The sequence below is a fragment of the Notechis scutatus genome, chromosome 1 (genome assembly GCF_049901735.1).
Source record: "Notechis scutatus isolate UNSWTSFEM ecotype Mainland chromosome 1, rNotScu1.2, whole genome shotgun sequence".
In the NCBI taxonomy this organism is placed as follows: domain Eukaryota; kingdom Metazoa; phylum Chordata; class Lepidosauria; order Squamata; family Elapidae; genus Notechis; species Notechis scutatus.
The window spans coordinates 118171257-118224597 of record NC_142009.1 but is presented as its reverse complement, the minus strand read 5'-3'; the positions used below and the strand labels follow the sequence as shown (position 1 = coordinate 118224597).

The 53341-nt window shown below is 39.0% G+C and overlaps 1 protein-coding gene across 3 annotated transcripts; it reads right to left on the bottom strand.

Annotated features, from left to right (window-relative positions):
• Positions 1-439: 439 nt before the first annotated feature.
• Positions 440-49882, bottom strand: HMGN3 (high mobility group nucleosomal binding domain 3). 3 transcript variants are annotated; one of them, XM_026665182.2, is made up of 6 exons: positions 49629-49882; positions 14587-14637; positions 8324-8353; positions 6747-6794; positions 2386-2499; positions 440-1862 (listed from the first exon to the last, which is right to left on the bottom strand). In XM_026665182.2, exons 1-6 carry the CDS (start codon positions 49641-49643, stop codon positions 1851-1853), a joined length of 270 nt encoding a protein of 89 aa, XP_026520967.1. In that variant the 5' UTR covers positions 49644-49882; the 3' UTR covers positions 440-1850. The 3 variants fall into 3 exon arrangements, with proteins under 3 accessions (XP_026520967.1, XP_026520968.1, XP_026520965.1); XM_026665183.2 differs by having other exon boundaries at positions 2427-2499; XM_026665180.2 differs by lacking the exon at positions 440-1862 and having other exon boundaries at positions 2177-2499.
• Between the last annotated feature and the right edge of the window lie 3459 nt (positions 49883-53341).

Genomic DNA, 53341 nt, shown 5'->3' with positions numbered 1-53341 from the left:
CAAAAAGATGCTGGAAAGAAATTCATTAGTGTTTGTATGTCGTAAACCTATTATTAGTTTTTATTGTGATAAAAGCTAAAGAAGAAAATCAGTAGGGTTTTACTCTAGAAAACAATCACAAATTGTATTATTATGTTTTACTGTATGAAAAGATTGAGCTGCATATTATTCAAAATGCTTTGAATCTTTGCAAAATGATATGGACTAGGGAAAAATCATTTTCACATAAACACATCTTCAAGCTTTCAATGTATAATATTGTATTTATCATGTATATCCACACATGAAATGTTTTTTTATTACATTATATCATATTTTTTTTCCAGAAACATAAGCCTAGAAGAGGAACTGAATCTCTTTTAAAACAAAGTAAGATTTGTAAAAGTAGCTAATCATTATTGTTAGTATTTTTGCTAAATACTAACTAAAGACATTTGGATTGGATGATAATTACTTTATTGGTTGAAACATGCATATAATTCCAAACATTATGGCCACAAGTGCAGCAATAAAAATGTTATGAAGAAAATTTTTCCAAACCTTCAGAAAATAAAATTACTCAAATTTCAGCCCAAAAGAAGAGAGAAATAACTAGATGCTTACAAGAGCCTAAAGCAGTATTAATATGAGTTAGAAATTTTTTCCCCCTATTTTAACATCATTACAATTATAGACTCCTTCAAAGATATTTTTATATCATTGCTTCATTGCCCAGTGTTTTAAATCTCCATTTTGATATTAAAAATTAAGTAAATGCAAAAAAGTAACAGAAAATACTAAAGGTTAAGCTGAGAGGAACTGCATTTTTCATAGTAATATCTATGTATATGGATTGGGAAACAGTTAAGAGAAAGATACAAAAGTGAAACAACTGTTCTTTCAAGAAAGCATAAACTAATTTCCACTTACAATAATGTAACATGAAACAGTGCTGAAAAAATAATTTGTTACATAATCCATGGGCCATTTACATTTTTCTGTACAAAGTATAAGGCGTTCAAGATGTGTGAACCATCCAGGTGTGTAAGATCGCTCATCAGGCTCTAGTTTTGCATCCAAGCTTTGGGTGTTCTGGTATATTTGGCAAATAGCTCTGCAAAGGGGGTGGCTGCCTCTTAAAGCTCTGCTAGTTTGCTTAAAATACATGAATTGTAAATATTCTTATCTCTTGTTCCTAACCATAAAGTCAATCAATTTTTTTGTATTATGTTGTAAGCCCCGTTTTCTATGAGCTATAATCTTGATTCTGAAATAACTGGTATATCAAAATTTCTAAACAAGTGTGCTTAATATTTTTCTGACAAGCATTACAAGGCATATTTCTGATTTAGAAAGGTACTGATGAACCTCATTTGTTAGCATTGACACTTTGTTATTTTTAAAAAAACAAAAAGGATCCATACGGGCAGCAGGTAGCCAAATGTATACATGTTTCATTAAAAACACTTAATCCTTAATTACAAAAGCACCACAGATTATTGCTCTAGGGAGGAAATGGCAAAAAAAAATCTATAACACCCATAGTAAAAACGTCACTATATGCACCAAGACTTACACCTGTGAAAAGCAAATATATGGAATGCTTGTTCAATTTTATAAATACTTTTGTTTTCCAAAAGTTGTGTTAATGATGCTTTTTTCCCCCTTAACTTGACAACGTTGGGAATTTCTAGAAGTACTGATACAGAAGGAAGAAGTGTTCATATGTAGTTTATCAACTTATTGTAAGTCCTAAAAAAATTAGCATTTACAAAATCCTTGATAAAAATATCTTTTAAAAGTTGTCAAGAGGTACATAAAAACATCCTCAAATGTTCATGTCAGTTCATATGCACCTGTCATCTACTGATTCAATTCTGTGCCTGTAAAAGGGAAAAGGGAAAATGTTATGCCAGTCTGCCTTTTATAAAGAAAGACTAACCCTACTTCATCTTCTCTAAACAACTTTTCAGCACTCGCCATGTCTCTTTGGCTACAAAGGTTTGAAGCAGACGAAACAGGTTATTTTACAACTATTGTATTATAGACAGGACAACTATAAATATTCTTACATTTACAGGTTCCTGGTTTGTAAAAGCCATAGAAACCTTACCTGCTAGCTTCCATTGTTCACAATGAAAAGCACCACACTACTACCTGCTCCTATTCACTGCATATGCAGATTGCTCTACTGTACCCTTAAAACTTTCACTGTTTCAATCTGCCCTTTTACTGACATGTGCTGGGTGGGATACCTCTGGATGTTGAAACACTAACAGTTGAGCGAGAGATGAGAATCTGTAATAACATTGCGGGGGCAACAAAAAAAGTATTATGAACATGCTTTCAACAGCTCAGAAACTAAATTGTAAAACACTGACTGAATCAGCAGGATATATAAAGTACCTCTTCAGCTTTACTTTCACCATTTTCAGATGGTGTAGTACCTTCCTTTGCAGCGTCCTGTTTTTCATCCTTCTTCCCTTTAGAACCTTTATTAGCCTTTGCTCCAGGTTCCTTCTGGTAACAGATCAAATGTACAGAATGATTTATTACACACTGGAGAAAGCACCTAGGTAAAACTCTCTTAGCTCTATTTCTTTGAGAAGACAGTACATGTTTCTGAAATTATGCAGAGCCATAATCAAAGTTACAGAGATGAGATAATTTTGGTGAAGCCCCACTCTACTCTGATGCACACCTTCAAGGTATCTTTTGCTGTCATGTCACATTTGGAATTTGACTCTTACGTTATTTATAGCTGTCATAGTGTAAACTTTAGTTAAATCAAGACTATGAAGACTACAAGAAGAAACCAGCATAGAAAATGGCAAATAGCAACTCTTGTTACTATCTAATAACTGAATGAGAATACCTCATCACATGAGAAATACAGAAACGATTGACAGGTGAGATAGTGAGGCTCCTTATCTTTATAGAGGAGATACCTGGCACAGGCCAATAAACAGAGTTAAAACTATGCTGGCTGGCAAGAAATACTAAATGACATTTTACAGCAGGGATGTCAAGCTCACATCACAGAGGCAAATCATGTGGCTAAATCGGGCATGGGCCTGGCCAGCCTGTGATGCATCCGGCCCACGGGCCGTGAGTTTGACAGCCCTTTTTTACGGGAACAACAAATGACTAGCTTCTGAGCAGCAATAATTGTGACCTCCCATGTTTTTAGCAGGAGAATGAGATTGGTTGTATTCCCCAAGAAGCTGAGTGTGGTAGCAGTATAATTATCCCAATGTTACAGAGAGTAGCATTAGGACAACTGGAGTTAGGTCTAACATGATACCCTATGGCTTCAGTAACCAGCAGTATCTCACAAAAATGCAGTTTATATTCTTTTCTGTAATTTGAAAAACATTGATAGGGAATGGAATGGTAGGGGTGCATGAAGAAATGAAACCTTGCCAAAGTTTTCTCACATCTTGGATGTTCTGGACTGAGGCTCTGACCACAGATAAATACAAAATTTTGGACAAAGAACCATGTTGCTCTTACAATTAAAAATAAGTTTTTAAAAACCACCAAATGTCTTTTAGGTGGTTAAATTTTAGCAAAGAAAATCTATGTGATTGGACACTGTTATAAATTTTTCATACCATTAAATCTGAAAGATATAAAAGTATATTATACATTGCCCATGACTTCTTTGTACTTTTCCCTTCTTTTGGCACACTTTCAAGAAGAAAAGGAAAAAAAATATTTAAGGTATTTAAGGAGTATTAGATATGTTTGCTCCCTTGAGTTATTTATTAATAGTAAAATAGTATAAATAAACAAACAAACACATTTCTATCGTGGGAACATGTTTCTCTCTTTTGTGTACAAGAAAGGAAATGAGATAACTCATGCTTTTTTCTCCCATCTCCAAAAGAAATGTAAATATGTTGGTTAATCTAAGTGTCTAAAATATTATCCAATATGGGGTCATTTTACCATATCAAGTAATAAATTGGAAAGTGTTCATAGGTAGAGAAAATAATTGAAAAGAACATGGAATATGCTTTTGGATAAAATTTCAAGAAATAATCCAGAGCAACATTCCCAGCCTGTGGGTTGTTTATATCTCAGATTAAACACACTAATACAGGATTGGATCTGGATCCTGCCTCATATAGATGAGAGCCTTCAGATCCAAGGAAGAATTTTGCTGCAGAAAGGAAGAGTGCTTTTGTCAATTCTATTGCACTCCTTTATATTCTACTTCCTGGAGACCTCCTAAAAACAGAGAGAGAAAGTTTGACCTACAAGCTGGAAAACTGCTGAAAATCACACTTAGATTATCCTTTCCATTCAGAATTATTTGTTAATGGAAAAGAAGCTGAATCCAACTGTTTGTAAATAGGGATTAAAAGAAAATGGGACTTATTGCCAGATCAGAGGGCAGGTTACACCCTATAGAATGTTGGAATGGTGTCACCTTAGGTTGTACAGTCATCCTGTGATATATATTTTACTGAGTTAAAAACGGAGATTTGTTTATAAACATGCATAGGAATCCACTGTGAGTACCAAGAAGGCCATTCTAACCAATTGGTTAATTATGTTTAACAAGTTGATTACTAATATTCCCCATTGGAAGACCTCATTAATTTATACTAGATTAGTGGATTATAAATCTCCTCCCTTCACCATTATTGGAGCTTTCTCTTTAAAATTGCTTTCTTTTGCATGGTATTTGGATTGAAAGGACTGCTATGGGTTCTTTCCCGTGCCAAGCTTTTTATTTTTATAGATGTGTGTGTGTGTGTGTGTGTGTGTGTATTGTGTGTGTGTATTATGTATATGTGTGTGCGTGCATACGTACGTACATATACAGATGGGGAGAGCTTGAGCTTTGATGTAATATTTGGGAGGAAAGTGCAGAAGGTAGACTAAGTGAGATGTGGCACTGAATTTAAAAAGCTGTAAGAACAAATTAGATTATTATAGAGGGTAGACCTTGTAACTATTTTATAAAATATGTCTTTCATTAATTGTGAGGCTTTTATCACCTTATTATCTTACCTTGTCATGGCTGCACTCAAAACAAATGGCACTGTCAACTATGATATTTATTATGTTTATATCCTGCCTTTGCTCCTTGAGCTTCAAGAACTAAGTACACTTTTCTTTGTATTTTATCTCAAAAAGACCTTCTGATGATAGTAACTAGCTCAGCAACACCCAGTGGGTTTCCTCGGCATACTTCATATTAATACACATTAATTATCAATGTACTACACTCATGTCCTTCCTAGTTGGTCAACAGCTTATGAGAGCGGACAAGCAGCTGGGTCCAACCAGTGGTGAATGCTTCCTTGCAAAAAGGAAGGTTTCCCCCTGCCCTAAAAGAAATAATGGTCTTCCCCCTGCCCAAGAAGTCATCCCTGGATCCAGCAGTACTGGATGATTTCTCTTTAGTTTCCACTTTTCCCTTTGGGGAAAATTGTTGAGAAGGTGGTAGGCCTATAGCTCTGTAGCCTATAAGAATGAGATGTGTTTGGGTTCTCATAATAAAGAAATTTGTAATTTGTACATTTACATCAGCAATAAAGAATTATAACATCTTCATAGATTGAAACTGTGGAGAAGCGTTCAAAAGGAATATAAAGATGATTGGAAAAATGATACATAAAAATGTATGTGTGTATATAAATGTATTGACATTTTTTCTTTCTTTCTTTCTATGTTAAAAGATTGGACAGAAATGTATGTCAAAGAAGAAACACCACGTTCATATATCTAATAAAATTTATATCTAATAAAATTTATTTAAAAAAAAAAGAATTATAACATCTTTACCTTGGAAAGAAAAAAAAATACAGCTAATCTACTTTCCATATACTTGTCCAGACCATGTCCAATATATATTCTACAGTTTCCTCAGTTATGATTTCATAAAATAGAATACATTGATTTATTGCTCCACTTTCCACAATGATTAGTCTTTTCTCCTCTGAGTATAAATACAGGTGGTCTTCATTTAACTACCACTTGTTCAATATTCAAACTGATGATGGTGCTGAACAAGTGATACTATGGCTGGCCCTTGTACTTATAATGGTTGCAGTGTGACAATGAATGCAAACTGGGGGCGCTCAGCAATCAGAACACAATTATAATGTCAGAACATCCCATGGTCATATAATCACCATTTGCCATTTTCTTTGCTGGCTTCCTAAAGCAAAGTCAATGGGCAAGACAGGAGGCCATGAATGGTGACCACTTAATATTGTGCTTAAAAAAAGCATGGGGTTTCTTAATAAAGGCAACCGGAAGTGCCAGAATTTCCATCATTAAGCTTTGTTGTCACCTAACATCATGCTTTGTGACTGCATCACTTTGTGACAGAAATTCGTTTCCAATTAAGTAAGGAGCACCTGTATAGTCTATGCTCATAATGATGCCTTACATGGCAATAATTTCTGGCATAAAAACCTACAATTCACGATTATTATTTCTAGTGTTAACAATAATTGTGTTTTAAATGCTGGTGGAGAAAAATCTGAAACAATGATCAGGTGACTGGAGAAATCTAATTCCTAGCCTTTATGAATGCAATGTTCACTGAGTGAATTTAGGCCAGTCTCTATTTCTCTCCCCAAACTATCTCAAGAGAATCCTTACTGTGAAAATGAAATGAGGAGTGTGCCCTACACACACCACTTTGAGTTTCTTACAGACAGACTAAAACTAGAGCAGACCAAAAAGGATGATTAAGAAAATATGAAAATATTCACTGTACATGGTAAAAATCAATAGTGTTTTACCTTAGCGCTTTTCCTCGGTTTAGACTCAGGTTTTGGTGGAGAAGGTTTCTAGAAAATATATTCAGAGAATGCAACCATTAGCACAAGTAGTAACAAACATGAAGTTACTCCTTCTCCTTTCCTTCTTATTGTAATAAGGAAAGAGCTGATGTAAAAATTAGTTCCTATACCTTCTTCAGAAACATTTGATGTTTCTCTTCCTATAAATTATAAATATTTTGCAAGAAACTCTTCCTGGTAATCTGAACTAGATATAACACTTTTTCCTTCTTGTTTAAAAATACTATTTCCTGTAAAGAAAATAATCAACAAATATTTATCACATTAGTCATCATTGCTGTGAATTGATTTGTTATGAATAAGCCTGGACTTAACAAATCAAATTTAATGGGACCCAAATTTAATGGGACCAGCAATGTCTTCCATATATCCTGAAATTTGTCTCCAGTCAGATGACCTGTGGGAATGTTAATGTCCCAGTGTTTTGCCTATGGCCACATTACGTCCACAAGAACTCCTCATGGTACACACAAGAGTCCTTCTTCAAGGAGATGAGATGGTGGTCTAGAAACATGAATATATGTGTGTGTGTGTCTCTTTCTGAAAGTAAGAGGATTTTAACTTTTTTCTTCTTTTAAACTTCTTTGAAAATTGAGCTAGCCTGTGCATATTCTTTCTTTGGGACTATTTTTCCAACCATTTCCAAAGTCCAGACTAGCTCAAGCACCCAAAAAGGTTTTGCCTCGTGACCTGGCTGCTTGCATACTGAATCTGTATCAACTGAGGTGAGGGTGAGGGTGGGACCTCGAGCTTGAAAGCTGGGAGACAGCAATACTATAATTGCAAATAATTACTTTTATTTGTTATTAAAAGGGAAGAGAAAAGTAAAAATTGCTTTGGTTGATGCTGCCATTTAAGGCCAAAAGGCAAAGTAGACAGCAGGAAGAAAGAAGACAAAAGGAGTTTTTCATAAAATGCTGTGGCTAGCCAGGCTTCTGAGGCAGTTAGATTGTGTTTTCTTATCCTGCAGCCATTGGACTGAGGTGGCCATCACATCTACACAAACAACCAAGTGTTTCCCCAGAACCAAAAAGGCAAGGGACCTCTGTTCTAGTCTTTGGGGAGAGATACATTCCATCCAAACAAAGGAAGAAAATTAATTTGGAGCTTAGAAAGAAAGAGGCAAAGATTTGAGTAAGAAATTCAACTTTTTGCAAATCTCAAGATTATCGATTAAATGTGCAGGAGAGTTTGTATTTGCCCAATCAGGTGTGCTCTGTATGTATATTTATAGATGTAGTAAATGTTATAACAGTGTCCTAGATGTCCAGTGTTCTCAACTTCAAAATAAACTTCAACTGTACTAAACTGCTTTGGGACTTGGAATGTTCATGGAAGTGAAAAATGCAGCAATCTTTGGTTATTTCAGATAAGACTTAATGTACATTATCCTCTCTTGTGGGTAGTTAAAAAATTAAGATATGATTATCTTACATATCTTCATATAGCATTGTATGGATTGGATTCAGAGACAGTGGGGCTTCATACTTACAGAAATAACTCTTATAAATACTTACAGCTGATAATCTTGCAGATCGTCTTGTTGGCTATAAAACAGAAACAAAATATCTTTGTAGATTCAGGTAAAAGGAGATTGGGAGTTTGTCGTTCATTTGCCAATAAAATAAAATATGCATCAAAAGCAGCAGAAGCCTTTTGCATCTTATGTTAAAGTATTTACATTATTTTAGATACATGCAATGTACTTAATAGGATAATTTAGTTGTTATTCTTGGAAATTTTATCTTCCTTTTTTTCTTTCCATTGTAATGGAAATCTTTTGTGGTAGGATCAGGGCTAAAGATTTGACAGATTACACTCAAAAGTACAGTGCAAATCAATAGTATTTCAATAATTATTTTGATAGCCAAATAACATTTGCTATGTGACTTCTGGAGTTTTCTAAAATTAAAAAATGACATATTTTATTAATGTTCCAACACAAGATAATATACAGGTAATAAATATCTTGCATAAACCAGCCTTCCCCTCCCAACCTGGAATATTCCAGGTGAGATCAACTACAACTCCATGCAGCACAGTTGTAGTTCAATGTATCTAGAAGACATTAGATAGTGGAAGGATGAATCCAGATAGACACAGACACAAAGAGCTGAAATATAATTTCTTTATTTCATAGTCTAAAGCAGCCGGCCCACTGCTCACATGGCTCACTTCTGAACCGGCCACAACCTGGTAATGGGCCATGGCCCAGGGCTGGGGACCCCTGGTCTAAGCAGCACTGGTTATTAATATTTGGTACTTGTGACAATAGCTATCAATAATTTTTTGTTTGATTTACTATTTCCTTTGGAGTACAGCCTATGAACTCGAAAAGTTCTAACAGAATGCTAGTATTACATGTAAACTTACATTGAAAATCTTGGGAAATCAAAATTCATGAAATAGGAGGATTTCAAAGATTTGCTTTAGGATATTGACCTCCAAAAATAAAAGTTAAATACCATATTATAAATCTGGATCACTTGATTCTTTTTTCAAATCAATCAAACTTTTATTATCAATGCACAACATATGTACAATGAAATTGGAAAAAAAACCTTCCATTTTAACCATTATGGATATGTACTATTGGTAAAATAACACTTTGTAACATTACTATACATGGGAGAGAAGACAAGCTCATATCCAAGTGGGGAAGGTGTTACTATATCCTGCTGCACTGCCTAAAAGATAGCTTGTTAGTGCAACAGGCAACACCTATGCCAATGATATGGCTTACATGAAACATCAAAATGAAAATACCAAAACTATAAAATCCATGGTCTTCTGCTATACTTCTGGTTCCTGAATGCATTAATTTCAGAAACAACATATTGCTGCAGAAGCCACTGGCCACATTTGGGAATATATTTTATGATATACTGCAAAGAATTTGGAACTTTGGCTTTGTGGTTCCAACCTATTTGTAGCACTGAAATATTCACATGTGAAAGAACTTGCTTGTTAATATTGAAAGAGATCACTGGAGGCACCATTCCCCAGGATTTCAAATACTCTTTTTCTCGATTTGTCACCCCCAAACCTTCTAACTAGCATTCACGGAGTAGGACTAAAAAAGCAGACTGAAACTTGAAATTCAGTTCTGCCAGGCAAGGCTTTTAAACTTCCTTGCTATGCTAAAAATGATTTTGCCTAGTTAGGTGCCTTTCAGTTTTGTGGGGAATTTTGAGAATTGTAGTCATCAAGCTGGGATAGGCTGCTACAGATCTTACCATTAACAGTCTGAATTATGTTTCTTATTTCTAAAACTAGATTAAATTATTGCTGTATTGCTTGCGTATAGACCCATTCCTTCTAGAATAGAGCGTGATTTTAGTAAAATTATCCTAAGTACATCATTGCAAGTACTGGTATCTATTTAATACATTTTCCCCTAAACGTAATTACTAATTTTTATTTCCATCATTTTCATTCATTGACTGTAAAATAGACCACTGCCTTAGAACTGATTGCCTCTAACCTGCAGGAGAGACTATCCAGGGCCTTCAGTGTGATGGAGGGAACTTCTATTCTTACAAACCTGTTCCATATATATATTGTTCCTAGGAAGGAGGCCTCTGCTTTTCATTGACATTAGAATAGCTCATTTTTTCCTAAGTCATTTTGGAAACTAGTTTAAAGTTGAAGTGACAGTGACAGTGTAAACAAACGTTTTACAAAAAATGATAATCAGTTAAATGTCCAATATGTTTTGCCACTTTGGCAGCTATTTCAGTACAATGTCTCAGAAATTGTATTTGTTAATCTTTCCCTTTTTGGGTCTATGCAGCCGACAGATGTGACAGCTGTTCTACCAGTGGACTCATGCTGTATCAATTCCCCAGTTCTTAAAGTCACACAAATGTAAGATCGCTTTGAAAAATGCACTTTTCTTTTTAAATGTGCATTTAAAACTAGCAGTATGCAGGGAAAATTGTGTGCAAGTTTCTCCACTGTAATGAAAGTAACTATTATAGTTAAATGGAGATCCTATGTGTTTGTGTGTGTGTGTGTGTGTGTGTATTTACAGTGAGGATCCTTTATCAGAAAAAGGATTATTATTTAACTGCAACAAATTAATAATTCAGCTTTTTTTCTTTTAAAAAAAAAACAATTTGCTGGCTGTGGCTAACTCATAGACATTCCAAAAATAAAATAAAACCTTACATCCTTCTGGACATATTGAAAATATATGCACTTGAACAACCCAGTTTAATCCAGTTAGCATCACAATTTTTTACATTTCTAGTTTCATACAAATAACAAGTTTTTTTAGAAAAACAATCCCTAGAGAACACTGGCTTGATTAAGAAGAAGAGAGGCAATTCATGGTTAATTATTCAGGAAAGATGCTTTGGTAAATTAAAATGTGCTTTCAAATTGTCAGTGTTTTTTAAAAATAAAAAGCATGCATTCATTTCAGCTGATCTGGAGACATTTTTTCAGTATATCCTGGTCAAATATGCCCATTATCACTTTATTATTAAAGGCAACATCAATCAAATGTTCTTTAATGGAACATTAACTCAAAAATAAATCTGTCATAAAACTTAGTTCATCTACTGAACTAAGGGGAAGAACAACCTAGAAATGAGCCCCTGTGAAACAAGCAGGAGCTGTACTGTTTTGTTCTCAGAATGTAAGGTTAAAAAATCTGATTAAAAAGGGGAAAAAATACCTAAGTAAACATTAATTAGGGCTTGCTTGATGTTTTGTCACTTGAATGAATTTCCTATGAACTATAAGTAATCTTCATAGTGAAGAAAATATATGTGTTCTGAGGAGGTTCCCTGCTGTCATATACAAGGTATATATGAGACTTAGAAAACAATGCCATATAGGTCAGGATTATTTTTATTTTAACAGTTTCAGTAACAGAAGTTTTGCCAATCTGAATGTACTTCCATTTATCTTCATAGGAACCTGGAAGGACTTTTTTGTGAAATATTTTCTCAAGTTATTTTGAAGGCCTGGCTCAAGCCCTGCTTATCTAACTACTGTCTTGGTAGCAGGTTCTTCCCCCTATCCTTCAGGGCCATTCCTTCCTCCCTCCCTCTATCAATAAGATCTTTCCAAAATGAATTTTCTTAGCTGCCAAAGCATAACATGCAATTTCAGGAGTATTCATGGGTATTTCAGGAAAAAAGGGGAACATTGCAGAGATGATCAAAATATGTTGTTTTGTTACATACTATGTTGTGATAGCACATACAACTTCAAGCCTTTGTATTTTCCACAGAAAACTACTTAGTTGAGTATATAAAGTGATATTCCGACAGATATCAGTGCAGAAGATTGTGTTTTAGAAGATTCTAGGTCAGTGTCACCTCTTAACAGTATTTTACACAAGATCCCTACTTGTTTTTTATTTATTTGATTATTTATACCCCACCTTTATTATTTCTACAAATAACTCAAGGTGGTAAATATATCCAGCATACCTTCCTCCTAGGGTCAAGGCTAATCTTAGCTTATGTTGGCCCTGCTGCAAAGTAAATACAATTGTACTGTAATAGAAATACTTATTTCAAGACAGTCTTCTAATATTACTACTGCTGCTGCTGCTATTTTTACCAAATGGAGCTTCTGTCTCATTTCCCTTAAAATCAATTTCATTTATAATTGGAAACCATGCAAACGAATGCAGTAGAGGTATTCTTGGTGGGAGGGGTGGGGGATTCTTTAAAAAAGGTGTGACAAGCAGAAAAAAGCTACTACATTTCCAAAAGATTCCAATATGAGGGACAATTCTAAGTCTGAGAAGCAGATTCCTCATTTAAGCTGCTTCAGTTCACTAATGGAGTGAACTAACTTTGTACCAGATGGGAATGAGTTCTCTTGCAGAGCAGACACGTCCTTGGAGATAAGAGCATTCTATCTCTCACAGGCTTATTTGCACATTCCTTCTGCTTTTAAAATAAGGAAGTTATAATTTCAAAACGGAGTTTAAAAATAGCAGCAGCTTACACTAAGACTATGGAACTTGTATATTCCATGCAAATATTAAAACAACTTGTAAACATTCAAATCAGTGGTGGAATTCAATTTTTTTTACTACTGGTTCTGTGGGTGTGGCTTGGTGGGCACATGGCAAGGGAAGGATACTGTAAAATCTCCCGTCAGAGGTGGGATTTGCCAGTTCTCCGAACTACTCAAAATTTCTGCTACCGGTTCTCCAGAACTGGTCAGAACCTGCTGAATACCACCTCTGATTCAAATGATTTTTTTTAAGTAGTTGGCCTTTGATCCTGTCTACAGTGACACTTGTACTTGTATTCAAAGAATCTCTATAGTGGAATATAAAGGGGTTGTTGGGTTTTTTTTGTTCTCACCTCTCATGGTATACATGAGCATGAGGGCATCTAGTCATGATATATGAGCCTATGACTGCCCACTTCATTGAGTTCTCATGGACAAGTTTCTTACACAAGATATCCCACCAAACCATTTCAAAAGGGGGATAATGATACCAATCTGCTTTAGAGATGATAAGAATGACTAAATCAATGTGCATGTAAGTCCTTTGAACTCTCTGTGCATTCTATAGCTCCCTGTACATCTAGAAGGGAGCAAGTTGGAGAAAGTTATATAATAGCACAAATATCTATATTTTGGGATTTGGGAGCATAATACTCCCCAAATGCAATGAGCTAATTTGCACATGATGATTCTGGTTCATTACAAAAAGAGCAAATAGATCAAGACATAGCTGTTTGCTTGCTTTTCCTGTTGGGAGATGTTATCTGTAAGTTGTCAGAAGGGCAAGTCAGGAGCACCACAACCTTGCTTGATACCACTACTTTCAAACTGGGCCCATAAGTGTGCATTAAGGACCTATAACTCTGCTTCAAAATCTAAACACAGTGTAGTTTGCATAGTGATCACTACAGTAATTCTCACTTGAAACAAAGTTCAGTATTCTTAGAATCCTCTCTCCCTCTCCCTCCCTCCCTCTCCCCCTCTCTCTCTCTCTCTCTCTCTCTCTCTCTCTCAAATCAAGCTTCTGACTCTTGTGGGCAATCTTATTGAATTTCAGTCACTAGGGCAACATGACTTGCGGAGGTTTGTACTGCCAAAGGTGTCTGCCCCAGCATGTGGAAATTATTGAAGAAGTTCTTCCTGCCTGGGAAAGAAATTATCTCTCAATGTGCCCATTAATATAGTGGAAAAACTTTGAAAGGCCACCTGGGAACAACTGTTGTAAGCAACTGTAAATGACAGGACATTAAGCTTATCCATGGGCATCTATTCCTAACCAGAATGATGCCAAAATGACAAAACATGAACTTACAGTGCCATATCTGACATTTCAAACTTCCCTCATAACATTGCACAGAAGTTTCTAGTGGGCATCTTTTGTCATTTGCTCACTCCTGTGTAGGAGGCTAAAAATCAGGAGACTGTCAATCAGGCTCAGTCAACAAGCTGGTTGGCCAATTCCTCTTGCAACCAATGGATCAACATTTATTGATCCTAAAAGAAGCAGACCCTGCCCTTGCAGGATCCCGTGGGACTTCCTGATCCACACAGACAGGCAGGTACTACCCAATCAATCAGACATTGTGATAGTAAACAAGGACATTGTTTATCCAAATGTTACATTTCAAGGAAGAGGATTTGCTTAAATATACAAAATATATGAAATGTTAAACAGCTGTTACAAAAGCACCACTGCACTTTATTAGATAGACTGACTATGACCAGAGAGGAATGTAATTGTTTTTGTCTCTATTATCTTGCCATCAATAAAAGAAAGAATTGAAACAATCAGACTTGCCTCTTGTTTTGTTATTTTTGCTGCATCCTTGGCTTCAGCACCCTCTGGGGACTAGAAAGAAAATTATACGATTAAGTACACTGCATTCTCCTTAGTTAAAACAGACAATCAGGAGTATAGAACCAAATGGAAATCTTATAGGCTGTACTATTTCAATAAAACAGACAATGATATTTAATTCCGTCCTAATTTCTAATGAGTTAAGAGATCCCCTAGCATTAGATTATTATACACTGAAGTGTTTTGAAGACAACATTCACCAGGGATTAGCAACTTTCTATTTAAAAAAAATATTTCTTTAAAAAGAGGCTAAGTGGTGATTTTAAGTACAGCCACTCAGTTACGTAGGTGTTATTTCAAGTATAGTTTTCAGGTCAAATGAAAATGAAAAGAAAATCTATAATCCAGTTTTGATGAAGATACAAAAACTCAGAAGTGCAACTATATGTCTCCCATCCAATTCTCAATAATGGAGACAGACAACGTATATTATTAGTTATACTACAAATTAAAATCTGTGGTAAGAAAAGAACATCTTAATTTTTCTTAAAGGAAAATTAAGTTTAATAGGACTAACTTCAACTAGGTATATTTAAACCTAGATTCTTACTGATAGAATAATGTTGCTTGGCTTGGATATTTTTATAAGAAGCTTTTGATGTTTAGGTGAACTATTTAAACTTCCAAAACTCATATAAATAAATAAATGTACATAATATTGCATTAAAACCATTTCAAAGTAGCAAAAATGTGAAACTAGTAAAGCCTTATCTTGATCCTATGTCCCATATCTATGGTAGATGATACAGGAGGATCTACACAACAGTTTGGAATATAATTTCAACACAGTATCAGCTGTGCAGGAAAGGGCATCTGCAGCAATAGTAACTGGATTCCAAATGAGTGACATGGCAGGACAGAGTATTTACAAGTAGTCCTTTAGCAATTGTCACGTTTAGTGACTATCCACAGTTACATAAATAATTGAAAAATAACTTTGTGACCTGTCCTTGTATTTGTAACCTTTTCAGGTCTGTAAAGCAAAGAAGATTGTAAAATCATGAAGTTTTACTTAGCGATCACCAAACTGCCAATCCTAATTAAATGTTAAATGAGAATTACCTGTATTAAACTTGGGTAAAGGGGGCAGCCTACAACCACCTGGTCATTTTGAAGCACTGACCTTTGCTATGTTAATACTTTTGAGGGCAGAGAAACATATGTTGAGGTAATTCCCCGTTAGGAGAATGAGCGCATACAGGGAGACGTATTTGAGAGTAGTGTTGGAATAATACACACAGAGCACACAGATACACTGTACAGTAAATGTAGGTTTGTACTTCCAGAAAGGTTTAAGCAAAGTCCAAAATAAGCAATCCAAAGTCATTCACAAGTTAAATCAGTCAGTTTTCAATCCAGGGATAATCCAAATACCAAAGTCCAGTGTCAAAAAACAGTTCCGTAAGACTTACATTAAATCCAGAAATATCAGTCAATTAGGAAAAATAGAGGAACAGCAATGTTTTCCAACAGAAGGAAACAGAGATACTCACTCAGACACACTCTCTTCTGAGACTAAGACTAAAACAACCCAGGTTTCTGGCTCCATCTTATGGCCATTTGAGAAACCACACCCAACTACAGTTTTGCATTTTCTTAAAGATACAGTTTTAAAATGTCTATCCTGGTTTATATATTTCTAACCCAAATACCTGTTAGGTGACTTATATTCCTAATAACATAGTTATATAGGGCTTCCCAAACAATGCCTTTATCACCCAAACACTATATGCAGGATTTTTTATGGAATAGAATAAAATGAAAAAAGATAATTGATTTCTACAGTTCATGTTAGTTGGCTTTTCCAGGTTTCTTATAGGTGCTACGGATAGATTAAAAGGTTGGGGATCACTGGATTAAACAGCCTTTGCTGCATAATGTATTGGAACTACAACTCCCAGAATTCAATAACTACAAGATGTCTATATCTGCAATACTATAGTACACCACACCTCATGGATTGTCCTGACCAGGATAGAGACTACTACATAAGCTGCCTCCAACATTTCTGAAAATAAATAATGGCAGGTGTGTTACTCCAGTAGTTCACACAGCAACTAAATTTGTTAAAAATGGAAGGCAAAGTAAGCAAAGAATTTGCCTGTCATGCTATGGTCCAGGGAGTCAGACATGACTTAGTGATTGAACAACAAATTAGTATCCATTTCCATTTTTAAAAAATTCAATCCCATATTGCTACGTGAAATCCCAAACCAACCAATGGTCTGCAGAGTGAACTTTCCCCAAAATTTAAAGCAACCCGCATTTTCTCCCACAATCAATAAAAGATTTCTCATCCCTAATTTGTTAGAAGTTGATAATTATGAGTCTTCTGGTAGAATATGGTTTTCAACTGGAAATGCTTTGATGACAATCCAATTTGACATTGCACTGACTCAGTTGGATCAAATCTGATGAATTCATCTACAGGTAGTCCTTGATTTACGACTGGCCATTAGCAGCTATTTGAAGTTCTAATGGACCCCCCAAACGTTCCAAAGTCCTTAAAGACAACCCCTCCCTTCCCAAATGTCTCATGACATTTGGGATATTTAGAAATTCTGCCTTTACCACCGTTTGCAGCATCCTGTGGTCATGTGATCACAATTTACAAATGGTCATATAATTGGGTTGGTCTCATGGGTGCTATCTTACACTCAACACTATTCTCACCGCTTTACACTTTTATTCAAAGTAAATGTGCTAAAGAAAGAGGTTCCAGCTTTATGTCTCACTGGATGAATCATTTTAGCTACAGGCAAGAATGTACTCTTCAAGAAAAACCCTTCCTCTAATAAAGAATGTGTTGTGTATAATTATGCTTTCTCCCCCCCAGCCTCTCTCTTCTCTCAATTGTTTAAATTATCCACTTATAAACCATTTGTTTAAATTTTATTAAATTCATTAATCTTAATAAGAATAATGGGAGAAACAGAATGTTTTAAATTAAACTCTATCAGCACATTGCTGAAGCCTAAAAAATGTAAAGTCAAACAACTTTATACAAATTATAAAATAGATGCTGAATCAATTAAGAAGCCTGTAGTACAATACACTGGGCTGGCTTAGGATCCACTATGCCCCCCCAAACAGAAGAGGCGGCCTTCTCACCACAGGAGGCATTTCAGATTCGGTGAAAGAATGTCACTGTGGAATGCAAAGACAGGGCATGGTCTTCCCTCTTCCCATCCCTCCAACTAGTAGTTGTGCTAAGTTTGGGGATTCTCTCTACCATCTGAGGTTCTTCCTGTTTTTTTTTTTTTTTTTTTTTTTTTGCAGGCAGCAACATCTGCAGATCAAAATCTATTCAGGCAATCCTTCAGCCAGTGGAAAAGAAGCTGTGGAAGAGAATATCAACTCCATGATAGACTGTTTTATGCAAGGATTAACAATTTAAAGCCTTGCATTGTTGCAAATGTTTGGTGCAAATGTCAAAGTTGAGGGCTGGGAACTGAAGGAGGTGAAGGGTGAAATTGGATTCTCCAAGACTATCTTATCTAATTGTAAATTATTCTTTTGTTGTATCTCCTGAATTTAAATGCAATGTTGCTATGGGCTGGGGATGAGGCAAAATGTATTGATAAGCCTTGCTTTATTAACTGCTTCAATTACCATTCCTGCTGACTGAAGAGAAAATATTCCCAAATCAGGGCAAGAGCTGAGCAAAATTGTATCCGTGGAAAAAATGATTTTAAAAATGTAATTGTCATCTATCTGACCACCCTTTCATCGTCTTCAACCAGCAGATCCAAGAAAATACTTTAGATTTTTGTATCCTACAGTAAAAAAAAAAAGTCTTTGTTTATAGTTTTAATTTCCTTGTTTCATTCCTTTCATAACTGCAAAATTAAAATGGCTTGCAAGGTATCATCTGGCACAAGTTTATTTTGTCAACTTAGTTTGAGGTATTACTTTTTCAAAAGCAGGCAGAACATCTCAAGGGAGTACAGATAACTAGGTTGTATGTGATCAAAAGATTTCCAAGGAAAGCCAGGGAGGGGCCAGTCAGCGTCCATGTTTGTTTTGTTTCCCGAGCCAGCTCATTGCCCTCCATTGTTTACCTCTCCTTTCTGCTCTGCACATACATACACCTGGAACAGAACCCAGCTGTTGCTCCTCCTCATTCATCTCTGACTCCAAAGGCAGCTGCCTCTCTGACTGGGAAATGCCAGACGGCCCTGGCTCTATCCCTGTGTCCGACGCTGAGCATCCATCAGAGCCTTCCCCAGGCTCAAGAACTGACTTAAGTTCTTCCCCAACCTCCTCATTGTCCAAGTCTTCCGCTAGCTCCGCTGGCAGCTTGCAGGCCACAACTAGTTCTTCCATGACTTCATATTTCCCCCATTTTTCTTCATCTTCTATGCTTATTGCATTGACCCATTGGGAAGGGACTCGTGATATCACAAATACCAAATATCTCATGGTACAAGGGCCCGTTGTGGGTTTTTATATTTTGCAATAGTAATGACAATTAAAAGTGAACAGAGAGTTGAAGTAACAAACTGAAGTCAGTTGGTGGAGGTGACCAGCAGAGCATATTGCCCTTTGTTGGGGCAATTAAATAATTGACATAAGTTCCAAGTAATGGTTCATCTTTAAATATGTCCATTGTGATAAAATAAAGTGTTTACATTCAAAAGGTCCTTCAGAATTCTCCACTATGTCTCATATCATTCTAAGGGAGACCTAGCCCTCAGATCCAGTTTGATGGGTGGTGTTGAAGAGCTGCAAATGAAGACTTGGAATGCGTCCTTTTATATGTGGAACATCACTTGAGGTTCCCAAGATAAAATCCAATGACTTCATTCACAGATAATGCTACACCAAGGCATTTTAACTATGTTTTTTTAATGAATCAGACCTCATCTTATAGATGAGTAAATAATTATGACTTATTGGCAAACTCATATAATATTAGCTAAATGAAAACAGTTCAAAAACAATATAGAACTGTACTTTAATGTTTATACTTGGGAAACAACTATATATTAAATGTTCATTTTAATCTAGCTGTGCAATGAACCGTAACTAAAATAAGCAAAGGTAGTATCAATAGTAATAGGCACTTTGCATACAATCCCAAAACAACTGGAACACCACTTGAATACCTCTGGCCTTGACAGAATCACAATTGGTCAACTGTAAAAGCAGCTTTACTTGGAACAGCTTACATCCTGCAATTATACCTTTAACACCATCAAACACCTATGCCTATCCCAGGTCTTTGGGAAAGAATCAATAGGTGGATAACAAGACCAAATCCAGACTGAACACATAGCTGATTGTACGATGAACTATAATAATAGTTTATTGATTAGGTATAACATTTATTGAATATGTCAAGTTAAAATGCTATCTCATATCCCTAACTGATTTAAGACATTTCCAAAATTTGCCAGAAAAACAATTCTGATGCAAGATATTCTTAAAAAAACAAACTCCATAATAGGTATAGAGTTCAGTTCCAATTAAAGGCAATAATAAATAACTATTGCCTCTACTGTGCCAAAAATCGCCATTTCTATTCCATTGCCAGTTTTTACGCTATTTTCCTTTTGTGGTACAAATCATGAAAAGGCCTGGTTTCAGACAAGAGCTCTTATTTTATGCAGTAATAAATCTATATTGTTCTCATTCATTTTATAACACGCTATTGACATACTAATAGAGACCTTCCACTTAGCAATCCACATGTCTGGCATGATACAAGAGAGATTAGCCACCTCTGGAAAATCAAGAAAATAAATTAGAACCCTGAATAAAATAATCGGGATTATATCATTTTTAATTTTGTTTTATTAATTAATTTTAATACATTTGAAGAATATTTTTTACAAAACACATAAACTGAATTGGTAGGCATCAGCCTGAGCTTGGCAGGTTGAAAATTATACAGTTTTAGTAAACATATTTAGATATTTTTCAAACCAGACAAAACAGTGTTAGAATGGCTATGCTAAAACAGAATACTACCATATATATTTCTAAAGCTAACAGGGTCATACCCAGTTAATTGCTCTCTTTGTTGCCTTAAATGCATTTTTCTTCAAATACGAACCCCAAGGACAAGAGTAAGTGTGTTTTTGAGGATATACAATTTTGTAATCGTGGAAAACAAAGTAAACAGAAGCTTTATATTTAGCATATATAGTGGTCCTAAAATATGCAGCCCATATCATATAAGTCATATAAGACAGATAACAATAGATAAATTTGTATCTATATTGGCCTTTCCCCATCCGATGCTATTTCCAGATGTACAAAACTGCTATTCTGACCATAGCTGACCAATGCAGTATTGTATTACTGTGTTAATTTGGGATGGTAAGAGTTATAATTGAACTTATTAGATTAAGACATGATAATCACACGTTCTGAAATTCTATATATATAAAAGCGAAATACCACTCACGCATCACCACAAAATCTCCAGAACCATAAAGCCTACAAACTTCAAATTTGGCACATATGTTCCTCTTGGCTTCTAAGTACTCACTGAGAAAGGATTTTTCGAAATGACCATCAGAGAATTAGTATTTCGTGTATTACTATTAACACAGTCTGATGCTAAGGAGTTCTACTCCCCCTCCCCACCTGAAAAGAAATCTGTTCCAAATGCAAATCACAGAGAAGAGTTTCAGTTTCAGTTTCAGAGCAGCAATCAGCTCTAGTACAGAACAGTTGAGTGAAGCCACGCCCAGGCTCCTTGCTGTCTCCTTCTTGCTCACACAGCAAATACAGTTTCAGTTTCCATGTTTCAGTTTCCAAACAGTCCTCAACTCTTTTACACATTGACAGGACATTAGCCAGATGAATACCATTGAATGCAGGTAGGCAGAGGCACAATTTTTCCCCTTATTTTTCTCCCAAAAAACTAAGCCCGGTCACATAGTTTCATAGTGAAGCACGGGTATAGAGCTAGTATCTCTATATATCTAACAGTATCTATTTGTTAAATATCTAACAAATATATAGATACTGTTAGTTATAGAGAAATATTTAAGGTATTTATATGGGGAGATTCTTATGTTTTCATATACTGTATATATACATACACACATACATATATATACTATCTATCCACCCATCCATCCATCCACTTTACTTACCTACCTATTTATGAGTCCTGCAGAATTGGACTATTGGCCCATCTTGTCTAACTGACTATCAAACAAATCAACTGAATTCATTTAGGAAGATCAGAATTGTGGCCAAAGAAATGGTCACCTTCCTCTGTTGCTTCCCAGCAACCAGTAAGGCATTCAGGACATAATAATAATTGAGCCAGCACCATTAGTAGCTACTGATAGCCTGGTACCAGAGGTGGTATTCAGCAGGTTCTGATCAGTTCTGGACAACCGGTAGTGGAAATTTTGAGTAGTTCAGAGAACCGCCAAATACCACCTCTGACTGGAGATTTTTACAGTATCCTTTCCCTGCCATGCCCACAGAACTGGTAATAAAAAAAATTGAATCCAACCACTGCCTGGTACTCCATGAATCTGTCCAGTTCCCTTCCAAAACAATCCAAAGTGGCTTCCACTAGCATAACAATGAATTCTAGTTTAATTGAGCGTAGCATGAGAAAGTCTTTCTGTCCATCCTAAATCTCTCCATCTTCTGTTCCCTAGTTGTAGTCATCTTGCAATCAGTTCCCTAACCTTTAAAAATGACTCTTTCTCTATGTATAACAGTAAACAATTAAAAAAGAAAATTCGAACCAATCATTATGAACTTTTTCCAATTGAGTTTTCAAAAATCCATAGGGTATATTGCTGTGGGTTGGGGCATTCTTTTGCTTTGTTGTTAAAAAACCAAGTTAAAAGCCTGAAGAACACAGGGATTAGGACATGTAGCTCTCCAGCTCTCGTGGCCTACAAGAAGCAATGCACAACTAATGGTCACGGCTTACTTCTTTATGCTAATCTTGTATGCTGTGTTATTTTTCCACTGCAGAATAAGGTTATTACTAAATAATTAACAAGCCATAAAGCAAAAAAAAATTCAAATGCATGTATGCTCTAAGAATAAACGCTGGATGCAGAATCATTGCTTTTTCCTTTCAAGGAAGACAATGTCAACATCATACAATAAGACTTTCTTGAAACGAAACTAAACAAGCAGGTCAGTCTGGGCTGATATTAAATATTAAGAATTTAAAAATAATACCTGTATGTATAATTAATTCACAGCCAACAGAGAATAAATTAAGACTGCATTGTTTTCTTGGGTTCACAAGTAAAGATGGATTGTTTGCTGGAGAAATAAAGAAAAGAAGGAAAGCAATGACAACTTTCGACAAGATCAGGAAGAATGATGATATTTCTGTGCAGTGCTTTATACTAAAAGCAGAAAAATGCTTCAAGGCATGCAAGGTTAGGAATGTGGCTATATCATTGTATGGCATTCCTTAACCAAATGTGTCTTTTACCAGGAAAGGGCACAGATGCACAACCCTAATCTCTATGCCAAGAAATATCAGAATAATTAAAGCAATGGTCGGGGTGCACTGAAGATTTGCAAAACTGTTGCCAGATTTCAAACTTCAGGACTGCTTTATCAAACAACTTCACAGCAACTACAACAGGAAATCTGAGGAAATGCGGAGTGTATAGGATTATAGATAAGCTATATTTATGCTATTGCATCCCCCCCAACCTTTTTTTTTTTTTTTGCAAATCAAATCCAAACTACACTGCTCAAAAAAAATAAAGGGAACATAAAAATAAGACATCCTAGATCTGAATGAATGAAATATTCTTATGAAATACTTTGTTCATTACATAGTTGAATGTGCTGACAACAAAATCACACAAAACTTATCAATGGAAATCAAATTTAGCAACCCATGGAGGTCTGGATTTGGAGTTACACTCAAAATTAAAGTGGAAAAAAACACTACAGGCTTATCCAAATTTGATGTAATGTCCTTAAAACAAGTCAAAATGAGGCTCAGTAGTGTGTGGCCTCCACGTGCCTGTATGACCTCCCTACAACGCCTGGGCATGCTCCTGATGAGGTGGCAGATGGTCTCCTGAGGGATCTCTTCCCACACCTGGACTAAAGCATCCCCCAACTCCTGGACAGTCTGTGGTGCAATGTGACGTTGGTGGATGGAGCGAGACATGATGTCCCAGATGTGCTCAATTGTATTCAGGTCTGGGGTACGGGCGGGCCAGTCCATAGCATCAATGCCTTCGTCTTGCAGGAACTGCTGACATACTCCAGCCACATGAGGTCTAGCATTGTCTTGCATTAGGAGGAACCCAGGGCCAACCGCACCAGCATATGGTCTCACAAGGGGTCTGAGGATCTCATCTTGGTACCTAATGGCAGTCAGGCTACCTCTGGCGAGCACATGGAGGGCTGTACGCCCCCCTAAAGAAATGCCACCCCACACCATTACTGACCCACTGCCAAACTGGTCATGCTGGAGGATGTTGCAGGCAGCAGAACGTTCTCCACGGCGTCTCCAGACCCTGTCACTTCTGTCACATGTGCTCAGTGTGAACTTGCTTTCATCTGTGAAGAGCACAGGGAGCCAGTGGTGAATTTGCCAATTTGGTGTTCTCTGGCAAATGCCAAACGTTCTGCGCGATGTTGGGCTGTAAGCACAACCCCTACCTGTGGACGTTGGGCCCTCATACCACCCTCATGGAGTCTGTTTCTGACTGTTTGAGCAGCCACATGCACATTTGTGGCCCGCTGGAGGTCATTTTGCAGGGCTCTGGCAGTGCTCCTCCTGTCCCTCCTTGCACAAAGGCGGAGGTAGCGGTCCTGATGCTGGGTTGTTGCCCTCCTACGGCCTCCTCCACGTCTCCTGTCTCCTGGTAGCACCTCCATGCTGACAGACACAGCAAACCTTCTTGCCACAGCTCGCATTGATGTGCCATCCTGGATGAGCTGCACTACCTGAGCCACTTGTGTGGGTTGTAGACTCCGTCTCATGCTACCACTAGAGTGAAAGCACCACCAGCATTCAAAAGTGACCAAACCATCAGCCAGAAAGCATAGGAACTGAGAAGTGGTCTGTGGTCACCACCTGCAGAACCACTCCTTTATTGGGGATGTCTTGCTAACTGCCTCTGCTTTCCACCTGTTGTCTATTCCATTTGCACAACAGCATGTGAAATTGATTGTCAATCAGTGTTGCTACCTAAGTGGACAGTTTGATTTCACAGAAGTGTGATTGACTTGGGAGTTACATTGTATTTTTTAAGTGTTCCCTTTATTTTTTTGAGCAGTGTATTTCACACACACCTCCAAAAAATGCACACACTTGAGACTAATCTCCGAATAGTAAGTCATGGTGTCTACTTAACATACAGCAACCACAAGGTCCAAATTCCTTCCAAGCTTATTCTCAGAATTGAAAACAGCTTTATATGACCTGACAATCTCAAAATATGGTTGCAACTGCAGCTCCTAAAATTTTCATCTTAGCCGCACATTGGCTGGAAATTCTGAGAGCTGCAATTCTGACATAATGGGTATGAATGAAAATAGAGCAAAATACTGTACACGGTGAATCAGGTAGACTGTTGGAATGAGAGCAACCCTCTAGTGGTAACTTTTAATTATACTTAATCATCAGTCAGTGTGATTGCTGCTAGATGATTTTTTTATTCTTGTCCTGGGCATTATACATATTCCAATCCAATAGAACTGGAAGTGAAAACTTAAGGAAATAAATTCTAAATGATGACCAAAATAAGGCTTTATTTTAAAAAATGCATTGATGTTACTAATGTAGATTGCATCAGAAATGTAATACTTTTCAATTAAGGTTGCGCCCCATTAAATCAGGATTGCAACAGAATTAAACGAATTGTTAATCGATCACACAAAGGATGAATTATTATTCAATCAAAATGTGCATACAAATAAAACATAATTTAATGCAGGGGCTCCTTTCGATGAATTTCAAGCCTTTCAATACATAGAAAAGCCTTTTCTGACTTAATACAGGATACCTGCCCAGGTGGGGAAAACTAAAATACAAAAAGTATGTTCTGTCTCTGAAAAAAATATTGTCTGGTGGTTCGTGATGTAAATTATCACCAGAAAATCTCTTACGTGAACCGTTGTTTCATCTTATAATGTACCTTTTGTTACTTTTGGCATATTATTTTATGGAATTGTGCCACTGTCGAATTGTTAGGAGTACATGATGCCACAGAAACCTTCAAGAATGTATAAAGACACTTCAAATGCACGTTAGGAGATTTCCAGGGATGAGTGGCAAACTAAGGTCAGCTTCTTGGGAATATGAGACAAAAAGAACCTGGGTGAGGCATTAAAAATAAAAAAAGAAATACAATGACAATCCCAGAAAGCAATTATTAGAATAATTTATTTTTGCTGGATTTGCAAAAAAAGCTGTTTAAAGTTTTAAAGAATTTTGAAACAACAATCAATAATCATCAGAATGGATTAAATATGTAAAAAAGGGAAACAAAATCAGTTTATTTGATAAAAATTAAAAAGTTATTTTGGGTGATTCTTTTTGGATTTTGCATATCTGGACTGAAAAAATGTACAATATTGTATTTGCTTACAGTTTGCATGCTGTTCAAGTCCCCCCCCACACACACAGTTTATATATTCTAATGCGATAGTGTTTAAACAAGTTTTGTACTTAAGTGTCTTTCCACTTAAAATATGGAATTTTGTGAGCTCATTTTCTTTAAAGGAGAAATTACCCTCTGTCATGTTAAATTTTACTCTTTTATTTGTATTAGAACACTAGGGTTTCTTTATGCCTCTTAAATTTTGATTTCCTCATAGTTAAGAGTTGGAAGATGGAATGTTTACTTGAATGGAACATGTTATTTGGGATGGTTCTCTTTGGATTTGCTGACATTTGGAAGAGGAAAATGATGTGCAGTGGGTTTGATTACAGTTAAAATGTTTAAACTTTTCTCCTTGCAGTTATTTTAGGTATTGTGATCTGATAGCATTTAAATTGGCTTGTATGTAGTTGTCTTTCTACTTAAAGGGAACTTGTTTTCTTTAAAAGATAAATCCTCCCGTTTTGTAGTTAAACTTAATATTTTGTTTTTATTGAGATATCCTAGGATATCTAATGTCTTTTAAATGTGAATTTGCCCACTGTTAAGAGCTATGACCTGTAATGTTGAATGTTATATATATTAATGTTATCATTACTCACTGGATTTGCCTACGTTTAGCAGTTATGGGATGAAGAGTTTTATATTTGTTAATTATGGAGAGGTGAAAAGATAGTGAAATTTTTTATACTTGTGATGAAGATGCTTTTTAAGGTTTTTTTTTCCTATTTTTTCTTTTTTAGTCTGTATTATGTTTTATTATTGGAACCAAAATTTTTAATATAATTGTTATTTAAAAAATTTATGTTCATATTCTTTGGATCCACTCAAATATTTCTGAAGAAGTTCTGTCAGTTATATGTAATGATGGCTTTTTTTCTGTGAAAGAATATAATAAAGCAATCGCAAGACTTTGACTCTTTGAGAAAGGTAATTCTGCTTTTTCTCCGTAAAGCTCCCCAAATCTCCCCCCCCCACAAAGATTTGGGGATCCTCCAGAATAGTACAGAAGGTGTAGTGTAGAAAAAAAAATTGTCTTTCCATTAATGGAAGTTAAAACTAGATCCAAAGTTTTTTAAATAAAATGAAAAACACTTTTACATTTGTAATAGCAGGCAACCTCTGCTAAAATTTCCCTTGTGTGCAAATAAAATGAAAATCCCTTTTTTAAAATACAGCTTGCTGTAGCATCTAAAGAACCATTTTACCTTTGAGGGCAAACAGAAGATCAAACAGCTCAGTGAGCTACAGTCATCCAGCTCCCATAAAGGGTTCTTTTTCTACCACGGTCACCAGAAGGGTTTCTGAGGAACCATGTCATGTTAAGAGATGAAAAGAAGATGATTGAAGTTTGATTTCAAGAACAGAAAAAAGAAAAGCAGAAAAATTAGAAGAGGAATAAACAGAGAATAGATGCAAAAGAAACATAGGAAGGTGCACTTATCAACTAAAATATCATTAAGTAAATGAGTACTGTTTTATAATTTTTTCTATTGTGTTTTCTGTACGTTGTTTTCATATAAGCCACCCAGAGTCACGAGACTCAGCATCATACAAATGTCAGTAATAACAAATTACAGTGCCATCTTTTTATTTTATAATCCTCCTCCCTTCTCAATGGATTTATTTTCATTTATTTCAGAGTGAGAACACACTAATTAGAGAGCCAGGGATTTATTGTTTGGAGAAATTGTGTATTCTGATCAAATGGAGCAGTGGAATAGATAGAGACCAGCTAAAGACTGCATACAGGGTTGGTTACTATCTGATATGCCTTTGCTTCTTCATGCTGTATTAACTTTATGTTCATTCTCATGTCTAGCAAATATCAGTATTTTTATAACAATACTGTTGAAAGAGAAGAGAAAATAGAACACATAATGCTACCATTCTCTAATTTTTCTGGAAATATTTAATTCCTAGCACAAAAAGAGCAACAATTGTGCTCCATGAATAATAATTCTGACAATGTGATGTATAGAATTGGAGAAATATAATCCAACAATGGAAATAGTTATTGCCTCCATATTTTTCCTTTTGGTTTATTGGAAGCATCCAGAAACAGAACAGTTAAGGAATAATTTAATCCAGCAAGGCTGTTTTTCTATATTTCAATTGTATCCATTCTAAATTCAGTTATTGAAATTGAGGTCCCTTGGTAGATTCCACAAATTCCTAATTCTTGGACTTCCTTGCCATTAAATAGAATGTGACAGAAATTTTGAATGTCTCATGACATCATTAATGAGGGAAAAATTGCTATCATAATTTAAGATTTTAAAAATTGTTACCATTTAGATTTTTTTTTTATAGCAACCTTTCTTTTACTTCACCTAGGAGTGAAAAATTTCTGCGTACAAACATTAAAGACTTTCCCTGAGTTTTCCCAATTGTGATCTTAGCAATGTAGTAACCATGTTACCTACTCCTGAATTGGTATCAGATTTCTCCATAAATTATCCTTTCCCTCCCAACCCCCATTTGAAATTAGTAGTGGTCTCATGGCACTTTCTCTTCTCCCAGTTTGCCTTTTTTTGAGCATTTGGTATGGAATGGGGCTTTGGTCTCATCTGATATGCCTCTTCTTAGGGAGTCAAAGGGAGAATCCAGGCTGGGCTGTCTCAAGCCTTATAGCTCTGCATACCAAGTTGAAATCTGAGGACATGGCTCCCTGGTAACGGTCCCCAGTTCTGAACTAAGTCGAAGCGAATTCCGCCGTCCATCATCCTCTAAAAGATCATCCTCTCCATGAAGTCCCTCTCCTAACTCTGACCAGACAGACCTCAGGGTAGGACTGGATTCTCCCTTCGACTCCCTGAGAAGAGGCGTACCAGGTAGGACCAACGCCCCTTCTCCACTGAGCCGAAGGGAGAATCCAGGCTGGGACATACCAAAGCTGGCTGTTGGCTGTCCTATGGGTGGGAATTAGTCTGATCTGAAGACCCCGCCTCTACATGAATGCCCTGCAGGACTCATCTGCCAAAGGCCGCCTCCACCAAGGCAAAAAGAGTCAATCCGATAATGTCTGATGAACAGGGTCACAGACAACCACGTTGTAGCTCAACAAATGTCTAGAACCAATGCCTGCATTGCCCAGGCCACAGTAGTCGCCGCACTTCTGGTAGAGTGTGAGGTGATTCTCCTGGGCACAGGAAGAGCCTGCAACTCATAGGCTTAAGCATTACAGGTTCTGAACCAGCGACCCACGATGGAAGTTGTCACCCTGCGGCCCAAAATTGACAGCTGAAAGGAGACAAACAGGGACTCAGTCTTCATGAAGGAAGAGGTTCGCTTGATGTAGATGTAGAGGCCCTCCTGACGTCCAAGGTGTGCCATTTCCTCTCCAGAGCTTGCTTAGGCTCTGGACAAAAGTCAGGCAAAATCAACTCCTGTGAATGATGGAATAAGGAGTTCACCTTGAGCAGAAAGGTAGGGTCCAACCGCAGAACCACCCTGTCCGCATGAAAAATACAAAAGTCCTTTCTAACTGATAAGGCTGCCAACTCTGAGATACGCCTGGCCGATGTAATGGCCACTAGGAATGACACCTTGCACATGAACAGACGCAGGTTGGCTTCACGCAAAGGTTCAAATGGAGAAGAAGTCAGCGCCTGCAAGACTTTTGGCAAGTCCCAGGTGGGGTAATGATGAACCACTGGTGGTTTCAAATTCGTGGCTCCCCGGAGGAAGGCTCTCACCCTGGGGTGTTGGGCAAGAGTGATTGAGTCCTTGAATGAAAGCACAGAGGCCAAAGTGGCCACCTGTCTCTTTAAGGTATTGGGGGAGAGACCTCTGCAGAAACTCCCAACACATCTGCCACCAACACTGAAGTGGGCTCCATGTCAACTCATAAAACATTTTGTATACATGTTTTATAGTTGTCAACAGAAAAAAGGGGGGGGAGTTTCAAAGAGCAGGCAGCAATGTGGAATTGAAAGTACATTCCATTCATATTTTCCTCAAAGACTGATTAGATGACTGAAGCTTCTGCCACACAAAAATCTAATTGGAGAGCATGATTGATGACTCTTGGCTATGGACATGTTTCATTGGATGATACATCCAGAGGGGTGGGGGGGGAGCAGGATCAAGGGTGACAGTGAATTACGTATCTCAAGAATTGACTACGCCCAGTCTAATACCGAAATGTTAACTTCTAATAAATCCTTTTTAGTTTTGGGAGTGTGGCTCGGGGCTCATGATTTAATTGGAGCAACTGCCAGAATCCTGACACTCCAATTGGTGGCTGGCACACCAAACACAGAAAATCTTCCATGTGGCATCATACATTCTGGTCATGGAAGGTCATCTGGATGCCTGGATTGTCTGGATGACCTTTCTGGAAAACTCCCATTTCAGGAGCCCCTGCTCAAGTGCCAGATGGTCAACTGGAACCATTCTGGCTCTGGATGCTCGGATTGGACCCTGGCTGAGGGAGACTCTTTCTGGGGAATTCTCCAAGATCTGGAGACCGACAGGTCTACCAGATCGGTGAACCACGGTTGCCTGGGCTAGCAAGGGGGTACCAACAAAACCTCCGCTCTCTCCAACAGTACCTTTCTGATTGTCCCTTGGATTAGGGGAAGGGGGGGAAGCATACAATAACCCCTGTGACCACCTGCACCGGAGAGTGTTGACCCCTTCTGCCCCCGGTGCTGGAAACCTTGCAAAAAACTGCAGGAGTTGCGAGTTCTCTGGAGAGGCAAAGAGGTCCAGAATCAGTCGGCCGAACCATTCTGACATCTCTAGGAACAGACTGAGATGCAGTCGCCACTCCGACTGATCGATCGTGGCTCTGCTCAATGAGTCAGCCTACACGTTGGAAACCCCCAAGATGTGTTCTGCTTGTATCGATAACAGGTGTCTCTCCACCTACCAGCACAATTGGGTCACCTTCTGCATCAGGGATCTGGAGCAAGTACCCCCCTGGTGATTTATGTGGGCCTTGGTGGTCACATTGTCCGTGAGGAGAAGGACATGCCTCGTCACCTCCTACTGTCAGTGTGTGCTCCCTTCAAGATCCAAGAAAGAAATACTCAGACTCCATGGGTTAGAGCAAAGTTATCCTTTTACTGGAAATCAAAGTGGAAGCTACAGATTTAATTCCGAATCTGAGGAATTGGCGCGCAGATCACATATACAAAGGAATGGAATTGTCCCCCCCAAAGTCCAAATGACTCTTCCAATTAAAAGTTCTGAATATGATCATGTGGCCATCTTCAGGTGGTGATGAGGCCTCTGTCCATTGACCTTGACATATTTTGATAAAACTTTGCAGCTGCGCAAAGGAGATAGAAGCTAGCCAAGAAATGGAAAGTTAAAGACAAGAATTCATACACCCCCTCCCCTTGCTACCCACAGCAAAGGAATGCAAAACACCTCCAGCTCTCTTCCCCTCCAAGTTCCCCCTCCCCCCGTTGCTAATGACAGCCGAAAGAAATAGTATAGCATAGCAGCAGAGAAGATGCAATAGATAGGATGCAGAAGATATAAGATGTGGAAGATATCTTGAGGCTGACACCTACCTTAGATCCTTGAGAGCTAAGCAGGCCACCCAGAGCTCTAGCCAATTTATGTTGTGGGCAAGTTCCTCCTGTGACAACTGCCCCGGGTAACCTGGGTTCCTAGGTGAGCCCCCCAACTGTACACACTGGCGTCGGTGGTGATGGAAATTCTCTGGGGCTCCCTGTACAAACACTATGGCCTGGGACTGCCACCAATGGAACGAGCAAAGTACCGCCACAGGCACTCGAACCCTCATCACTGATAGGGGAACCCTCTGATAGGGGAGCAGGAACCACTGCAGACTCCGCATGGAAGCGGGCCCAGGAAACAATTCCGATACATGAGATCATCTTACCCAGAAGTTGAGACAACAAGATAAAAGCCTCTCTGAAAGACAGGATCAGTGTCGTCACGGCCTTTATGCTCCTGGGAGAGAAAGACCTGCCCTGCCAAAGTGTCTATGATTGCCCACAAATGCAAGAGACGAGTCAACGGGACTAGATAGCATTTGTCCAGGTTTATCGAGAACCTGTACTCCCGAAGTATCCTGATTGTTATCAGATCCTCCTCCGCCTGGGGTCGGGAAGAGGATTCTATCAGGATGTCGTCCAAATAACACTGGATCCTTATGGGTATGGACCTGAGGTATGCCGCTACAGCTGCCAGGAGCTTGGTAAATGTCCATGGGGCTGATGCCAGGACGAATGGAAGAGCTCTGTATTGAAAGTGACAGCCACCATAGCAAAACCTCAGGAACTGGCAGTGGTCTGGGTGGATGGGCACATGAAGGTAGGCCTCCGTCAGGTCTACCAAAGCCAAAAAGTCTCCCTCTCAAATTCCCTCGAGGATTGAGTAAAGGGAGTGCATCTTGAATCTTCAATAGATCAGATGCCTGTTGAGCCCTTTCAAGTTGAGGATTGCTCGCCACCACCACTCCCGAGGCCTTTGGGATAACAAACAAAATTGAATAAAACCCCATCTCCTCTGGTTCCCTGGAACCAGCTGGATGGCGTGGATATCCAGCAAATGCTGGATCGCAGATTCCATGACAGCCCTCTTTGTCGGGTCCCTGGAGACGGGCCAGCAAAGGCTTTTGGGGGGGAAGAAAGAGGAAGAGCCCTGATCGTAAGGTTGTCAGGATCAAGCATCTATCATGGTCTCTTCCCACTTCTGCCAGAAGAGACCCAGATGGCCCCCTATGGGAAAGATGACTCTGACATCACTTGTTGCATCTAAAAGGTCTACCAGAGCCTGGAAAGACCTCTTGCCCTCTGGCCTCTGATGGCCTCTGGCAGCAAAAGCCGGTCTGTCAGCCTGAGAAGAAGATATCTGGAAGGGCCTATTTTGATGGGGAAAGCTTGCCCCAGCCTCCCCGTCTAAAGGAGGGCCTCCTGAAATAGGGCGAAGGCCAGTAATTAAAATGCCTCCCCTGAGATGGGAGGATCTTACGCTTGTCTCTGGTCTCTGTTAAAAAGGGATCCAGAGCCTCCCCAAAAAGGCTGTCCCCCTTAAAGGGGGCTGACGCCACCTTCCATTTGTTCCTGGAGTTCATTTGCCAATTTCATAGCCAAAGCCTATGAGCTGTTATAGAGGAGGCATTGGCTCTGGATGAAAATTTGGCTGAAGTAAGCATGGCATCTGCTGTCAATTAAGCTGCGGCTATTATCTTATTTAGATCCTGATGCACCCTAAGGTCCTCAGGTGGAATTCTGCCCTGCAACTGCCTCAGCCACCACAAAGAGGCACGTATGAAAAATGAGGCAGTCGTGGATGCTCTGATGGCCCAAGAATCAGCTTGATGTGCCCAGTGGAGCAACATCTCCTCCTTCTGGTCCTCCGCCTTCACTGCATCCTCCGCGTCCGGTGGCATGACCAAGGATGCTAGAGCCGCCACTGGACCATCTACCTTTGGCACCTCAATAATGTCTAAAAGGTCTTGATCTACATTAAATAAAGTCAACTCCGACCCACTAGGGCGGGTGTACATGCCTGGGGAGGCCCACTGCCTCTTGATCACATCCAAAAACATCTGGGGCACAGGAACAGCATCCACCACTGATGTTTTCTCAGTGAAGATATCCTCCTGCTCCTTTCCTCTGGGGGAAGATCTCTGGTGACCGTGTCCTTCTTTAGATGGGCCACGCTCTTAGCCTTAACAAGCAGAGTCTTAAATAGAGCCGGCTGGAAAATGCCCTTAAATGAGGGGGTGCCTGCTGCCTCTGTCTCATCTTTCGAAAAGTCCCTTTCCGGTGGGAGGTCTATTTCAGAAACACAAAGCTGGCTCTTCCCCAATGGAGATGGAGAACGATCTCTGAGGTAAGTCAGCTACTCCCTCGAGGATTGCCAATGCACCTGAGGAATGCTCCTGGTTGAATTCTGCTCGAATTTCTTGTCTAATTGCTTGAGAGAGCCAGGCTCTCATGAAGGCTGGCATCGCTTGCACCTGAGCCTCCTCTGAGTCCCGCCACTGTAGGTTTAAAAGTGGCCTCTGGCGCAGATCTTGTTCTGCTGGAGGATTGGCCTTCCAGTCCAGCAGCCATAAGTCCTTCTGACTGCTCAGAAACAGAATAAGCAGCCTCTGCCATAATTTGGAGGTTTCCCTGCAAATTTTGCTTAACTGAGCTACTAGGTGACCAGATTGTCAAATATTGTGTGTTATTTGCCAATCGGTCCTGCTGCATGCTTTCCTGGGGAATCTGAGTATATATGGCACCGCTGTCAGCCATCTTGGATTCCCTCAGAGCCTTGTCAAATTCTTTATCTAAGGTCTTCTGTCTGCGACTGGCCTGTCGTTCCTCTGTCCTAGGTATTTTAGGTGCTAGGACCCTGGCTCTAATTCTGGCTGCTGCCTCAAAACCAGAAGACCTGGGCTTAGCTGATTCTCTGGCAGCTCTCTAATTCTGCTGAGGAGCTGACAAATCATGATCAGCTCCCCTGGCTGCCATTTTGAGCCCGCCAAAATCATCTGTCAGTGACAGATTTTTTTTAAAAAAAAAAATCAAAATCAAAAATTAAATATAAAATCCTTTAGCCCAAGGCTGGCTGCTCTGGCTAATTCAGCAGTCCACCACTTCAGGAGGCAAATGTGACCAAGAAGCTGATGATTATTGTTAGGAATTGATAGGCACCTAACTGTTGGGTTGGAAATATATAAACCAGGATAGACATTTAATACTGTTTCTTTAAGGGAATGCTAAAATTGTAATTGGGTGTGGTTCCTCAAACGGCCATAAGATGGAGCCAAAACCTGGGTTGTTAGTTCTGTTTTTGCTAGTTGCTAGATGTTCTGATGGTCGATGTTTTTGGTTCTTGCATTTTTCCCTATTGACTGTTGCTGATTGTCGTTCTTCTTGGATTGCTGTGAGTCTATTTACTGAACTGTTTATGATACTGGAATTTGATTTTAGATTATCGCTGGACTGAATACTGACTACTTTCATCATGTATGACTTGGACTGTTTATTGGACTTTGCTTAACCATTTACTGGAAATAAAAACCTCCATTTTACTGTTCAGTGTATCTGTGTATTATTGTGTGTTATTCAATACCATTCTCACTACATTTCCCTGTGTGCACTCATTCTCCTAACGGGGAATTACCTCAAAAATTATTCCAGCGCAGCTCCTCAAGTGAGGCAGTTCAAAAGAGCCAAAGGAAAAAAAAAGTGGACCCTTTTAAAACCGCAACAAGCCCTGACTTGTGAGCCAAAGCGCTGGCAGCACCACAATTAGAGAGAAGCAGGCTTAAGCGTCCCGCTGCTGCCACGGTACTCTGGGGGCTGCTAAGCGAACCGGACCTAATGTCCAGGTCCCAAATTCCCCCAAACTAGCTGCTTGTAAATTAGGCAGTCTAACGCGACTCATGGCTGCTGTGGCTGTCAAATGCAAGGAAAAGAAGAAAAAAAGTCAGAGACAAACTGAAGAATCGGTACTGACTCTGGCCTCCAGCCCGGGCCACACGGGTTCCTGGGGCAATCACATTCCACAATTCACTCCCAAAACAGCAAAAAACACAATACGCACATGAAAAAATTGAAATATAGGGGGAAAAAGAAAATGGCACAAAAGAAATAAGACATGAAAACACAAAAAGTGACTGAACCGACAAAGCCGGCCAGCTATCACATCTTTTCACTAAGCTAATGAAGAGAGGAATCCAAGGGATAGAATTATTCTTCAATAAAGTCCAATATGTTGGAGCCTTTTTAGGGTGGTCTGAGCACTCTGAGACCGAGTGAAGAACTGGGGACCGTTTCCAGGGGGTCATGTCCTCAGATTTCAACTCAGTCTGTAGAACTATGAGACTTGAGACAGCCCAGCCTGGATTCTCCCTTTGGCTCAGTGCAGAAACACATGTTTGCGCTGATCTTTTCATGATCATTTTGCAGCTGCAATAACTAAGTAAAGTAAGAAATAAGCAATACTTATTTTGTTCATGAGATTCTGTGGAAAGTGACTGATCCAGGATTAATATTTCAATTTGAGACAGGTAGATACTCTATGTACATCTAAACAAAAGTATATAAGAAGTATGCTAAATGCATTACGTCAGATCCTTTCGATAAATCAAAATGAATTTTACTTATTTTATGCAGGGAGGTTTAAGCCACATACAGGGACATTGCAAAAAACTTAAGATTCTAGCCAAACATTTTGCATGGAAGCTATTTTGAATGTCATATGCTTCTTCAATAGTCATACTAAAAGGCATTAAATGACATGCTTTCTGTATTACTTCCGGAGCCGACACTTTTATTACACACCAATCAATATCCAATCATACTAAAGCATTTACAATTGTTAATGAGAACTTAACAGACTAAAGTTGTAATATTCTACACATATTCTTCTTGGGTCTACATCTAATGTAAGATTTACTTCCAACTGAGAATGTTTAGAGAAGTGTTATGAAATATAATTGTATTGAAGATGGCAACTGACACCTTGACTTTCTATTAACAGAAATCCAAAGTAGGACACATAATTGTTAACAGCAAAACCATCAGAAGGCAAAGGAGCTGAAGTTTGCAATGAAGACCTTCTCTAGTACACAGGATATGCAGCACAATTGGCTCTGCTCACCCTTAAACACTAAACATGGTTTAATTTCAAGGCCTGATCTTCAGAGTAAGAACTGTAAAAACAAGAACGTTTTCATGTTCTATTTGTGAAACCCTTGCTTTCCTATTTAAGTATAAAACATTTCAATGCCTAAACATGTTTCAGTTGTTAGTTTTCCTACAAAAAATTGTGGATTAAAAAAATTGTGGATTAAAAAAAAAGAACCCTCTAAAATGGCATCATTAATAGAAGATTGGTAGAGCAGAATTTCAAGAATCAGGGAACATCTGAAACCAGTTTTATCTGAAGAAAAGCAGATTTTAAAAAAAAAACATTCTGAATAACAATCTGCATTTATAACCCAGAACCACAATTTAGAATAGAGTGGTTATTTCTTGTCTCCTTTTCTTAACTGACTAGGAAGAAGTAACCAAAATTCAATTTTAATTAGCAAATTCATGATTTGTCCCAATATGCAAGCTAGGTTTGGGGGTTAAAAAAAAACCTTGAGTTAACTTAGCAAGTAAAACAATCCAGGGGTTGTTGTCGAGCTGTTTAACAAATTAGTAAGATAGAAAAGTTTAGACTTAAACTATACCGTTTTCAGTTAACAAATATGTTAAAGAGGTAAAGTTTAAAAAAATGTCATTTTTTCTTTCATGTACACACAACCACTTGTCACATAGTAGAATTCCTTTTTTCTGAATAGCTGATGAAAAAATAATAGTCATACAAAGATCAACTGTAGGTCTAATCTCTTAGTTAATGGTTGCTTCATTTTCAATATTATGTTCTGCAAGGATTTAAAATGTAAAAAAATAAATACAAGATACTGGGACATAAATATACTGAAATGCTCATTCAATGTGTTCTTTGTTTTATATGCTTTTTATTACATAGCAGTACAACAACAATATATGTGCAAGTTTGACTGGAAGTTTATTTCACTTTTATAATAAATAGCTCCTTCTTTGCACAAATGCTTTGCACTGCCTTTTCCAGTCCTCTGGTGATTACCCATATTTAAATATAAACTCAAATTCCATTAGAACTGAAAAATTATGGTTTAGACTGTCATATTTCTCTATGTAAGTATATTGTCTGCATATCTATTCATCCACAAAGGGAGCGTTTTTCAGGCATTATAATTATATATAGTCACCAACTTAGGGGTTGGGGGACGGGAAAAAAACCCATACAATACTGTTAGAAATAAATCTTACCAGTTGAGTTGAGAATAAAGAATGCAGTTCCTTGAATCAGGGGAAAAATGTCAAGAGCACAATATGTAAAAATCAGCGGTTGTGGGCAGCCACAGTCTCATAAAAGCCCTTTACAGGTAGTCCTAAACATATTACCACAATTGGACCAGAATCTCCATCGCTAAGCAAGGCAAATGTTAAGTGAATCACTGCAGTTGTTAAATGAATCATGCGGTTGTTAAGCGAATCTGGCTTCACCTATTGACTTTGCTTGTTGAAAGCCAGCCGGGAAGGTTGCAAATAGTGACTCCATGACCTTGGAATGCTGCAACTGTCATAAATACATGCTGGTTTCCAAGCACCTGGATTTTGGTCACATGACCATGACCATGCTATGATGGTCGAAAGTGGAAGGACCAGTTGTAAGTCACTTTTTAGTACCATTATAACTGAACAGTCTAAACTAATGGGTATAAGTCAATCTTATACAGAAAAATCTTGTCTTTATTCCTCAAAAACGTACAAAATCACAGCCACTATGAATTCTAAGGAAATGCACTTAGCTGGCATTATGAGAAGAAGCACCTCTGCAGTCAAGCACACTGCTGGGCTGTGATTTAGTATTTGGTGAATAAAAATATTTTGGGGGGAAGGGGTCTTTTTTAATTTGATGAAAGAGATCTCAAGTTGGAATCGAATAAATCTCAATTTAGGATCCGACAGAGAGGAATGTTCAACCTATTACGTTTGGTATTTTGTTCAGAGTATTGCAGCATAAATTCAGCGCCAGAAAAGTAAACACAGAAGACTGAGGCTTCATTTAACTTCTTTATAAAGACCAAGTAAATTTTACAATACCAGTTGTAGATTTCTCCAACAAGGAGCAAACCCAAACAGAAGCAGACATGTTACAGGTTCAGATCAGAGCGCTAGTTTTCAGCAAGCAAACAAGTTTCTTTAGTTCAGCAGGCAAGCAGAGGAGAGAAGCAGTTTCATCTTCAATAGACAGACTCAGAGCTTAACATAGCTTCAGAGTTGCAGAGCTTAATATAGAGCCACGCCAAGGCTACTTCTAGTTTCAGTTTCCAAACAGTCTTCATTGGCTGACTTGGTTGCTATACCTATTCATTGGCTGACCTTGTTACCATACTCTATTCCAGTTCATGAATATGCTGACATATTTTCCATTGCACTTTGATTTTTTTCTAAAGCCTATTTCAATTTGTGATTTTGAATTAGAGAAGGAAGAATGACTGAAGAGGGGATTTTCTTCTCACGATAGTAACTCAATACTATCTCAAACTTCATCTCACCCTCTACATTTGAACAATGAATATGTGCAACACAGAGCCTTATCTGGACATTCCCTTGATTTTCTAGGATTTAAAAACCTATAGAGATTTAGTTACACAAATATATATGTAGATAAAAAGGATTCAGGAGAGGGCAAAATACTGGCTGACAGATGTCTGGAAAAACAAAGATATAACTTTAAGAATTTGACCTTTGCCTTTGGGCCTAGTAAGTAAAGCAGAGAAGAGATATAATTCAGCATCTAATAATATTCCTAAAATGCAAAATCTGTTTAGAACTTTATCTTGAATATGCAAAGTTAGTATCACAGTATGAATGCTAGGCTAAGATATTCTTACATAATTTACATGCAGAGAAATCTTTGACAAGGAGACACTATAAAAAACAAAGCATTTCTCATGTGGAGATGGTATCATCCTAGATATCTGTGAAATATATGCTCTCTGCACTTCTCTCCTATATTTTTCCTTCTATAACTATGCCAATATTATTTAGCCCCTAAGAATCACAGGCTTTCTCTTATGCCTAGAATTAAGAAAAAGTTCACATAAAAAGCAAGAAATACCGCAAGACATAAACTTTGTACATGTTGCCTGAGATCATAATTTAACATCATAGACTTCACTCCTATTCATTATTACGTCTCTTTTAACTGACACTGCTCTCTTCCAGTATCAATAAATGTATATATTTATACATCCAATTTGTATGAGATGGCTCTCGTCATTCTGGATAAAAATTGCCAAGAAAAGAAGTAAAACTAAAGACAAAAAAGACAAAACCCCCACAAAGGAACTTAATCAAGTATTTCAGAAAGCTGTCAGAAGAAACAAGAAGCAATATTACAACATCTGTAAAGACACTGATGATGGGAAGACACACAGAAAAACAAGGGAAGTCTTTCTAAAACATCTCTACACTAAGAAAGAAATTCCAACTTTGAACGGGTATGCTAAACCTTTTGGACCTCAGGGACCACCGCAACCTTAAATACTCAGAGTCATTTGGACCAGTTTCCCATAGAAAACAAAATACCGGGATATATACATACATACATATATGTGTGTGTGTGTTTTCTTAAGTTTTCATGGGTATTTATATGTATGGTGTTCAGCTTTGTTCGGGTATTTTCCCACGTCATTATAGTTGTGCTTTTAAAGTTGTACCAACGTTTCAGCAGAATCTCATCTGCCATCATCAGACTCCTGTATTGTGTTCGTCTGTGAGCCAGACTTTCACAGCTGTTTCTGTTTTAAATTTGGTGCTAGCCTACTGCTGTGCCAGAATGGTTTTTTCTTCATCCTGATTGGTTGGGAGTCTTGGTCTGTGTTTATTGGTCTTGGAGTTTGCTGTGTTCTGCTTGATTGGTGTTTCTAATATCTTCTGTCTGTTTTGTAGCTTTTTTTTTGTCTTGATTGGCTGGCAACATTGTCTTTCCTGTATTGGAGGCTTTTAGTGCGGCTTGGCTCCGAGTAAACGGACGGCTATCATTTATTAAGAAGCTAGGTTTCATCTGGGTGCCTGGTTGGGGTGTGTTTGAGCTGGAAGTATAGGGGGAGAATCTGTTTGTGCCCAGGTGTTTGCCTGGCTTGTGGTGTGGAGATTTTTTTGTTTGTGAGTGCAGGCTTCCAAATAATTGACAGTCTGGTGGAGTCAGATAGATAGATAGATAGATAGATAGATAGATAGACAGACAGACAGACAGACAGATAGATATGTAGATGTATACGTGTATGTATGTATGTATATATATATATATACATATATATATGTATATATATATACATACATACTACACCAATACTACAATACTACACCAACCTGCTTCAAATTAACATTTCATCAAAGCACAGCAGCCACTAAATGTATCCTGAAAAGAACTGAAATGGCTCTACTACGGAACGAGCTCCACAGTAAGAGATTCCGATTAGATCAGTTAAACAAAGATTTGCTAGCACTACACCTGGAACTGAGCAGCAAAATCCACCCTCTACTTTGGGACAAGATAAAACAACTTAAAACTTGGAGAGCTGATTCTGAAGGCACTTACAAATAGGAAAAATTATTGAAAAAATTAAAGAAATTAGAACATGACAAGAAAACCCCCAACTCACAACACCTGAAACAATTAGTGCACGTTTCCAACAGAGAACTCACCAAAACAGAAACAGATGTCCTAACCAAAGGATTCAATTATGCTATAGCACCCCAAAAAATCCCCACAGAATTCATCATATGTGCAGTAGAATCCAGCCTAACTAAATTAAATACAGATGAAGCTGATAAAATAAGACACCAAGTTACCAACATCCTATGCACAAGCAAACCACCCAAAAGCAACTTGCAGAAAAATGAAATTAAAGCGCTACAAACCCTGAAAAGAGATAGCAGCATAATCATCCTCCCAGCAGACAAAGGGAATGCCACTGTAGTAATGGACAGAAAAGACTACGAAACTAAATTGACAGACCTACTCCAAGACTCCACATACAAACCCGTAAACACAGACCCAACCACATATCTGGAAAAATTAACCAAGAAGAAAATTATAACCAGCCACATGAGCAAAGAGATCCAACAGATGATCATCCCAAGAGAAAAATCTTCCAGATGCCCCAAACTATACGGCCTCCCAAAATACACAAAGAAGGCATACCTCTCAGACCCATAGTCAGCTCCAGAGGAGCACCACTACAAAACCTAGCTAAACACTTAGCAAAACAGCTACAGCCCCATGCTGAAACAGCAGCTTCACATGTACAAAACTCATACCACTTCTTGGAAATGATCAAAGATCTACATGTGGAGCAAGAAGATCTGCTTGTAAGTTTCGACGTGGTTTCACTATTCACTCAAGTCCCGATAAAAGAGACCCTTGAAACCATCAAAAATAAATACCAACCAGCTAAACACCTCATGGAACTAACAGAACACTGCTTAACCAACACATATTTCATATACAAAGGACAAAGATACAAACAAATTGAAGGAGCCCCTATGGGATCACCACTGTCACCCGTCATTGCAAACCTGTTCATGGAAGAATTCGAATCCAGAGCCCTGGCCAATGCCACCCACAAACCCAAACTATGGTTAAGATACATCGATGACACATTTGTGATTTGGCCCCATGGAAAAGAAAACCTAAACAATTTCCTAACACACCTAAACAGCACACACCCCAAAATCAAGTTCACCATGGAAACGGAAAGAAACAAACAACTACCATTCCTAGATGTACTAATCTACAAAAAAACAGATGGCACACTAGGACACACCGTATACTAGAAGAAAACACACACTAACCGCTACCTCAACGCCCAATCCCACCACCACCCAGCACAGATAAACTCCGTGGCTAAAACACTAATTACCAGAACCAAACGCCTGGCAGACAAGACACACATTAAGACTGAACTATGCACCCTGACTAAAATATTGACAGCCAACGGCTTCCACCAAAGCAAAATCACCAGCCTGATCCACAAAAACACACTGAAACATAATAGAGACCCAGAAGATGAACAGACCTATGGAACAGCTGTCCTGCCCTACATAAGAGGTACTACAGACAAAATTAGTAAGGTACTACACAGACATCACATCAAGACTGCCTTCAAAACAGACAGAAAAATAGCAGCCATCCTTAGCAACCCCGAAGATAAAATTGACCTGGAAAACCAAGGCATATACGAAGTCCCCTGTGCATCATGCCCAGCCACATACATTGGACAGACCAATAGAAGAATAAGTACCCGCCTGGATGAACACAAAAATGCAGTCAAAAAGCTGGAACACACTTCCTCACTAGTCCAACACATGGAAGCCACAGGTCATAGCATCAACTTCAATGGCACCAAAACCCTAGCCACTATAGAAAACCCTAGCCACAGAATCATCAGAGAAGCCATAGAGATTGAAAAAAGACCAGAAAGCATGAATAGAAGAGATGATTCCACCAGGCTGTCAATCATTTGGAAGCCTGCACTCACAAACAAAAAAAATCTCCACACCACAAGCCAGGCAAACACCTGGGCACAAACAGATCCCCCCTGATACCTCCAGCTCAAACACACCCCAACCAGGCACCCAGATGAAACCCAGCTTCCTAACTAATGATAGCCGTCCATTTACCCGAAGCCAAGCTGCACTAAAGGCCTCCATTAAAGTAACACAATGCTGCCAGCCAATCAAGATACAAAAAGAGCCAAAAACAGACAGAAGATATTAGAGACACCAATCAAGCAGAACACAGCAAACTCCGAGACCAATAAACACAGACCAAGACTCCCAACCAATCAGGATGAAGAAAAAACCATTCTGGCACAGCAATAGGCTGCCCCAAATTTAAATCTGAAACCACTGTAAAAGTCTGACCCACAGACGGACACAATACAGAAGCCTGATGATGGCAGATGAGATTCTGCTGAAACGTTGCTACAACTTTAAAAGAACAACTACAATGACGTGGGAAAATACCCAAACCAAGCCGAATACCATACATGTAGTACCATGAAAACTTAAGAAAACAAATATATATATATATATATATATATATATATATATATATATATATATATATATATATATATATATATATATATATATATATATATATAATGTGTTTTCTTAAGTTTTTGGGTACTTACATGTATGGCCTTCAGCTTTTTTAAAAGCACAACTATAATGACGTGGGAAAATACCCGAACAAAGCTGAAGGCCATACATACATACATACATACATACATACATACATATATATAAATAATCTCTCTCTCTCTCTTTCCCTTTCTCCCTCTCTTTCTCCCTCTTTCTCTCATCTCTCTCTCTCTCTCCCCACTGTCCCGGGAAGGGGGGGAAGGAACCTCTGAACTGGTGCTAGGTGATGGGAATCTGATGTCCAGAGGCCGGCGAGCCACGTGCTGAAGTCCAGATGGCTGGTGGGGAAGTGGGGCAATCCTAGCAAATCTGTGTCATGGCTGCTGCCTCCTGCCTCTGCGCATCAAGGCTGAGCAGCAGCGGGGAAAGCACGGATCTCCTGAGCTGCAGGAAGCAACTGCCAGCGATACCTTCAGGTGAAGATGTTGTGAGGGGGAGACTCAACCCCTCCCCTCAAGAGCTGCAAAGTGCTCACCACCCCTCCTCCTTCCCGCTGTGAGCGCTTCTGGCGAGGATGAAGAGAAGCATGCTAGGAGGAGCTTGGTGGCTGCCAGAGGGGTGGTGAGCACTTTGTGGCTCCTGAGGGGAGGGGTGCAGGAGTGGAAACACTCAGGAAGGGCTCTAATGCCTTGATTTCTGCGCGCTACCTCCCTCCCCACGCGCATCAGTCCATCCGCTGCCAGTATCATCCCTGTTGCAGACACAAGTGCACTGCAGACCACCAAAATTTTCTCATGAACCCCCATGATTCTCAGACCATCGATTGGCAACCTCTGTGCTAAAGGACCATCAGAGGGACAGTAACTGATTCAAAGAAGATAGAAGGTGAAAGGAACATACTGACATTCTTTGAAGATGTCAACACTTAAAATATTTTACAAAATAGTTTTACTTAGAATATTGTACTGACAATGAGGTTAGATCAGCACTCCAAGCTCTGCCAAGTCAGAAGGCTATAAAAACGTATAGAAACATAGCAAGCAACAGAAGTAAATAAAAATTCTCACCAAACTATGCCTGCAAATCTAGGTAATATACACTTGGCCAACAGACTGGAAAAGATCAATCTACATACCAATGCACCACTAAAGAAAATGTACACATATTGAACAAAATGTACACATTATCACACTTCTAGCAAAACAGCACATCATCCAATGTACATTAGATTTCCTACATGGGAAGGAAAATATACACTGGATAATTAAGAAAGCCAAAGAATATTAAGTGTATTGACGATATCAAACAGTATATTTCCAAAAAAACAGGAATCTCATAGCAATGCATTGTCCTCAGACAAAATCCCAGTGAGATAGATAGATAGATAGATGATAGATAGATAGATAGATAGATAGATAGATAGATAGATAGACAGACAGACAGACAGACATGAAGATACATGTGATTTTAAAATTGGAGGAAGAAACATCAACAACCTGCCTTATGCTAATGACATTACTAGCCTAGCTGAAAATACAAATGATCTGCAAGCTTTGGTAATGAAAGTCAAAGAGAAAAGGGGAAAAATGGGACTAAGGTTAAATATAAAGAAGACAACTGAGGACAATAGATATAGCAACCACTGTACAATTGACACTGAAGTGGTTGATAGTCTCTGCCTTTTAGGATCAACTATCAACAGTCACCACAAGTCAGGAAGTAAGTTGCAGACTAGCTCTTGGTACAGCATAAAGGCCTTGAAAAAGTTATGCATATAATGCGATTGTTTATATATCAACAAAGATCAGAATCCAGCTGCAATGTTTTTTCCTCTGAAGTTCTATGGAAGTTGAACTTAGAAAAGAAGAGCAATAATATTAATACTGAACTTCTTTCTTTCTTTCTCCCCTTCCTTCCTTCTTCCACACATCTCCCTTGGATCCAGAAACCCAACTTCTAGAATCAGAAGTAAATCGATCATATCGAAGTTCAGCTTAAATTTATTTTTTCACACCCTGTCCTTTATAATTTGGAAATCTGCACAAGTTCTCAAAACATCCACTAAGAAGTACATCATAGTATCATCAATACCCTGCTGACAATTAGTCTCAAGTCAACGTGTGATTCTGTCCAGTGGCTTAACTTACATAGAGACACATGAAAGAAGGCAAAAATTTAAAAAAATTACAGGGAATCAAGTATGTATCTCTCTGTTATCTCTTCCAATATCACCACCATCATAAAGTGGTATAATTAGTCTCCAGCTTCTTCAAGTACATCATTTTTGGGGGTGATTAATGAGTTCAACACAGTGGTGCTATTCTACTGGTTCGTCCTGGTTCTGGCGTACCAGTAGCACCAAAGATCGGCTGAGACCGAACTGGTTCTCTCCGCAGAGCTGCTGTTGGGCCCACTGGGCTCCCATACTGACCTTTATTCCCTGCTTTTGCCTCGCGTCAGCTGTTGAAGCTACAGATTGCAAGTGGTGAGTAGGACAGCCTCTGCGCGTTTGGCAAAGTGCGCATTTGGCATGCATACGCAAAATATGTGTGAGCGCAAAGCACGACCATCAAGCCACACCCACCAAAACAGTGGTAAACCTCCTTGAAATCCACCACTGGTTCAACACAAATGAGAAATCCCGAGATCCAATAAAGTTGCCATCCCCCTTCCCACTCTTCCAGGAGAAAGAGATAGTCAAGGGCATTTGTGCCAAGTCTAAATCTTAATTCAGAATACAATCAATCAAGATTTCTTCTAAGAATTCTAATCCAATAAACCCATCCATCAGTCCTTGAGCTATTCATATCCAATGTGTTCTAACAATGACCTATTTCTAGATTTCTATGATACGATATCTCATTATGATATCGGAGGCATTATACACATATGCAGAAGAGCAAATGCATTATACACATATGCAGAACACATATGCACAGGAGAGCAAACAAGGTTATCAGGGATAAAAATAAATGAAGGGATTAAAATAAATCTAAGACAAGAAGAATCATAATACCAAAAAAAATCTAAATCCAATGCAAGTAACTCTCCGGTAAATGTGACCAGTTTAGTATAAAATTCTATCTTAATGAAAGCCAAATCTTTACTGAGATCTACCCAGAAGTAAGTCTCCACTTAATCTTGAACAGATATGCAACACATGGTTGTAGCCTTAAAATATTTAAATATTTCAACTAACTTGAACTTTCAACCAGTAAAAATCAAAATTGTAACTCACTTCCCCAAAGGGAAAAGCAATGGTAATTATGAAGGGACGTGTGGTAACTGTATATATTTTCAGACAAAAGATGAAATTCCTTCTACAACTATTTAAAGTCCAATAAGCAGCTTAGTAGTAGTATTTATTTAAAGGAAGCTTAAAACACTGGATTGCTAGTCAAAATGACACTTATTTCACTTTTATACCCAGTATGGCACACAAATATATTTCCATAAGAATCATGCAGAAATGAAATACATAATGTTTGCTATTCCTTCAGTGGCATTAGCCTAACAACATTTTTGTGTTGTATTAATTACTGTAGTGGAGAATATGTAAATATAAAATTAAAGGAAAAGCATTATGTAGATAAAATAATTTGTAGTACAAAAGTTAGGTATTTTTATCAGGTCAGCTTCTTAAAAGTCTAAAAATCCATAAAGAAGTAGCTGTGCAAATTTATTTTTATTCTTTCTCTGAAGCAGCAAAACAATTATCTTTCCATCATAGTCAGTTGGGATGCAATTTTGTTGCTTGCTTTTTTGTTAGTGTTCTATAGAACCATCAGTGCCCACAACAGTACATTTCACAGTGGACACCAAAAACAGCTTCGCGCACATCAAGGTCTTGCATAAGGTTTGGAGGATGACTCCCACAAAGCCTTGTCTTTGGCCATGTTGGCTGGGACTGACGGGAATTAAAATCCCAAAGCTTTGGAAGACACTAAATTTCATATCCCTGATTACAAGCGCATCTAATCCTTACTCTTAGGAATTTATAATCCCAGTTGCAGCACAAGGGATTATAGAAGCTCCTCTAAATTTGAACTGAATAAACCACACCTTCAGTTACCTTCCCTGGTTCCTTCCTATCTTTTTTAGACGCATATCCTGCTTTTTCTCCAGGAACTCTGTCAGCATACACACAATTTCCACTCCGTTGTTTTTTTCCTGGTAACAACTCCACGGGATAGGTTGGACTTTGCAGGAATGACTGATCCATCCAGTCGACTTAATTAAGGACTTGTACACTTCACCCCACATTCTCAACTGCTCCCAGCACATTTGTGGGAGCCATTTAACCCCATACAAAGCACCTCTCACTCTTTTCAGAATCTACCACGAGGTTGAATAATCTCTGACGACTTCAACTTCAGAGGCAAGTTAGAATTTACAACCAGCTTGCCTCTCAATTTATACACCCGAAGCCAGAAAAAAAGACATTATTTATCCCAGTCAAATGTGACCAAGAGCAGAAATCCCTATCTTTGGAGCCGAGAGGAGAGACAAGAACTGCAGAAGTCGCTGAAAAATCCAGCAGCCGTTCCGCAGAGGAAGAAAAAGAAAGGCAAAGGAAACGGCGAGGAGGAAGAGAGACGTCTCGGCCTCATGCAACTCTCTCTCTCTCTCTCGTAACCGTTGCAGCGGCTCCTTCGCGTCTCGAAGGTGCAAAGCTCCTCCCCATCGCCTTCTTCGGGCGCCCTTGGGGCTCTTCAGAAACTCTTTGCCGCTGCCTTGGCATCGGATTCCGCCGCCACCGCCGCCTCAGCTGTGACGGTCAAAGGCCCAGCCTCATCAGCCGCCGGCCCCGAGAGTTGGCACAGATGGGTCTACCACCACGGAAAGCAGGGAGCGGGGTAGTTAAATATGGCTCTTCCCTGCCTTTACTTTCCGCCCCCTCGCGCTCTCAGGTTACCTTAGCAGCCCCCCCCCCACACACACACACATACACACCGTCCCCAGGGCGGCTCGAGAGAGGCGCGCGCGAGCCCGAGCTAGGAGTTCCCCACCACCAAGGGTGGGGGGGGGGGCGCAGAGAGCGAACTCTCGGAGCGTTCCTTTCGTAAATACGCGCGCAAACACACAGACACACACAGACACACACTCCCGCAGCTACACACTGCCCAGAGCTTCTCGCGGGGAGAGTTTTTTGCAACCCCTCCGTTTCTCCTCCGGGGCGTAAGAAGGGCGAGCAGTCTCTGCCCAGCTCTCGCCCTCGCTCTCTCTGTGATTGTGTGTGTGTGTGAGAGAGAGAGAGAGAGTGTGTGTGAGTCTATGTGTGTGAGAGGGTGTGTGTGTGTGTGTGAGAGAGAGAGAGAGAGAGTGTGTATGGGCGGCGGGGGTGAAGGGGGAGAGCCAAGCGCGCTTGACGTTCCTGGGAACGAGAACGGCCTGCGGAGACTGACACCGACCCGAGTGACGGGTCTTCTCCGCGCGCCCCGAAGCCGTGCGCACCGCTGCAACCGCATAGAGTACGAATGGAAATGCGGCCGCGTTAAATTGCAGAACGCGAGAACCTGGCGCCCTATTTTATTGCAACAGGCAGTTAAGGGGGGTAGAGACAGATCGCGCCGCGGCCTCCCAAAGTGAAATCAAGCCCGTGACTTGGAAGGCAGTCAGCGGGTGGCGAAAGGCTGGCGGGGGAGGGTTGCTACCTTAATTGGGGGGGGGGTTATTTTTCTACCCCTCCCCGATGTGGATCTGAAAAGGGGAAACGAGGCTCCGGCGTTACCTTTCTCTTCGGCATGGTGTTCCCTCCTGCAGGCGGCTGAAAGCCCAAGCGAGGAAGAAGCCACGGGCTGTGCTCGTCGCTGCACCAGCAGCCCCGGATCGCTCTTGGCAGCCTTTGGGAAATTAATTGCCCGCCTCCCGCGATCACCAGAGCTGGCAGGGCAGCCTTGCCGCTGGGTTGACCCCTCCCCGGGCAACAGCTGAAGCAAAGGCGGCCTCCGCCTGGCGACGCCGCTCAGCGCCCACCGCTTCGATGGGAGAGCAGGAAAGGCGGGTGGGTGGCTACGGAGAGGTGCAGCTCTCGCCTGCGATTGGCTCCCCAATTCGGTTTCTCCCCTCCCCGCCCCCGATTTGGGAATAGAACCGAAGGAGGGGAAGTCCTTGCGGTTCAGAGGCAGGACGCGCTGGGGCGAGGCGGGGTCCCGTGATTGGCCAGCGGGCAGCTCTCGGCCGCTGCCCAAAGGAACGCGCCGAGGTTGGAAGCGGGAGAGCCGCGGTGCGCCGGGTAGGTAGGTGGCCGGATCGATCCGAAGTGGCTGCGAACCTCGAGGGCTTTGCGTAAAGTTGTATTTCCCCAACCTCAGACTACTTAGGACCCGAGTAGGTTACGATGTCGCAGTCCTCTGTGTTTTGCTAAGAAGATAACCTGTTCATTTATTTCCAAAGCTAAGATTGGGTCGTGATAGATTTGGATCTGTACAAATTTATATTTATATACATTTCAATTGTATCAACAAACGTTGGTTTTAAAATGATGCTGGGGTGAATAACCTGTATTTGTGATCAATGAAATGTTGTTTCTCAGTAAATCGGTCGGATGGATTTATTCCTTGCAGGCATCTTATTCAACGTGCATTGGATTGGTTCTGTCTTAAAAGAGATTTGATGATCATTTGTGCGAAATGATATAGGCCGGATCACCTGCTTGAGCAGGAGGTTTGACTAGAAGACCTCCAAGGTCCCTTCTAATTCGGGTATTCTGTTCAGAGGAACCATCAGTGCCTTTTAATTGGCAGCGGTGAGACAGTCGGTCGGGTCCTAAACGATTATTTTAAATTGCGTATCGTTTGCGAAGAGGAATTGCTGTTTTCATTATTGTCAGTGTATTTGAGATATTGCGGGGATAGGCACTAATAGATTATTGGCGTTAAGACAAAATAAAATTATTAAAGCGGAGCCATCCCTTGATTTATCCAATAAACAAATGGCTTTCCTAAGTAAGTGCTTATAAGCAAACAGTATCTACTTGACTTATTATCTGCAGTCTGAAGCTAAGCAGGACCTGGCCTGATTGGCATTTCAGTGGGAAACCCCAAAGGTGCAAGCTAGGCTGAGAATTTAAAACTAAAATGGAAGAGGACAGTGGGCAAACAACTTCCACATGGCTATCAAGAAATTCAAGAAAACAGTGTAAGACCTTAACCTTCACTTAATTTTTTTCAAGGAAGAATAGGAAGCAAAGCAGGTTACCATCATAGTGCTTCCATTTATATGACTAGGTATAGTAATTTACTCCTGTATTCCCCTTTTCTCCTGCTTATTTGCATCTATATGTGTTTCCTACTTTGTATGTTAGTTTCTGTTTTATTTATATTATATACATATGAAAATATTTGAACATCTTAGTATAAATCTAGTGCTAATAATAATTTTATTATTGTTGTCAGAGGTTAATAGTTTATCACCAATACATCATTTGATGGATGAGTTTAACTCATTAAATTACAGATTTTGCAGGCCTAAAATAAAAGGAAGCTTTGGTTTGTTTCATCTTTGCACATATTCCTGTCCTAGCTTTGTACTGTTAACAGCATAGAAATTAATAATGGAGATAGAACTTCTTCCTGTCTTCCAATGGAGCTGCCAATATTTCCTCTGCTTTTTCATAGGATTCTTCTAGTACCAAGGGTACTTTAATGGGCAACGGATTTATTGTCACAAACTTTGTGAGTTGAATGCTTTTTCATGGGATGCGATTGTCTCAGTTAACAGTTTTGGAGATGCTACAAAAAGCTGCAATGTCTCTGCCTGTTCCAGTTGACATTCATTTCATTCCCCTTGAAGGATCTTGTGATTTTTAACCCTCTTTTGTTCCATAATCAAGGTATTGTCCTATTACAGATGATAGCATTTAGTTGTAAGCATTATGGTCAACCCAGGTATCATTGCTGTCACTAACAAAATAATACTGTTCAAGATTTAAATCTTGTTTAAATGTAGGTCATTAAATTCTTACCTCTTTTGTCAGGTCATCTGACAGACCAGATCTGTTTATAACTCTTTTTAGTTCAACCAATAACAAATAAAACCAATAGTTTTATAAATATACTAGAATGTTTTGGTGTACAACATCCAGCATGCTACATGACTTATTGAGAAAAAGAAGGGAGGAATTATTAATATTGGTTTAAAAATATCCTATTAACTTCAAGATCAAAAGTAACCATTCCCAGATTTTTTTTATGCAACCAAGCAACAATTACTTTCTGTTTTTTAGTAAATGCAGATTCTATAGTAACTGGCAAGAGTATAATATTGAGTTAATACCTCTCTTTGGAATTTGTCTCCAAACTTTGACTTCAGTTAACCTCAATATCTAGTATATATACATAATAGATTCCCAGTGTAATAGCCTTCAAACATGTTGGGCTACAAATTCCATGCTGGTTGGTATTGATGGAAACTGGAGGCAAGCAGACATTTTCTAGACCAATAGCATACTTGGGAGGAAGATGAAAGTTGATATTCATCACACTTGAACAGCAAACAGGTAGAAAAAAATCTAACGTATAAATTACTATTTAAAGAAGACACTTCTAAAATATACAGCTGTTGATTTTCCTTCCCTCCAGCCAAGTGGAATTAATTGAATTTTCTGAGAAACTGCAGGTAGGGTCTGGTTTGGCACAAGCTGTGTAGATTGCTAAATAAAGAGACAGGAAGTTTGTGGGCTTTTATTAAATGATTCTTCTTTGGGGACGAGCCAGTCCTGCCTATTTTTCTAATTTTATTTTCTTAATCCCTTCTCATCCTCATTCTTGACACAAATAGATTCTTGTCAAGATATTATGTGTATTTTCAATACCATCTGATCCAAAATAAACTTTGAAAGCCTACCTACTGAAAATCAAAAAAGAGAAACAGTATTCTGCAGAATTGCTCTGCAAAGAGAAGTAGTTCTAGATATGCAAAACCATACCTGGCTTTACCATTCTAGCAGCCTGGGAATAGCAGAATTCAAGGAATTAATCCTATGCCAGAATAAACACTTGCATTTGGGATGAATCAGGCATTTTAGCTGCGGTAACTCAATAACAAAAAAGTTTGAAGCCCAGCAAAAATGGGAAAATGCCTTTGTTGTATTCAAAATAGTTTTTTTAGTCCAGTTTCGAAAATGGCCAGTCTTGGAGATTTCTAGAAATTGTAGTTGCAGTGAATTTTGAGGTCACCAGACTTTGGAAAGGCTGACATAAACCAAAAAATGCTGGAAATTATATGCAATAGGTCAAGGGTCTTCAAACTTGACAAGACTTGTGGACTTCAACTCCCAGAATTCCAGAGCTAACATGACTGGAGGAGGCATTCTGGGAGTTGAAGTCCACAAGTCTTAAAGCTGTCAAGTTTGAAGAGTCTGGCAATAGATGTGGTAGAGTGCCTATTAAAACTCCTATGTAGATTGGCCAGGAAGGGCTTTCTTGGGAACTGTTATGAGAA

Excerpts from the sequence above, each read along its gene's own strand:
- HMGN3 (XM_026665180.2), bottom strand. Across the intron at positions 6,795-8,323 it reads GATCTGCAAGATTATCAGCT|AAACCTTCTCCACCAAAACC; the intron begins GTAAGTATTTAT and ends TATATTTTCTAG. Across the intron at positions 2,500-6,746 it reads AACCGAGGAAAAGCGCTAAG|AAGGAACCTGGAGCAAAGGC; the intron begins GTAAAACACTAT and ends ATCTGTTACCAG.